Source organism: Artemia sp. Qi Xiang Cuo, chromosome 8 (assembly GCF_049724085.1).
Source record: "Artemia sp. Qi Xiang Cuo chromosome 8, ASM4972408v1, whole genome shotgun sequence".
Taxonomy (NCBI): domain Eukaryota; kingdom Metazoa; phylum Arthropoda; class Branchiopoda; order Anostraca; family Artemiidae; genus Artemia; species Artemia sp. Qi Xiang Cuo.
In genome coordinates, this window is record NC_142801.1 from 72,982,148 (window position 1) to 73,043,095 (window position 60,948).

The 60,948-nt window shown below is 36.5% G+C and overlaps 1 protein-coding gene across 1 annotated transcript; it reads left to right on the top strand.

Moving 5' to 3' along the window:
• Positions 1-21,987: 21,987 nt before the first annotated feature.
• LOC148949780 (mu-type opioid receptor-like) lies at positions 21,988-59,789 on the top strand. The gene is made up of 3 exons (XM_089092788.1): positions 21,988-22,006; positions 26,258-26,438; positions 59,183-59,789. Exons 1-3 carry the CDS (start codon positions 21,988-21,990, stop codon positions 59,787-59,789), a joined length of 807 nt encoding a protein of 268 aa, XP_088948914.1.
• Positions 59,790-60,948: the final 1,159 nt, after the last annotated feature.

Sequence of the window (60,948 nt, forward strand, 5' to 3'; positions counted from 1 at the left end):
GAGTCCCTGCTCGATGCTCATTTGGAATAGTAAGGCTAAGTACTCATGTAGACGTTCTGTGCCGTGCTGTAGGTGCCTCGGAGTGATCCCATCGAGCCCTGGAGACTTGTTCTTTTTCAATTTTCTCACATTTATCTCAATATGCCATTTAGAGACAATGACATCAGTGCGGCGGAGTTTTGCGCTGATTAATTGCCTATCTAACGTAGATTTATATATGGAGTCCAGCTCGTTGGGTGGTGGAGCAAACACGTCCTTGTAATGGTTTACCCAACTTTCATCGGGAATGGGACTTTGCACATTAGCGTCGGCCCTGTTAGATTGGAATCGCTTCCATAAGATGTTTGGGTCACTCCTACAATCACAAGACAACTTCTCCACTTGCCGGACTTGCGTATTCTCGACAGTACGTTTGCATTCTTTTTTGGCATGTCGAAAGCACTGAAAAACTACACCAGAGCGGGGTTTGTCGCAGTTCTTCCACAATTCGTACCAGAAATTGGATCTCTTCTTGGCAAACTTGACATTTGGGTTATCCCATCCCTTTTTACGAGTGTTGGGGTACACTTTTGCCACTGGAACAGCGGCAGATTCCGCAAGCTTCATCGAATTAACAATTTCGGAGCAAAAGATGTTCAGGGCTAGTCTGTCTTCATTTTGGCCAGGAGCAAGCATGTGGAACGGTACTTTGATTTTAGCAAGAGTTGAGTCAAGAATATCTTTGTACAAGGACTGATCTATCCTTTGCCATTCACTCTTCATAAACCATGATCGCCCGGGGCACCACTTGTAGGTGGAGAATGGTACTATTAAGCTAATCCCAAGGTGATCGCTACAATTGTGTTCCGAGTCAACAATGGCTTTAATCCCGGTCGGAAGTAGGAAATTTACGAAAAAGTGATCGATATCTGATGTAGCCAGGGATGCGCTGTGGACAAACGTGAAGGACTGGGATTTTGGAACCGGGGCCATAGCTTCTGGCAGACACCCCCTTAATATGGTGAAAAAACGATCATCATCCAGAAGCTGACAGTTGAAGTCCCCACATATAATAATTTTTTCTGACTTGTATTGTTCGGCCAACCTCCCGAGTCCCGCACAAGCCTTCGTGTAACGCCTTTCTGAGAGGACATCACGATAATTTGTGGGGAGGTACACTGATATGACTATAAAGCCATTTGGACCAGGAACTCTGATCGCAGAAAAATAATCGCATGAATCAATTAGCGTGCATTGCAAATTGGAGTCTGCAATGATCAAGATTCCACCACTCGGCCTTCCAACTGAGCTGTTGCGGATAGCAGGCTGCAAAATCACTTATCAAAATCACTTTGATTTCTGTATGGATAACTATGACCCAGGGATCAAAGCTGTTTAATCTACGGAATGTCATAAATTTGGATAGGAGATGGTCTTCAGAACTATCCCCTTACGGCCTAACCGAAACTATTCGTTTACGGCCTGAATTTTATATTTATAACAATAGATGGTTATTTTTTTTAATTCAGTGCTGCCTTAGGTGCCCCTCAAGGTGGATATAGCATCCCTTCCAAAACCCATGTTATTATTTTCCTCTTAAGACCAATAAACATTAAAATATTATTGATTTGGTGCAACGAATGATTTTCAAGATAAAAGTTTGTCACATTTTAGCTATGATATGCTGACAAATAAATCTAACATCAATAATATATTTTATCCATACAACATCTCCTCCCATATTGCCCTTCCAAATTTGTCATTGAGCCTCATTTTATCGAAATATTTTCTACTATCGTCTGAGAGAAAATCCGAAAAGAAAAGGACAAAAGGTTTTGATCCGTGTTGCATTACATTTTGAAAAGCCTGTCTAGTACTTTCTAAAATATCCTCCCCAGCCATTATATTTCCTGACCCCATACTGAGAACCAAAGTTCTCTGTTGACATTTGTCAATAGTACATGTACATACATCTCTTCGTTTCCTGTTCCAGTCAAAACAGACCGGGGAAAATTAGTCAAACTTAAGCTCTGGAACTAGGGTACAAGAATGAAAGATGTACTAAAGAGGAACACCTGGAAAATAGTCTTTGAGGGGATATTATTCCCGAATTACGCGAGGCTAATTTTCCCAGTGACGATACAAGAAAATATCATGCTAATTTGCAATCATTTGCTTAACAATTAGAGCTGTTTCCTTAGCTGATATTGTTTTTCGGAATACTCTCATCAGATCGGTCATAAGATTGAAAGAACTCTTAATCAGTTTTGTTACTACGGTATAAAAGAGTTGTTACCGTGAAAGACCGAAATTCGAGAATGTCGACATTCATTGGTGAATGTCCGAAATTCCTTTTTTTCTGCTTAGATTTAGTCAGCTTTGTCAGTTTTATGCAAGGTTAGATGATGACAGATTATTCATAGCCTAACTTAACCTAACCTGACTTTAACTTTTACCATCAAACCTTGCATAAGGCTTACAAATCTGACTGGCAAAGCTGAATGAATCCAAGCAGAGAAAAACAATTTCGGATATTCACCGGTTAGTGTCGACAATTACCAGGTTTCGGTCTTTCACCGTAACAGTCATAATATATTATGCAGAAACGAAAAATATAGAAATAATCGAGAAAAATCCATTTTCAAACCGAAAACATAATTATTCCTCAGACAGAGCTGAAGTTGCAGAAACAACACGAAATTCATCGAAATCTTGCCGTATCCAAACATTCTAAAATTTTTACTTTTGCAAAGATAAAAACATCTTGAAGCGCTATACATTTCCACAGCGCTATATAATCCTACTTAATTTTGTGTTTTCAGCAAAGAGCTAGCTTTGCATAATCCGAAAAATATATGAAAATACCATAAGTCAGTTTATTTGCACTAGTTTATAATAAATGTTAAATTTAGTATGAAGCAATTATTTTTGATCGTTTGAGTTTTATTTTTAGTTCAGTTAGAAAACCTTTATAATTTATTAGTAAAACTACAGGTAAAGTGACTGGATAAAAAGAAAAGTAGAGAATCGTCACTAGAGCCTGGCTCAGCGAAACTGTAAAATACATAAAGAAAGAAAAACGAGCAAAAATGGAGTTTTTTATAGGCCAAATGAAAATACTGAAAAAACAAAGTGAATATTTCGAGAGGATATTCCTATCGAAATATTCGCTTTGTTTTTTCAGCATTTCAGCGCTTTGTTTTTTTCTATAAAAACCCCATTTTTGCTCATTTTTCTTTTTTTATGTGATGTCAAGCCAATGTGGTTTAAGAAATTATCACTGTAAAATACGACTGGTCTAGGCTTAGTCATTTAGGATGAGCCAAATCGGAACCAGAAAAGGGCATAAGTATTTGACGCGCATGTGAATTCAAATTTCTGCTCTTCTTTTTATTTCGTGTTTCTGTCCTCTATTTTACCTATTGATTGCCATAAAAACTTTTTAACTGGATGTTTTATGTTTAAGAGCATATACGGCTAAATTATTCATTTTACTTTCGAAGTTATGTGATAAAGATTTAAATTTTGTCTCATGCTTTTGCTCTTGTGTCATAGTTCCTGGAACATCGAAGAAAACATTTATGAAGGGAGGATTGAGGGAGAGGAGCCACTTTCGTATATAGAATAGTGTATGTTCGTGTCATCAATCAATTAATCAATCAATCAATCAATCAATTTTATTCAATCAATAAACTCAACAAAATACACTTCAATATAAATTCCCCCGTAAGGCTCTATGGCCAGGAAAAAAACAGGGGAGAAACAAAATGGAACAAATACTTAAAATACAAAAACATTTTCACTTCATACATTAACACCTTTAAGAGACTCATCACAAGAGAAATCATAAGATAAAAAAATCATAAGATACAATGATCAAAATAAAAAAAAACTTAACTACTAGCTAGAAAATCCATAACATAATTTTTGAACATACCAAACGAGTGGCAGGTTCGTGCAGACACAGGGAGCGTGTTCCAAATCCTGTTGCAAGTTGTCAAAGGGTTGAAGTCAGACCTCATTGATGAAGTATGAAGAATCTGTAATCTGCTGGAAGTGCGGAGGTGATAAGTCAATTGATCAGAACAAAAGATGTATTATTACATAGAGCAGCAGGACGATGGCCGTACAACTATTAAAAGATGAAAGAAGAACAAGAAAGACAATCGAGAGATTTCAAATCAAGCAAGGGTTTAAGTGAAGATCGCTAAGTTTCCTTAATAAGAGTCCTTGCTTTATCATAAAGTTTTGAAAGTGGCATCAGAGATCAGGGAAAAGTTGACATCCAAATAACAGAACAATATGAAACATAAGACTGAACTAGGCTGAAGAACAAGATTCTAAGAATCGACCCTGGAAATATGTGTTTAAGCTTTCTAAGGATTCCAAGACTCCTGGAGACATTCAATTTAATCAGGTCAATATTATGCTTGAAGGAAAGATTTTCATTAAGCAAGATGCCTAGGAATCGAACATAACGATCCCTAGGTCTACTTAGAGTACCTCTTGATACGTGTATTTCGTTTAAGTCAGGACAAGCCTTTGAATCTCTGGAGAAAATGAGAAAAAAAGGAATTACCGACATTTAAGGCAAGATAATTTACCTCAAACCACTGGATAACTCTTTTGAAAAGGGCATTTATCTTTGAACGAAGATCAGACTCAGTTCTACCAGCTGTGCCAAGAGTACTGTCATCAGCAAAAGCAATAAGTGCATCCGGTAAGGACGAACTCCTGTCACGATTATTGACGGATGCTGGTTGACAAAGACGATAGCAAATGGTAGGTTTAAAATTTTGAACCGCATTAATAAGGTCACTGACATAGATTAAAAAGAGTATCAGCCCAATAACAGATCCTTGTGGAACGTGAAACTCTATTCCCGAAGGGTTAGAAAATTGCGGATCAACCGAGATGACTCGACCAGATAAATATGATAGAAACCAAGAATAAGCATTCCGTCTTATACCAATATGGGACAGTTTCCTAAGAAGAATCTTGTGTGTTATTGAGTTGAATGGTTTTCGTACATGAAAAAAGAGCAGCTGGAATCAGACCAGAGTTAAGAACTGAATGTAAATAATTCAAAAGAGTTGCATATGCATGCTCAGTTGAGTGCCTCGCCCTAAATCCAAACTGAAAATCATGAAAAAAGTGTTTAGAATTAAGATTATTAAGAAGTCGAGAAAGCACAGCTTTTTCAAATATTTTACTAAACACTGATAAAAGGGATACGGGACGATAATTTGCAGGATCATTCCTTGATCCACCTTTAAAATGAATAATTACGCGAGCAAGGTTTAAAGCGCTTGGGAAAACACCATTCTCAAAGGAAAGACTGATAAGTCGCGTGAGGGCAGAAATGATGACAAGAAGAATGAACTTTAAAACCTTAGTTGGAATACGGTCTGGGCCAGAAGATGAAGAACCCCTCAAACCATTGACAATTCTGGCTATTTCAGCTTCAGAGGCAGGTTCCAATGCCATTGATTTTGTACAAGTCGGTCCAAGGTAAGACATAAAGTCAGGTAGAGAAGAAGGAGGACTTACAGAAGAGGATGTAATTTTGCCGATATTAGCAAAATAGGAAGTAAACGCATCTTGAACTCTTAGCTCACCCTCTACAATTTCGCCTTCCATCACAATACTTGAAGGGGCAGAAGGAAGCAGAGAAGATGGCCTGATAACAGAATTGATTACTTGCCATGTCTTCCTAATGTCTTTACTACACGCAGAGAATTTTCCCTAATAAAATAACAATTTGGCCTTTCGGCAAAGCGGATTGTGAATTCTTCTATAAGATTTGAAAATTTGAAGTCGAGAATCACGAGAAGATGGCTTAGAGGACCTGTAAGCCTTCCAAAGATTATTTTTCTTCCTCCAACTTTTAAGGAGTCCCGGAGTCATCCAAGGATTCAAAGGGGTTGTTCTTTTCGATGCCGGATTTGAATGGGGCGCAACACATCTATCCAAGGTAACTTCTTTCAATGAATCATAAGAAGAATTAAACAAAGAATCTATATCAGATTCATTTTCTGAAATACTCTGCAAAAAACCCACCAACCGTGACCTAAGAAGATGCAATCACTGATCATTCAATTTTAAAGAGGAAAAACTAGCTCCTTGGTTCCTCTTCGGCAACGCATTGGAAAAATAATATTTGGAAAAAACAGAAAAATGGTCTGAGATATCACTCGTCAACAAAACATGTTGCACCAAGGTCAACGATGAAAAAATATTATCAAGCAAAGAAGCAGTAGTGTTAATAATGCGAGTTGGAATGCATGCAGAAGGTAATGAAGTGAGCATTGTTGAAAAAAAAAATCCAAGGACGAGGATGACCTCCAGTCACACAAATTAAGGTTGAAGTCACCTATAACGACAAGTTCACATGAATGAAGTTGGAATGTTTCCAAAACCTCATCAAGAATCTGAAGGAAAGAGGGAACAGACCCACAAGGGGACCGATATATATTACCAACAATTAAATTTTTAGCTTGGGTTTTAATCTCAACAAACATGGATTCAAAAATCCCTTCTTCATTTCTTGGCAGTTCACGTCTAACAGAGTAGGGAAGACATTCCGAAACATAAGCAGCAGGGCCACCTCTTGCCATCCTAATTCGATTTAAACATTCCATCTTGTACCCAGATCGATTATATAGAGATCCATTTTTTGTATCAAGGAAAGTCTCACAAAGACCAATAAAATCAGTATGGCCACTACGCACTATTTTTTTCAACTCATCAAATGAAGAAAAAAGGCCTTGTACATTAAGCTGAAGCACAGAGAAACTACCATCTCGTTTGGATACCTGACTAAAATCCACTACATATTTACTACTAACTGAAAAATGGGAATTTGCAGGTGATTTAAAAGACTGACTTACTGAATCATTAATCAAGCTAAGAAAATCAATTGGATTATTTTCAAATTAAAGCAGTCGCTCACCCAAGGAGAAGATGTCACCCGAACAAGAGTCAAACAAATTCAAATTCAAAGAAATAAACTAATAAAGCCAAAACAATTAAATCTGAAATAAGGAATAGTGGAGAGGAAAAAAATATATACAAACAAACACCAAAAATACATAAGAGAAATAAAAAAAATCAGGGACACAAAGGGACAAAAAAATGAAAATTAAGTAGAGACAGAAGAATAAAAGAAAAAGAAAAAACAAAACAAAAAACAAACAAACAAATCATACCTTAGTTTCTTTATTGCTGACCCTACACTAGGCTTTGCCAATATCTGGCCCTTATCTGACCACGCATCACGCTGACCATACTTGTCTTTAGCCGCATTCAAAATGTCCCAGTGACGCTTGTTAGGGACTCCGATATAAAAATACCAGTAGATGCTAGTCTAGCTTCTGCTTTAAACACTTTTCGGGCTACATCTTTGCTAGAAAGTTTAACAATGATCAGAGCAACTCTAGTAGAACTTTCATCAGTCTGTGGGGTCTGATTATTCAGGCGGAGACGGTACACATTGATCAAATCAGAAGGCAAGAGTTCAGTCAGAAACATCTTGCTGTTCAGAATTTAAGTATTGTCGTGCGACTTTCCACATTGGGTAACTATTTGGCCCCATGAAATACAAGGCTGTCGAGTTGGGACTCCTGATCAAAATCATCCAGCTTTGTTTCAATTCGAATTATTCTGTCCTCGAGGTTCTCAATTTGAGTTCTCAGACCCTTTAAAGCCTGCTCAATTTTCGCGAACTTCGGATTAAACTCTAGTGTGATTGCATATAAACCTGGCTGATTATTAGTTCAGCAGGCTCTTTCATTGACCTTGCATCATTAAACTTTTCAGTTCTTTTTTGCGTTATATTTTCAAGCACATCACTTTTTGTCTTCTCTAGCTGGGCTTCAGTAGCAACTAATTGCTCATAAATTGGGGTAAGGCTGGAAGAAACCAAGGTGGACCCAACTTTACCTCTAGCTTTCGGGGCTAAAAATGTCTTCGAAAGAGTCTGATAAATTTCCAGAGTATTTGCAAGCTCGGCAAATGCTTTTTTAAGGGTCGTATTTTGAATATTCGCATCAATGAGCCTGAATTCATCGTGACTTCCGTAGCAAAAAACGAGGTATATAGACTTCCCTTGTGAGTCTTTTCCAGGCTGAATAACTCTTACTGGCCAAAGGGGATAGTTCTTGAATTTAGCCTGCGCAACATCAAACTGCTCAAAACGCTGCATAATTATTACTAATCTGATTAGAATGAGCCAATAAACAAGACAAAAAGAATTATCTTTGAGTGAGGGCCGAGCCTCACTAATGTATCCGAGTAGATTTCAAATCCAACCTGTGCGAAGTCGGCCCACCTGCCTTTCCTGCACGGCACTGAAAGTAGAAGTGACCCTATTGACCCCATGTGGCACCCCTGCTGCCACCTATAACTTTTTTGCACACCCAAATAAGGGCATAGCCTCCCTAGGGAGAAAGATTGCGTAATCGGTCAATGACCTCTTTTTCCAAGGTCGATTTATTTGATGTTTCTATGTGTAATAACTCCGAAACGAAGGTTGCACATGCGCATTGAATTCTAACGGGAACAATGTTATTGATCTAGCACTCAAGGGGGAAGTGAATATCCGAGAACTTGATTGCGTAATCGATCGTGAGTGTCATGGTGTCCATAAATGGTATTTGATGTTGTTGCTCTCGCCAAATGTTATGAGTTTCTAGGAAACAGTTAGATCACGTGTTTCCTTCTCAGCCAATCAGCGAGTCGGAAACATCCTCCTTCTCAGCCAATCAGAGGGCTTGTTACATATGGTTTTCCCCGTTACATAACAATTCGCCCTTGAGATTTCGTATATAACGGGCATGCAATGTAATTCAATTATCAGAAAGTATTTTGACACAGTGTAAACAACAATGGATAATATTGATGAATTAGAAGCCTTGGCAACTACAATTTACCATGTAAGTTCCGTTTTAGTACATTTTCAAATAATTTTTTTTTCCTTGGACATCCTCCAGTATATTCAGCTAAAATGTAAATATATTCCTTTACCCCAAACCCCTCCCCCCCCTCTCAAACCATTGTTTTACAATCAAATTCTCGCAAAAAGAAATACCATTTTGATAAATTCCTTCCTTCTATATTTCCAACTAAATCCCCCCCCCCCCACCATTGTTTTAAAATCAAATTCTCGCAAAAAGAAATACCATTTCGTTAAATTCCTTCCTTCTATATTTCCAGCTAAAGCGATCACTGACTTCTGTCAATTTTTAATGAAAATGCCGCTCTGTTTTGACACAAGACTCCAATGTGAGGCCTATAATTAGCTATCACCCTTTCTCTGTGACACCCGTCGCTATTAAGTCGCTAACTTGACAATACATTTCCGCAAGCATATAATTACTTTGTCACCCTTTTCCGATGTGTTCACGCTATCGGTCTAGCCAAATGGGTTTGTTTTGGCTGTCAATTTAAAACAGTTTTAAGCAAAAAGAGATTGCTGTATATTAAGCTTGTAGATTCGTAACCTGTATGGAAGTAGAGAAACAGATTCTAAACAAATTAAGTTTAACAATATATTTAGAACATTATGTGAAAGGGGGCAATACATTGCTTCTAACAGCTTCGTTGTAAGTAAATTATGTAATGGGGGGAGGGCAATGACTTCAAGTCTACCACCATCAGTGTAAAATGAAAACAAACAGTGCAGGGCTAGAAAAGTCTTTGTGAGTTGCATGAAGCTAATATTATGTATAAATTGAATAGTATTTTAACCTATGTTTGCAAAATATAGGCCTACAGGTCGATGGGTTAACGATCTATTTTAAAGCCTATAGACCGGAAAATTTAATATTTTTCTAAATGGTAAAAATAGAAACAATGATTCCTATCCTATGGCTATAGACTACTGATTGTCTAATAAAAACGTTTGATTTTTAAGCATAATATATTTCTCGCGAAATTTTTTTACGTTGTGCTTTACTGAAAAGAGATAAATTATATGGATGAGGGTACTAACTTTCTTTCTGTAAAAAAGGGGCAAATTATTTTGATACTAATTTTTTCTCTTCTTTTTAAGGCAAATTATGAAGAATGTATGGCGCCGCCGCCCGCTAAGAAAGCGAGAGTTGACGAGAAAAGCCCATCCATTATTAAGTACGCTGGCTCGACCCCAACACATGTGCAATCATTTGTACAAGAATGTAACGCCGCCAGCCCGTCAGCCTTCCATCATACGGTGCCTGGGCCTTCAAGAGCTACCCCACTTATGCAAGGTAAAGAATTGGTCCTCCAGCATGCACTACCTGGTCCTTCGGATACCCAAGTGCAGCCGGGATATGCAAATGTAGGCATTTTTTACTCCCTCTCTCTTTCTTCCATTGTTTTTTCTTTTTCAATTCCCAAATATAAACATATCTCAGCGGGATATTATCCCCTCACCCCCCAACCATTGTTTTAAATTTCTCTCCCTCGGAGTTATCTAATGGTAATTTTTTGCAAAGAAACCGCTCTTTTCTAATCTTTGCTATCGCTTCGATATCTCATAAGCGAATATTTTTAGGTAATTTCTATTAATAATCACTGCCTTTGAAACTCAAAATGCTATTTTTTCTAATCTCTGCTATTTTCTATGCATTCCCCCTATCTCTTCGCTGCGATCTCATAAGCGAATATTTTTCATGGGTAATTTCTAGTCAATTAATGCTCACCATTTGAAACTCAAAATCACCTATTTTTCACAATTGATTATCACAAAGTTTTATGAGAAGGAACTTCGAGATTATTCACATTTATCTATTTGTCACATATGGATCCCGTAATTTATGCAAGGATATTTTATAATAGCCTTCAATCTAACAAGCCCTTGACAATATTTTAGTGATGGGAAAACATTTTTGACGATATACTGAGTTAACGGTTTACAGCATTTAAGTGTACTGTTTTCTCGTCTGAAGTTCAGTCTTGGAAATCGGAACACTCACGCGGCGGCTTACAATAATTGTGAGCTAATGAAGAGTTCACCGAACCTGTAGAACGGAATTAGAGAGAAACTTGGACTTATGCAGTCTAAGCGAATATTTCAACTTTTTTGGGACATTATGTAAATGGCCGGGAGCCGCGGTGGGGACAGGGATGTGCTGTGGGCCCAAGAAGCGCCACGGGTCAGGGAAGCTCCTCAGGGAGGCGCTGTGGGTCAGAGAAGCGCCACGAGTGGTCAGGGAAGAGCTGTGGGGCAAGGTTAGGGCAGCGCTGGTGGAAGCGACAAAAAAAAAAAAAATTTTTTTAACACTTTGAAAATAAACGACCAAATTGTCGCCTTCCAAGTAAAGTGGCATTTTAGATTGTATTTATCTTATATTAAGTTGGATTTTCTTTCAGTTGAATTAACCAAATGTTATTAAGCAATAATAATCCAAATTTTAAAAACAGTAGGGCTGATTTGAACACTGAAAATAAGCTATTTTTTCATTTATAGATTGCATTGATCCCCTACTCTCCGTCCAGTGAAGAAGAGGAAGAACCAATTCTAACACCGCCACTGGAGTTTCTAGACAATTCACTATGGGACGATAGCATTGAAGTACCTTTTAATATTGACGAGTTTTTAGATTATTTTTTAACTATTTTTTATTGTAGCAATTTTTACCAGGGTTAATTACATTTGATAATTCAAAAAAAATTCCAGTTTTTAGACTTTTTACCCGGGTATTAACCAGGGGCCCATGAAACCTCAGTTCCAATCACGAATCTACTTTAAACAACTGATGTGGAGCATTCACCAGATTTTATTGAACAGCTGGGAGGAGGTGTGAATAACCACGCGGGAGAGGGGGGTAAACCATTTCCCGATATTCAGCTGTCCAACATAATTTTAAATAATAGTGTTGTTTTCACTGCGATGTGTGGTGATCCTTGTAATACACTAATGGGGGGAAATTTTTTTTGACCCTGTATAAATTGTGCATGCCTATGTAGAAACAATTCTTGCACTACTGGAGAACCAGATTCAATTGAGGGGAGGGATTCAATTAGGATTTACATTGTTTTAAAGTTTTTTTATTTGAATGAGGGGAAAAGCGAGGTTTATTATCATTATGTACTGTCCGAGATGGGTTTGGTTTATTCAAATTTGTAAAATTTTGGGGGGGTTTTTAGTGAGTGGGTGGATCAAATTATAACGCATCTCGAGAACTATAATGAAAATGGGAGTGGCTCAGTAGTTTTATTTATTGAAAATTTAAGTGTTAATATATGTAAATTTAAGAAAGATTTTATTTTAAGAGGGGGGGGGGCTATGTCTGAGAGGGATAATATTTTAAATTATTAATCCAGATCTAGTAGGTTGTCGTGGTTTCAAGCGGATCTGTTTTGAAACAAATCAAAAGTGTTTCAGATATGCTTTCCTCATATCAGCATACGAGCCTCTAGCTCGGGACGCTACTAAGAAGAATTTAGATCACTGGGCTGTACATGGGAAGGAAGGGTCCGATTTTCCCATTGTAGATTTTTCTTGCTTAGAGGGAAATACCCAGTAACGCTTCGATCTATTGACATTTTTGAAAGGGCTAATGCCCACTTAAATATCGGCGTTACTGTGGTACAATACGAAACAGAATTTGAAGATGGAACTCGTTCTAAAAAGAAGGGAGTGGTCTTCCCCGTAAGGAGCCCGTCAGTTTATTTGGTTAAACACTGGGTTTGGTTGCTTTACACGCCACCTAGTCAACCGAACACAATCGGTCATTTTAACCCTATCACTAACATTAGTAGAGTTCTGGGGGGGGGTAAGAAACAGAGTGCCCAGTTTTACGGTCCAACATGCCTCTCTAGATTTTGGACTGAACTAAAGTTACAAAATCACCTGAGACATTGTAGCCGCCACGGCTACCAGACAGTGGAAACGGTTTCAGGGGATAGGGCAATTCTACGATTCAAAAATTTCCAGAGCACCCTTCTCCAGTGCAACAAAATATCTTTAGACTGTGAAGCTAAGCTGGTGGAGATGAATGACCCACAATTTCCAAACCGAGTCAAAGAACATCAGGCTATTGCAGTGTCCTACGCCCACGCGTAAAGAGACAGTTCTAACACCATGCGATTGTTAGAAATAGTAGAAATATTGGATGAGAGGGAGTGCATGGTCATGGCACTGACTAAACTAATTGGCATGGCTGATAGCGCTATTTCTCGTTTGAGAAATACACATTATCCAATGGTGCTGTCTGCAGAGGATCGTATCGCGATTAAAAATCAAAAAATATGTTGGGTTTGTAAGGGGGAGTTTGTAGAGGGGGATAAGGGGACTAAAGGGAAAAGAGGGGGAGGGGGAAAGTCAGAGACCATGACCATTTGTGGCAGGAAATATCCTCGGGGGTAGTAATTTTAGGGGGGTTGCGCATCAATCGTGTAATTTAAATGTTAGCCAGCAGTTTTTTATCCCTGTTTTTATTCATAATTCCAATGATGATTTAAAATTTATTTTACCGGCACTGGCACGGAGGCATAGGGAGGGAGGGGGAGTAGAGTGTCCATGGATAAATAGTTCATTTATCTATAACATAAGTCCCAAATCAGCTGAGAAGTTGGTGCTTCTCGAGCTGAAATGGCAGGTAGTGGATAATGAGCTTATGTGCTGTAATAAAATCAGGTTTTTAGATTCCTTTAGTTTTTTCCCCAATGCATTGAGCCAATTGATTCACGTGCAAAAAAGCGACAATTTTGATAGATTTCCCTTGCTTAAACAGCACTTTCCAGACAGTGAAATGTATGACCTGTTGACCTGCAAAGGTATATACGCATACGACTATTACTGTTCTGGCGCAAGCTTAAGTGAGGAGAAACTACCTCCAATTGAAGCTTTTACAATTCACTGACCAACAGTGAATGCACAGCCGAGGAGTATGAGTTTTCCAAGAAGGTGTGGTCCAAGGGGGATTGTAAAAATGGGTGGGATTATTGTAGACTGTACTTGGCCAGTGACGTTCTAACTCTGTTGGATATAGTCTGTAAGAACACAGACCAGATCTATTCAGAGTTCGGGTTAGATATAGGCTTTTATTTTTCTACACCCCTTTTTGTGATGGATTTAATTTTAAAAATTAGCTGGGAGTAATTAGGCCTAATCACCGACGTAGATCAGCACCTTTTTGTAGAGGGTTCATGGGGGGGTGGGTATGTTTTTCATGGGGACCGCGTCTTATCAACCGATCCGAGCGGACAAAGCACCGGTGCAAAGTCAAATTCAGTCTTCTTGGACATGAACTCGTTGTACCCCTCGGCAATGTCTCACTACTCTTTGCCGTGTGGGAACTATAAATGGCTTGAGAATCCTTGTGAGTTCCCCGACATTACCATCGTCGAGGACAATGGGCCACTAGGATGGTCCTTTGAAGTTGACGGTCACATTCCGCTGGCGCTTCACGACTCAGTCAAAGATTTTGTCTTTCCCTGTATCAATCGGCCCGTGAGCAGGGACTCTCTGAGCCCCTACAATCGTTCATTGGTTGAGGATATGGGGATGCAGTGGACTCCCTCCAAACAGAAACTGATTTCTGATTTGGACCCTAAAGAGAATATTGTTGTTCACCATGTGCTTTTGCACTGTATAGTGAGCAACGGTTTTAAAATCACTAAAATGCACAGGGTCCTGCAGTTCAATCAGAGACCCTATTTGAAAACGTTTATCGACACCTTTTTAAGTTAGGTTAGGTTAACTTATCATGAGCGCTCATGATAAGTTAACCTAACCTTTTCCGGCGAGTATAGTTAGGTTAGGCTAGATTAAGTTAGGTTAGGTTAAGTTAGGTTAGGTTAGCCCATGTACGCTTCACTTAGGTTAGCTTAGGTTAGGTGAGAGACAGGCAAAAGTTAGGTGTATGATTAGGTTAGGTTAGGTTAGATTAAGTTAGGATAGGTTAAGTTAGGTTAGGCTAGGTTAGCCTACGTACGCGCGCGTACTTGGGCTAACCTAGCCTAACCTAACTTAACCTATCTTAACTTAATCTAACCTAACCTAACCTAATCATACACCTAACTTTTTGCCTATCTCTCACCTAACCTAAGCTAACCTAAGTGAAGCGTACATGGGCTTACCTAACCTAACTTAACCTAACCTAACTTAATCTAGTCTAACCTAACCATACTCACCGGAAAAGGTTAGGTTAACTTATCATGAGCGCTCATGATATGTTAACCTAACCTAACTTAAAAAGGTGTCGATAAACGTTTTCAAGTAGGGTCGCTGATTGAACAGCAGGACCCAGTGTATTTTGGTGATCTTGAAACCGTTGTTCACCATCCAGTGTAAATGCAAGTGGTGAAAAATAATATTCTCTGTAGGGTCAAAATAAGCAATCAGCTTCTGTTTGGAGGTGGTCCAGTGCAATCTCATATCCTTAAACACTGATTGATTGTATGGGCTCAGAGAGCACCTTCTCACTGGTCGACTGATACAGGGAAAGACAAAATCTTTGACTGAGTCCTGAAGCGCCAGCGGAATGTGACCGTCAACTTCAAAGAACCATCCTTGTGGCCCATAGTCTTTGACGGTGGTAATGTCGGGGAACTCACAAGGATTCTCAAGCCATTGATAGTTCCCACACGGCAAAGAGTAGTGTGACATTGCCGAGGGGTACAATGAGTTCATGTCCAAGAACACTGCATTTGACTTTGCACCGGTGTTTTGTCCGCTCGGATCGGTTGATAAGACACGGTCCCCATGAAAAACAGACCCCCACCCCTCATTGAACGCTCTACAAAGAGGTTTCCATAATTGTCAGTCCTGATGCCAATGTCTTACCAGCAAATGTTATAAATTAAATCACTTCCAACATAGGGTGTGGCCAAAAAGAAGCCTATATATAAACTGATCAATAAATAGGTCTGTTCTTTATTCTTACAGAGTATATCTAGGAGAGTTAAAATGTCACTGGCTAAGTACAGTCTACAATAATCCAACACATTTTTACAATACCCATTGGACCACACCTTATTGGCAAACTCAAACTCCGCGGCTGTGCATTCACTGTTGGTCAGTGAATTGTAAAAAGCTTCAATTGGAGGTAGTTTCACCTCACTTAAGCGTGCGCCAGAACAGTAATAGTCGTATGCGTATATACCTTGGCAGGTCAACAGGTCATACATTTCACTGTCTGGAAAGTGCTGTTTAAGCAAGGGAAAGCTATCAAAAGTGTCGCTTTTTTTCACTTGAATCAATTTACTCAATGCTATGGGGAAAAAACAAAAGGAATCTAAAAAACAGATTTTATTACAGCACATACGCTCATTATCCACTGCCTGCCATTTCAGTTCGAGAAGCAATAACTTCTCAGCTGATTTGGGAATAATGTTGTAGGTAAATGAACTATTTACCTATGGACAATCTACTCTCCCTCCCTCCCTATGCTTACATGCCAGTGCCGGTAAAATAAATTTTAAATCATAATTGGAGTTATGAATAAAAACAGGGATAAAAACTGCTGGCTAACATTTAAATTACACGATTGATGCGCAACCCCTCTAAAATTACTACCCCCCGCGGATATTTCCTGCCATAAATGGTCATGGTCTCTGACTTTCCCCTCCCCCTCTTTTCCCTTTAGTCCCCTTATCCCCCTCTGCAAACTCCCCCTTACAAACCCAACATATTTTCTGATTTTTAATCGCGAGACGATCCTCTGCAGACAACACCATTGGATAATGGGTATTTCTCAAACGAGAAATAGCACCATTAGCCGTGCCAATCAGTTTAGTCAGTGCCTTGACCATGCACTCCCGCTCATCCAATGTTTCTACTATTTCTAACAATCGTATGGTGTTAGAATTGTCTCTGTGTGCAGGAGCATGGGATACTGCAATATCCAGATGTTAATTGACCCGATTTGAATCTTGGGGATCGATCCCCAGCACCAACATAGCCTCAATATCCCAGGATCGTTTTTCGCACTGGAGACGGGTACTCTGGAAATTTTCAACTCGTAAAATTGGCTTATCCCCTGAAACCGTTTCCACTGTATGATAACCATGACGGTTACAATGCCTCATATGATTTTGTAAATTTATTTCAGTCCAAAATCTTGAGAGGCATGTTGGACAGTAGAAATGGGCACGCTGTTTCTTACCACCCCCCAGAACTCTACTAATGTCAGTGATAGGGTTAAAATGACCGATTGTGTTCGGTTGACTAGGCGGTGTGTAAAGCAACCAAACCCAGTGTGTGACCAAATCAACTGACGGGCCCCTTATGGGGAAGACCACCCCCTTCCTTTTAGAATGAGTCCCATCTTCAAATTCAGCTTCATATTGTACCACAGTAACGCCAATATTTAAGTGGGCATTAGTCCTTTCAAAAATGTCAATGGATCGAAGCGTTACTGGGTATTTTCCTTCTAAGCATGAAAAATCTACAATGGGGAAATCGGCCCCTTCCTTCCCATGCACAGCCCAGTGATCTAAATTCTTCTTAGTAGCGTCCCGAGCTAGAGGCTCGAATGCTGATATGAGGAAAACATATCGGAAACACTTTTGATCTGTTTCAAAACAGATCCGCTGGACACCACGACAACCTACTAGATCTGGATTATAATTTAAAATAGTATCCCTTTCAGAACTAGCCCCCCCTCTTAAAATAAAATCTTTCTTAAATTTACATATATTAACACTTAAATTTTCAATAAATAAAACTACTGAGCCACTCCCATTTTCATTATAGTTCTCGAGATGCGTTATAATTTGATCCACCCACTCACTAAAAACCCCCCAAAATTTTCCAAATTTGAATAAACCAAACGCATCTCGGAATGTACATAATGATAATAAACCTCACTTTTCCCCTCATTCAAATAAAAAACCTTTAAAACAATAGAAGCCTTAATTGAATCCCTCCCCCACAATTAAATTTGGTTCTCCAGAAGTGCACGAACTGTATCTACATATGCATGCACAATTTCTATAGGGTCAAAAACAAAATTTCCCCCCATAAGTGCATTAAAAGGATCCCCAAACGTCGCAGTGAAAACACCTATATTATTTAAAATTCTGTTGGATAGCTGAAAGTCTGGGAATGGTGTACCCCCCTCCCCCTCGTGTATATTACCCCCTCCCCCCAGTTGTTCAACAAAATCTGGCGAATGCTCCACGTAATTTTTTTGAAGTGGAGTCGTGATGGGAAACGAGGGTTGATGGGTCTCTGGTTAATACCCCGGTAAAAAAGATAAAAATTTCCAATTTTTTTGTCATATAAAAGGGAAGTACCCCAGTTAAAAAGTGCTACAATAAAAAATAGTTAAAAAATCATCTAAAAACTCGTCAATATTAAAAGGTACTTCAATGCTATCGTCCCATAGTGAATTGTCTTGAAACTCCAGTGGCGGTGTTAGAATTGGTTCTTCCTCTTCTTCACTGGACGGAGAGTAGGGGACCAATGCAATCTATAAATGAACAAATAGCTTATTTTCAGTGTTCAAATCAGCCCTACTGTTTTTAAAATTTGGATTATTATTGCTTAATAACATTTTGTTAATTCAACTGAAAGAAAATCCAACTTAATATAAGATAAATACAATCTAAAATGCCACTTTACATGGAAGGCGACAATTTGGTCGTTTATTTTCAAAGTGTTAAAAAAATTTTTTTTTTTTTTGTCGCTTCCACCAGCGCCACCCTAAATTTGCCCCACAACGCATCCCAGACCCCTCGTGGCGCTTTTCTGACACACAGCGCATCCCTGTGGCGCTTCCCTGACCCATGGCGCTTCTTGGGCCCACAGCACTTCCCGGTCCCCACCGCGGCTCCCGGCCGTTTACATAATGCTCCAAAAAAGTTAAAATATTCGCTTGGACTGCAAAAGTCCAAGTTTCTCTCTAATTCCGTTCTAAAAGTTCGGTGAACTCTTCATTAGCTCACAATTATAGTAAGCCACCGCGCGAGTGTTCCGAATTCCAAGACCGAACTTCAGACGAGACAACAGTGCACATAAATGCTGTAAACCGTTAACTCAGTATATTGTCAACAATGTTTTCCCATCACTAAAATATTGGCAAGGGTTTGTAAGATTGAAGGCTATTTTAAAATATCCTTGCGTAAATTACGGGATCCATATGTGACAAATAGATAAATGTGAATAATCTCGAAGTTCCTTATCATAAAAATTTGTGATAATCAATTGTTAAAAATAGGGGATTTTGAGTTTCAAATGGTGAGCATTAATTGACTAGAAATTACCCATGAAAAATATTCACTTATGAGATAGCGGCGAAGAGATAGGGGGAATGCATAGAAAATAGCAGAGAATAGAAAAAATAGCATTTTGAGTTTCAAAGGCAGTGATTATTAATAGAAATTACCTAAAAATATTCGCTTATGAGATATCGAAGCGATAGCAAAGATTAGAAAAGAGCGGTTCCTTTGCAAAAAATTACCTTTAGATATCTCCGAGGGAGAGAAAATTAAAACAATGGTTGGGGGTGAGGGTTAAGATCCCACTGAGATATGTTTATATTGGGATTGAAAAAGAAAAAAACAATGGAAGAAATAGATAGGTAGGAAAAAATGCCTACATTTGCATATCCCGGCTGCACTTGGGTGCCCGAAGGACCAGGTAATGCATGCTGGAGGACCACTTCCTGACCTTGCATAAGTGGGGCAGCTCTTGAAGGCCCAGGCAACGTATGATGGAAGGCTGACGGGCCGGTGGCGTTACATTCTTGTACAAATGATTGCACATGTTTTTGGGTCAAGCCAGCGTACTTAATAATGGATGGTCGTTTCTCGTCCACTCTGACTTTCTTAGCGGGTGGCGGCGCCATACATTCTTCATAATTTGCCTTAAAAAGAAGAGAAAAAATTAGTATCAAAATGATTTGCCCCTTTTTTACAGAAAGAAAGTTAGTACCCTCATCCATGTAATTTATCTCTTTTCAGTTGAGCACAACGTAAAAAAATTTCGCGAGACATATGTTATGCTTAAAAATCAAACGATTTTATTAGACAATCAGTAGTCTATAGTCATAGGATAGGAATCATTGTTTCTAATTTTAACATTTAGAAAAATATTAAATTTTCCGGTCTATAGGCTTTAAATTAGATCGTTAACCCATCGACCTGTAGTCCTATATTTTGCAAACATATGTTAAAATGCTATTCAATTTATACATAATATTAGCTTCATGCAACTCACAAAGACTTTTCTAGCCCTGCACTGTTTGTTTTAATTTTACACTGATGGTGGTAGAATTGAAGGCATTGCCCTCCCCCCCATTACATAATTAACTTACAACGAAGCTCTTAGAAGCAATGTATTGCCCCCTGTCACATAATGTTCTAAATATATTGTTAAACTTAATTTGTTTAGGATCTGTTTCTCTACTTCCATACAGGTTACGAATCTACAAGCTTAATATACAGCAATCTCTTTTTGCTTAAAACTGTTTTAAATTGACAGCCAAAACAAACCCATTTGGCTAGACCGATAGCGTGAACACATCGGAAAAGGGTGACAAAGTAATTATATGCTTGCGGAAATGTATTGTCAAGTTAGCGGCTTAATAGCGACGGGTGTCACAGAGAAAGGGTGATAGCTAATTATAGGCCTCACATTGGAGTCTTGTGTCAAAACAGAGCGGCATTTTCATTAAAAATTGACAGAAGTCAGTGATCGCTTTAGCTGGAAATATAGAAGGAAGGAATTTATCGAAATGGTATTTCTTTTTGCGAGAGTTTGATTGTAAAACAATGGTGGGGGGGATTTAGTTGGAAATATAGAAGGAAGGAATTTATCGAAATGGTATTTCTTTTTGCGAGAATTTGATCGTAAAACAATGGTTTTGGGGGGGGGGGGGGGTTTGGGGTAAAGGAATATATTTACATTTTAGCTGAATATACTGGAGGATGTCCAAGGAAAATAATTTTATTTGAAAATGTACTAAAACGGAACTTACATGGTAAATTGTAGTTGCCAAGGCTTCTAATTCATCAATATTATCCATTGTTGTTTACACTGTGTCAAAATACTTTCTGATAATTGAATTACATTGCATGTCCGTTATATACGAAATCTCAAGGGCGAATTGTTATGTAACGGGGAAAACCATATGTAACAAGCCCTCTGATTGGCTGAGAAGGAGGATGTTTCCGACTCGCTGATTGGCTGAGAAGGAAACATGTGATCTAACTGTTTCCAGGAAACTCATAACATTTGGCGAGAGCAACAACAACAACAAATACTATTTCTGGACACCATGACATTCACGATCGATTACGCAATCAAGTTCTCGGAACGTCACTTCCCCCTCGAGTCCTAGATCAATAACCTTGTTCCCGTTAGAATTCAATGCGCATGTGCAACCTTCGTTCCAGAGTTATTACACATAGAAACATCAAATAAATCGACCTTGGAAAAAGAGGTCATTGACTGATTACGCAATCTTTCTCCCTAGGGAGGCTATGCCCTTATTTGGGTGTGCAAAAAAGTTATAGGTGGCAGCAGGGGTGCCACATGGGGTCAATAGGGTCACTTCTACTACTGAACAGTGCATGTTAACGCACAGGCCCTAAAACTGCCAATTTTACACTAGAATAGTCCTTCGAAATAAGATAATCCAATCAAATACAGTCAATAATAACCCAAAAATCCAAGTTTTCAGCTATCTATACAATAAACAGCTTATCCAAATGATTTACCGTGATGCACTCAATCGCACTTGCGCAATATAACAAAGTATAAAAGTTAATCCAATTGGCTTCAAAAACTAGTTCTTTCTAGTTCAGAGGCTGAATTGGTATACCATAGGTCCTGGAACATCGAAGAAAACATTTATGAAGGGAGGATTGAGGGAGAGGAGCCACTTTCGTATATAGAATAGTGTATCTTCGTGTCATAGTTCCTGGAACATCGAAGAAAATATTTATGAAGGGAGGATTGAGGGAGAGGAGCCACTTTCGCATATAGAATAGTTTATGTTCGTGCTAAATTGTGACGCAACTATTAACTTTCCTTTGCAATAACTGGCTTTTTATCATTTTTTTTTTTTAAATACCATGCCTGGGAATATCCTAAGTATATTGGGGCTTAGGTCCCCCCTAAGACCCCCAGTCTTCGCGGCAAAACTAAAATGCATATTACAATGCTTCGATAGTAAGGGCTCATAATGGTGTATTTGCTTTACACCATATAAAACAGCATTTTCAAACAGTTCGTGGTAACGAACTGTAAGTAAGGAGCGACCCGGCTCAATGGTAACCGAAACTCAAGAAAACGGGTTTTTGATACCAATATATATATCAAAAGAATCAGATTTCAATGCTGATTTCAAATATATAACTTTCATCAAGTTTAGTGCTACCCATCAAAAGTTACGCGCCTGAGAAAATTTGGCTGATTTTCAAAAAAGGGGGAAAGACCCCTAAAAGTTATAGAACCTTAATGAAAATCACACCATCATATTCAGCGCATCAGAGAACCCTACTGTAGAGGTTTCAAGCTCCTATCTACAAAAATGTGGAATTTACATTTTTTGCCAGAAGAAAGATCACGGATGCGTGTTTATTTGTTTGTTTGTTTGTTTGTTTGTGTGTTTTGTTTTTTTCCCCCAGGGGTGATCGTATCGACCCAGTGGTCCTAGAATATCGTGGGAGGGCTCATTGGAACGGAAATTAAAAGTTCTAGTCCCCTTTTTAAGTGACCAAAAAAAATGGAGGGCAACTAGGCCCCCTCCCACGCTAATTTTTTTCCCAAAGTCACCCGATCAAAATTTTGAGATAGCCATTTTGTTCAGCATGGTCGAAAATATGATAAATATGTTTTTTAGGATGACTTAATCCCCCGAAGTTCCCAGAGGGAGGGCTAAAAGTTATGAACTTTACCCAATGTTAACAAATAGTATTGGTTATTGGGAAGTATACAGAAGTTTTCAGGAGGTTTTTTTTCTGGTAGTGGGAGGGAAGGGTGGGTCGGTGGTTATGTAGGAGGATCTGTTAATGAAGGAAGTTTTCATGGGGGAAGGGAAATTGCCATGAAGGGGGCGCCGGACTTGCCAGCATTATTTATTGGTTATTGGGAAGTATACAACCATTTTCAGGAAGGATTTTTTCTGGAGGGGGGGGGGCTAGAGGAGGGGGTTAATCTGGAGAATATTTCCGTGGAGGATGTTTCTTTGGGGTAAGGGACATTTCTATTAAGGGGGCGCCGGATTTCCAAGCATTATTTAAAAAACGATCAGAAATTAAATAAAAAAAAAACAAGTTTTTTCAACTGAAATGTAAGAAGGAATATTAGAACTTAAAACGAACAGAAATTATAACGTATGTGAGGGGGTTGTCCCCCAACTCAAAACAAAGCTATTTAAGCAAAATTTTTTTTTAGTTATTTAAAAATAGATATATATTATAATTAAACGGCCTTTGTGATTCAGGGGTTTTTGAGTTAAAATTTTTTTTAACTTTTAACGTAAAGAGCTTGGTATTGACTAAGGGGAGAACCCCCTCATATACGTAATAACATATACGTAATAAAAAAACGATAAAAAAAACAAGCAATACGGCTTAATAGTAATTGAAACTTTTAAAAACGGAATTTTGATGTCAATAAATGTATCAAAAGAATGTGTTTATAATGCTGATTCTAAATATATAAATTTCATTAAGTTTAGTATTACTCATAAAAGGCTACGAGCCTGAGAAAATTTACTCGATTGTTTAAAGAGGGGGGAAACATCCCCTACAAGTGAAAGAATTTTAATGAAAATCACACCGTCAGATTCAGCGTATCAGAAAACCCTATTACATAGGTTTCAAGCTCATATCTGCAAAAATCTGCAACTTCGTATTTTTTGCCAGAAGAAAAATATACGAATATAGAAGTTAGTTACGTAAGTTAATTTGTAAAGACATCCATTTAGCAAAAAGAAAGTAAAATTTTTATGCAAATAAAAGCTGCATTAACTAAAAAACGATCAGAAATTAAATAAAAAAAACAAGTTTTTTAAACTGAAAGTAAGGAGCGACATTAAAACTTAAAACGAACAGAAATTATTCCGTATATGAAAGGGGCTGTCCCCTCCTCAACGCCTTGCTCTTTACGCTAAAGTTGTTTTTATTGTTTTAAAAAATAAAGTTGTGAGACAGAGTCAAACTTTAGCGTAAAGAGCGAGGCGCTGAGGAGGGAACTGTCCCTTTCCTATACGGAATTATTTCTGTTCGTTTTAAGTTTTAATGTCGCTCCTTACTTTCAGTTTAAAAAACTTGTTTTTTTTTATTTAATTCTAGATAAGAGGTAGACCAGCCGCATATCTATTTTTGTTTAGTACAAATCCTTTTTTTTTAATTTTTAATATCATTGACTAAGCAAAAACACAATTAGCATAAACAACCGCAAACCAAATTCCATGACATAATATTGAAAAAGGAGGGTAAGTAAAGACACAAAACAATCCCAAGAAATCCTTTTACTTCAGAAGAGCTTACAACAACAGCATAAACCCTGCTACCAGAGTCAAAACGCTTGACATTCAACTCTTTTGTTTAAATGCACTAAAACCTGGTTAAATAACAAAAAATATATAAGAAAAAATAGTAACACTAAGGTATTAGCAGTACCAAGACACCTAAGACACACTGGTAAACATTCTTCCTGCATCACGCCCAATGTAAAGTGTGATTTCGAGCATGTAAATCAAACAGTTCGTGGTAACGAACTGTAAGTAAGGAGCGACCCGGCTCAATAGTAACAAAAACTCTAAAGGCGGAATTTTGATACCTATAGATACATCAAAATAATCGGATTTTTATGCTGATTCCAAATATTTAAGTTTCATCAAGTTTAGTCTTATCCATCAGAAGTTACGAGCCTGAAAAATTTGCCTTATTTTCGAAAAAAAGGAAACTCCCCCTAAAAGAGATAGAATCTTAATGAAAATAAAACCATCATATTATCAGAGAACCCTACTGTAGAGGTTTCGAGCTCCTATCTGCAAAATTGTGGAATTTTGCATTTTTTGCCAGAAGAAAGATCACGGATGCGTGTTTATTTGTTTTTTTTTCCACAGGGGTGATCTTATCGATCCAGGGGTCATAAAATATTGCGGAAGGACTCATTTGAACAGAAATCGAAAGTTCTAGCGCCATTTTGAGTGAATAAAAAATTGGAGGGCAACTAGGCCCCCTCCCACGCGCATTTTTTCCCAAAGTCACCGGGTCAAAATTTTGAGATAGCCATTTTCTTCAACATAGTCGAAAACCTAGTAAATATGTCTTTGAGGAAGACTTAATCCCCCACAGTTCCCAGGGAAGGGGCTGCAAGTTATGAACTTTACCCATTGTTTACATATAGTATTTGTTATTTGCAAGTATGCTGACGTTTTCAAAAGGGATTTTTTCTGGTGGGGAGAGGGGTCGTAAGAAGGGGATACGTGGGAGGATCTTTCCATGGAGGATATTGTCATGGGGGAAAGGATATTTCTATGAGGGGGCACCGGATTTGTCAGTATTATTTAAAACAAAAACATCAGAAATTAAATAAAAAAACAAGTTTTTTCAACTGAAAGTAAGGAGCAGCATTAATACTTAAAACGAGTAGAAAATATTGCATATATCAAGGGTTCTCCCCCTAGTCGATACCTCGGTCTTTACGCTAAAGTTTATTTAGTATTTTCAAAAAAGCTATCTATTCTAACTAAACAGCCTTTGTGATTCAGGGGTCATTCTTAAAGAATTGGAACAAAATTCAAACTTTAGCACAAAGAGCAAGGTATTGACTAGGGGGAGAGCCCCTCATTTACGTAATAAAAATATACGAATATAGAAGTTCGTTACGTAAGTTATTTCGTAAGTTACGTCAGATCAAAATTTTGAGGAAGCCATTTAGCCAAAAAAGTAAAATTAATATGAAGATTTCATTCTAATTATTTATGTACGGCGAGCCAAAATTAAAGCTGCATTATTTCAAAAACGCTCAGAAATTAAATAAAAAAAAAGTTTTTTTTAACTGAAAGTAAGGAGCGACATTAAAACTTAAAACGAACAGAAATCATTCCGTATATGAAAGGGACTGCCCCCTCTTCAACGCCCTGCTCTTTAAGCTAAAGTTTTATATTGTTTTAAAAAAACAGAGTTGTGAGAAAGAGTCAAACTTTAGCGTAAAGAGCAAGGCGTCGAGGAGGGGATAGTCCCTTTCATATACGGAATAATTTCTGTTCGTTTCAAGTTTTAATGTCGCTCCTTACTTTCAATTAAAAAAACTTGTTTTTTTTATTTAATACCTACCAAAGAAGGCACAAGGTTGTTAAAAACTCTATGATTTTTTTCCATTTAGGTTACCTGGTTCCATATGCCGAACTAACAGCTGCTCACGTTTCGTCTGTGACTCTGGTGACAGTTGGACTCGAACGTTATATAGCAGTGTGCAGACCTTTACAAGCTAGTTCAACGTGTACAAGAAGACGTGCAGCTTATCTATGTCTAGGAGCATGGGCTCTATCTTCTGCAACTGCCAGGTGAGCTTTAGAATTAGGCTCTAGCTTTTTCTTCTTATGCTCCTTTCTAAGACCTATTAAAGGGCATTTAACGTGCCTTCTTTATTGAACATTCCCTCAAGGTCACTTAATAGAATTCCTTGGATGTCTCCTTTCTAAGAGATTAAAGAGAATCCCTTCGATAGAGGATCATTTTATCTTTTTTGTCTTTCTGTAATTTTTTCCTTTTGTTTTCTCTAAATCAAGCCACTTTCGTCCTTCCCTTGCCAAAATCTTACTCTTTATTCTCTTATTTTAGCGTCTAACTCATTTTTCCTTCTTTTATTTATACTATTTTCGAGGAAACCTTGAATATAATTAAGCCTCTCTGTTGGTTTTCAGTATATATTCTTGTTTTTGTATTTTATTTAAGAATTTATTTTGAATGTGACAAAAAAGGACGAAAGATTTTGTTTTTATTAATTTAATCCATTCTGTATTTTTTACTTTAACAATAATTAGCTTTGCACACTATCTAAAAAGTTTAGACAAGTTAAATGGAAAACATTTCATCAGTTTTTTTTAAATAGTATATTGTTAAGTTTTTACCAAGAAGTTAATTTTCTCTCCACCACTAGGTATTAGCTCTATATTGAAGTTTCACTTGTTTCACCATACACTGAACCCTCTGCACCACGCAGAGGCCTACTTTCATCACGGTGCATCTCCTCGCTGCACATTTTCACCATACATGGCATGCGCAACATTGCCGACTGAAATGCATTTGTTATTACTATTTTGTAACACGACTCCTTTTTACAGTTAAAATTAAGACACCTTAACCTTGTCATAGTATATAGCTTGTAAAATATAATGAGGGAACGTTTTTCCTTAAAATATAACGAAGGGAATCTAATTACCTCTTTCCTGTTATATTGGAGGGGGAAGAGCTGAAAACAATGTTAATTGTTGTTGCCTCTTAAGACTTAATATCTTCATCAGAACACTTAAAATTACGACTTTGCAAGACGATGATATTTTAATTGAATAATTTGTTGAAAGGTTGACTAAGAAGGAAAGAAACTTTTAAAATATACGGAGAGGAATCAAGTACATGTGCAATAAAAATACACACCCTTACAGAGAGAGGTGTATAAACAGACTCCACCTTGGAATGATTTTTTTTTTTTTTTTTTTTTTGGCGGAGCCAAACTCGGAGATAATTGGGTACGAAACTTTAACCTCTTTATAAGGCCAGACCCATTGTAAAAATTTACAGAGTCACTCTTAGAAACCTGAACATTTTTTTTTAACTATTTCTGTACAAGACGTTTGTATATTAAAAGCCATTATCAAATATACAAGTGTTCAATAAATGATGGAAGTACCTAACTATGCTACGATTTTATACCATGCATATTGAAGCAGGGTTCAATAAGAAGGTCTCTTTGGACCTTGTAAGGAAAGATAAAAAAGTTGGCTCTAGTAATCCAGTCTACTTCTAAGTTTTTTGCTAGAGTCTTCAACCGAAGAAACTTTGGTGTTTCTGCTAGAGATCTAGGTCTTTAATTAATTATTTTGGTAGCTATTTATTCAAAAGACTTCGAAACAAAATTAAATATAACTTTTTCTGCTAGGAGTATCCTCGTGAGGAGTTCTAATTTGTAGAAGACATTTCGAACTTTTAGCTTTTCTTTCAAAGGGTATGCTGCTTTGGGTTGAAGCACGAAAAACAATTTATGAAAAAATAAGGAGGGCTAATGGGTTTCCAATCTTCTTAAAATCGTATAAAATAAGCTGCCTCACAGGGCATTTCGTCTTACTTTTTAAAACCAGAAGAGTACCCTTCAAACGCCAAAGTAATTAGTATCAAGAGGTGAGAATACAGTATTTTCAAGAAAATTGTTTAGCTTGTAAGTATATTACAAGATCTTATATCTTTTGTCTTTAAAGCAATGGGGTATTGCTGGGCCATTTTCGGTTTTGACCAGATGACGGAAGCGTGTGTGCGCATTAATGTGCAAGCTTATGCGCATACTTTTCTATAGTTGTATATAAACATACCAATCTGTTTTTTTTTTTTTTATACGCTTTTGTATATTGATATTTATATTTGTGTGGTAGCTGTATTCTCTCGATCTCTCTCTCTCTCTCTCTCTCTCTCTCTCTCTCTCTCTCTCTTTCTTTCTTTCTCTCTTTCTGTCTCTCTCTATTTTTTTGCTCTCTTTCTCTCAATTTCTCCCTATATTTTTTCGTTAACCCTATAATGAAAGATTTATGTCCAGGACGAAAATTAGAGAGATTGGTTTTAAATTGAAGGTTCTTTTTTATTGTTGTTCAAACAAACAGCTGGCTGTTATCCAAAATGTTTAACCTTGAATGATGAAAGTTGACATGTTCGATATTCAAGGTTGTAATTCAAAAGTCTAGACGGTTCCTAAGAAACTATCAAAGAAAGAAATAATTCAAACAATGCTATGGGAAACCCTTTCCCTCTACGATTCTTGTAAATCAGACAACTTAATATTGAATAGAAATTTTTACAATGAACATCGATAAAATCTTTCAATATTAATCATTTGTCATATGATGAAAAATAAATTTCATTTGACCTTAGGTACTTTAAGGTCAAAATTTTGGACCCCCTAATAACCAAAAGAATTCTGTATTTCTATTCCAGAATGAAACCAAGAAATTTTTTTATTCAATGAATATAAAAGTTCATGTACACCGTCAGTAAAAAGAGAGAAGAAATGCTTTTCACTAGCTTAAAGAATTCTGTGCCCCCGAATTCTATTGCCACAAAAATAGACTCTCAGGGATGGAACTAAAGCCGAATTTAGGGCCCGGAAAAGCGTTTTCAAGTTCTTGTAAGATTTGAGAGACTCTGTGAAGATGTACGTACAAGCAAGTCTGTTCCCAATGTGAAAACAAGATCCAAAGCCAAATTTTTTTTTCATCTTACTTAGGACGTATTTTCATAGAATCTTTCAACCCTTACAAGTGAAAATTAAGCGGTGGTAAAAGCTTGAAATAACCCTCATCTAATCAAAAAGAGGTTGTGCGCTCATTCCTGTCTTCAACAAACTCAACAACTTCCTGAATTAGGGAAAAGTCACTCCTCGTATGATTTACCGTGTTGTCATCTTTATAATACCGGGTGATATTAAGAGCAAAAGAACCAGCAGAAATGATTATATATATATGAACTATTCCCATAGTCCATAGTCCATATGGACCATAGTCCATATGGTGGACTATGGGAAGAAGGATTTTGATTATCTGTATCCGTGCCCAGAAATCCAAAACAAATAGCTAGTAAAATATACTGTAATATCTGAAAATATTGAACTTGTACTTGAGGCAGTACGTTTGCGGCAGCCCTAGCTGGTGCGACATAAGGACTGGCAAATATTGGATTCAGACAGGTTTTTTCTTTATTTGGATCAACCCCCAACCCAAGTACGTGAGTTGCTCCCTCCTCCAAGATCGAATTTTGGCTGAAAGCCTGTTATCAAACAGTTCGTAGTAATGAACTGTAAGTAAGGAGCGACATTTCAATAGTAACCGTAACTCGTACGTGGGAGGAGCTATCCCCTTCTCAACGCATCGCTCTTTACGCTAAAGTTTGACTCTGTCTCACAACTTTATTTTTTAAAACAACAAAAAACCTTAGCGCAAAGAGCGAGGCTTTGAGGAGGGGAAGCCCCTTTCATAATTTCTGTTCGTTTTAAATTTTTATGTCGCTCCTTACTTTCAGTTAAAAAAAACTTTTTTTTTTATTTAATTTAATCATACTAATATGGGCAGGAATGGTGACATTAGTTGCACCCACAACCGCTTGTCAAATCATGGTATCAATATTAATCTATAGACTAGCCCTTCTTTCTATTATCTTTTTGCTACTACAAAATAAAAACCCTAATAAGAATATTTTAGAAGAGTGTGCTATGTAAGATATTCAAATTTAACAACATTCTTTACCTGTTTCAAAAAAGCTGATTGTTTTTCCTTTCAATGCATCGTCAACTAAGCGAATTCTTTTATTCATTGTTGAACCCCAATTTACTTGTGAAAATCGGTTTAACTCAAGTTAATGTATTGGTACCCTTCGAACTTTTTCTTATTTTAAGTTGAATCCAAGTTGTCTAGTAAATCTGTATTCAGAGCAAGTTCTCTTTTAAGAACTCTTTTCTGCACATCTTCTCCTGCGGGAAGTAAGAACAGGCTGAGTGCCTACGTCTTCGTATCCCTAGATGTTTTTTTTTTTTTCATTGAAATCAAACAAGAAATCGTTGCCACAAAACAGGAAACTGATCAGGATATTTATAAACTGATTGGCAAAAAGTGGTTGCAATACCGTTGGTATTAAAAAAAAAAGAATAGAACGTGTTGACATGAGTACGCTATTAAGAAAAATTTGATTGGACAGAGTAAAAACAAAAATTTAAATAAAATCGGAGATACTGGGTGTTGCTGCGGTTACCCAATTATTTATCAAACAAATATTCGCTTTCTTCGTAAATTCTATTCTCCTTTTTTGTTGGCCTTTCCTATTTCTCTGTTCGTTAAAACTCTTTTTTGTAAACGTTTGGAGTTCTTCTTTCACAAATTCCCTTTTCTTTTCATTAATTAAAAAAAAAACTTTCTGAAAAATAACTTTTACAAAGAAAAGTAAAGGCCCTTTTAAACTTAAGCTCAGCAGATACAAATACCTTTTAAAATTCAAACTAAAAACGACCACAAATTACTATTAAAGAATAAATGAAACCCAAAACGAATAGAAATTAAAATAAACAATCATAGCAAAAAACATACAACAAGTAATAATATAAATGAATAAATAGATCTTAAAGCGAGTAATGCTCGCTTTAAGATATCGCTTTAATACCATAGGCAGCGCAATAGCGCTGCCTAAGTAAAGAACGATCTGGGCACAATGTATTGTTTATTTCTTGGTCAGAGATCAGGACACTTCGTATCGAAGGTGTTGTCGTAGAAACTTCGAAAAGGGCTCATTGGATTGGAAATTGGAGTGGCAAGTGCCCTTTTTAATAGTCGAAAGTGACTGGAGGGCAACTAACCCCCCCCCCCTACGCCTATCATTCCCCCGAACACATCCAATGAAAATTTTGAGATAGCCATTTTGTTCAGCATAGTTGATATCTAGATAGAAAATATATTTTTGAGGAGGTCACTCCCCCACAACCCTCAGGGCAAGGGTTTTAAGTTATGCCCTGGATGCATATAAGAACGATGTTGTCACAATGTATTAATTTTTTCCTTTAGACCAGGGCACTTCGTATCGAAGTTGTCGTAGAAACTTCGAAAAGGGCTCATTCAATTGCAAATTGGAGTGGCTTGTGCCCTTTTTAATAGTCGAAAGTATTTGGAAGACAACTAACACCCCTTCCACGCCCACCATTTCCCAAAACACATCCAATCAAAATCTTGATATAGCCATTTTGTTCAGCGTAGTTGATTTCTATATAGAAAATATGTTTTTGTGGAGGTCACTCCCCCACAACCCTCAGGGCAAGGTTTGTAAGTTATGCCTTGGGGGCATATAAGGTTTTTATAGAACGTGTTGTCATGGAAATTTCAAAAAGGGCTCATTCGATTGGAAATTGAAATGGCTAGTGCCTTTTTAAATAATCAAAAGTAATTGGAAGGCAACTAACACCCTTTCCAAGCCCATCATTTCCCCAACCTCATCCAATTAAAATTTTGAGATAGCCTTTTTGTTCCACGCGGCTTAAAGTTCAGGACATTATACCTTTGAGCAGGACACTCCCCCCACAGTCTTCAGGGCAAGTGTTATAAGTTATGCCCTGGGGGAATATAAGTTTTTATTGAAATCTTTGTCCTAGAAAAACTTGAAATGGGCTCATTCGATTGGATATTCAAAGGTCTAGCGCCCTTTTCAATAGTCGAAAGTGATTTGAGGGCAACTAACCCCCCTCTCACGCCCACCTTTTCCCCAAACACATCCAATCAAAATATTTAGATAGCTATTTTGTTCAGCGTCGTTGATTTCCAGATAAAAATTATATATTTGAGGAGGACACTCCCCCACAGCCCTCAGGGCAAGGGTTTAGGTTATGCCCTGAGGACATAAAAGGTTTTTATAGAAGGCATTGTCGTAAAAACTTCAAAAAAGCCTCATTCGATTGGAAATTCAAAGGGCTAGTGCCCTTCTGAATAGTCGAAAAGGATTAGAGGGCACCAAGCCCCCCTCTCACGACTCCCGTGTCCCCAAATACATCCAATAAAATTTTTTAGATAGCCATTTTGTTCAGCGTAGTTGAAAGTTCTGGAAATTAGGTCTTTGAGGATAACAACCCCCCCCCACAGCCCTCAAAGCAAGGGTTGTAAGTTATGCCCTTTGGGCATATAAGGTTTCTATAGAAGGCGTTGTCGTAGAAACTTCAAAAAGGTCTCAATCGATTGGAAATTAAAATAGCTAGTGCCTTTTTTAATAGTCGAAAGCGATTGGAGGGTAACTAACACTCCTTCCACGCCCACCATTTCCCCAAAAATGTCCAATCGAAATTTTGAGATAGCCATTTTTTTTCCACGCACTTTAAATTTCAGGAAATTATACCTTGGATTAAAACACTCCCCCCACAGTCTTCATGGCAAGAGTTATAAGTTATGCCCTGGGGGCATATAAGTTTTTATTGAAATCTTTGTCGTAGAATTTTGAAGAAGGGCTCATTCAATTGGAAATTCAAAGGTTTAGTGCCCTTTTTAATAGTCTCGAAAGTGATTTGAGGGCAAATAACCCCCCTCTCTCGCCCATGACAACGCGTTCTATAGAAACCTTATATGCCCTCAAGGCATAACTTACAATCCTTGCCCTGAGGGCTTTGGGGGAGTTGTCATCCTTAAAGACATAATTTCCAGATCTTTTAACTACGTTGAACAAAATGGATATCTTAAAATTTTTATTTGGATATGTTTGGGGAGAAGGTGGGCGTGAGAGGGGTGTTAGTTGCCCTCCAATCATTTCCGACTATTAAAAAGGGCACTAACCCTTTTGAATTTCCAATCGAATGAGGTTTTTTGAAGTTTCTACGACAACGCCTTCTTTAAAAACCTTATATGCCCCCAGGGCATAACTTACAACTCTTGCCATGAGGATTGTGGGGGAGTGTCCTCATCAGAAACATAATTTCTATCTGGATAGCAATTAAGCTGAACATAATTGCTATCTTAAAAATTTTATTGGATGTGTTTCGGTAAATGATGGGCGTGGAAGGGGTGTTAGTTGCCTTCCAATCACTTTCGACTATTGAAAAGGGCACAAGCCACTCCGATTTCCAATTGAATGAGCTCTTTTCAAAGTTTCTGCTACAATTTCTTCGATACGAAGTGCCCTGGTCAAAAGGAAAGAAATAATAAATAATACATTGTGCCAACACCGTTCTTATATGCCCCCAGGGCATAACTTACAACCCTTGCTCTGAGGGTTGTGGGGGAGTGACCTTCTTTTATTAATCAAAATTAATCTTAAAATGAAAAAAATATTTTCCTTATTGAAGTATAAATGAAACTTAAAACGAACAGAAATTAAATAAACAATCAGTGCAAACAAACATACAATAGATATTAATGTAAGTTAATAAATAAATCTTAAAACGAATGAAACTTAAATTGAATATGTAAATCAAGCTTGAAACGAACACAAATTACTATAAACAAGAGTTTGGGTATCCACCTCCTTCTCTCACTGTAAAAGTCTAAAACCTACCTCGTCATTGGAGCTTTACTGAAAACAAATTTTATTACAAATGTTTTCTTTTGTACTTAATATTGAAAATAAATGTTAAAATTGAAATAAAATTTTGAACTGATGATATATAAGTGATTACTGACGCTGGTTATCAGGCAGTCATTTTAATTTATTAGCTCTTTTAAAGTTGTTTAAAACAAATATAGTGCCACTATCATAAAAAGTATAGATACCACCTCCTTTTTTTACTATAAATAAGTATCCAAAGCAAACTGCGTCATTGGCCCTTAACTGAAAACAAATTATATTATAAATATTTTCTTTTCCAGTTCATACAGCATTTAAAATAAAAATAAAATTATAGTGAAAAAAATTCTTGAACGGATGGATTTTTCAACAATTAATATCATTATACATCAAATATTCAATTTGATGTTGTTTATACTTTCCAAGACTGTTCAAGACGCATATAGTTTTCAGTAAAGTGCCAATGACAGAATAGGTTTTAAACTTTTAAAGCGAGAGAAGGAGGTGATACCCAAATTCTTTTTTATAGTAATTTTTGTTCGTTTCAAGCCAGATTTGCATATTTAAGTTTCACTCGTTTTAAGGTTTATTTATTAATTTACAATAATATCTACTGTATGTTTGTTTGCACTGATTGTTTGTTTAATTTCTGTTCGTTTTAAGTTTCATTTATACTTCAATATGAAAATATTTGTATCGTTTTAAGCTTGATTTTGATATTCAATCTAAGCATTACTCGGTTTAAGATCTATTTATTCGTTTATATTATTACTTGTTGTATGTTTTTTGCTATGATTGTTTGTTTAATTTCTGTTCGTTTTGGGTTTCATTTATTCTTTATTAGTAATTTCTGGTCGTTTTGATTTTGAATTTAAACGGTATTTTTATCTGATGAGCTTAATTTTAAAATTGCCTTTACTTCTCCTTGAAAAACTTATTTTTTAGAAAGTTTTTTTTTTAATTAATTTTTGTTCGTTTTTGATTGCAAAAAGTTTCAAGTTCTTAAAAATTCCTTATTTCAAAATCAAATTAAAAATTATTTCAATCTGTAATAGAGGATTTTTATTTATACGTTTTTCATACGGATAACCTTGTAACCAGATACTTAATTATGCAATTGGTATTTAATGTGACATTTCGGAAATAAGTATGAATCATTTCGCTGAATGAAAATCTGTTTTCATTCAGCAGTGCTTGCAAGTGATATACGAAACAGAATTTAGACTCTTGTGATAATGACCCTGGACTGTTATTTATATATGATTATTGATCGTGATTTAGATTACTGAAGCAGGAATACGTAAGCAGTGTGTGGGAGGACTGAAATTTTTGAAAAATGAATAACTCAAACGGAGCGACTATAGCTTTAACTGAGGCTATGCCTGAGGGTACAGCCAGTGCTCAGTTTTTACACGAAATTAGTTTCAAGCTAGATCTGATACCACGATTAATTGAGTCTATTGAAAAGACTTTGCCGGAAGTTTTAGTGAAGGTTACATCAGTTTAAAGCCAGTTTTCTTCTTTGAACCACAAACTATCTGACAATCCCAAAGCTTGTGAAGAGATGAATGGAGAAATTGAGATACTTCGGAAGAATTTACGGACTTAGAATTTAGAACTTCGGAACTAAAGCCGAATTTAGGGCTCGAAAAAGCGTTTTCTAGTTCTTGTAAGATTCGAGAGATCATACTCCTCGTATGATTTGCTATGTTGTCATCTTTATATACAACATGATACTAAGAGAGAAAGAACCAGTAGTAATGATGTTACATCGCTGGACTATGAGAAGAAGGATGCTGATTATCAGTATCAGTATCAGTATCCGTACCCAAAAATAAAAAAATTGCTAGCAAAATATACTGTAAAATCTAAAAATATTGAACTTGTACTTGGGGCAGGACATAAGCTAAACGGCAGCACTAGCTGGTGCGACATAAGGACTGGCAAATATTGGATCCAGAAAGGTTTTTTCGTTATTTGGATCAACCCCCACCCCAAGTAGGTGAGTTGCTCCCTCATCCAAGATCGAATTTTGGCTAAAAGTCTGTTTATCATACTAAGATGGGCAGGAATGTCGACTTTAGTTACACCACAGTCGCTCGTCAAATCAAGAGATCAATAATAATCTATAAACTACCCCTTCTCTCTATTATCTTTTTGTTACTACAAAATAACAACCCTAATAAAACTATTTTGGAAGAGTGTGCTATGTAAGATATTCAAATTTTACAATATTCTTTACCTGCTTCAAAAAAGCTGATTGTTTTTCCTTGAAATGCATCGTCAGAGAAGCGAATACTTTTATTAATTGTTGAACCCCAAATTACTTGTGAAAATCGGTTTAACCCAAGTTGATGTACGGGTACCCTTCGAACTTTTTCTTATTTTAAGTTGAATCCTAGTTGTCTAGTAAATCTGTATTCAGAGCAACTTCTCTTTTAAGAACTCTTTTCTACACATCTTCTCCTTTGGGAAGTAAGAACAGGCTGTGTGCCTACGTCTTCGTATCACTAGATCTTGTTTTATTTTTTCTCTCACTGAAATCAAACAAGAAATCATTGCCCCAAAACAGGAAATTGATCAGGATAATTATAAACTGATTGAGAAAAAGTGGCCACGATACCCTTGATATTAAACAAAAGAAAAGAACGTGTTGACATGAGTACGCTATTAAAAAAAAAAATTGATTGGACAGAGTAAAAACCCAATTTAAATAAAATCGGAGATATTGGGTGTTGCAGGGGTTACCCAATTATTTATCAAACAAATATTCGCTTTTTTCGTAAATTCTATTCTCCCTTTTGTAAGCCTTTCCTAATTCTCTTTTCATTAAAACTCTTTTTTGTAACCATTTGGAACTCTTCTTTCACAAATTCCCTGTTCTTTTCATAAGTTATAGTAGATCATTTGCGAAGCTGAGTCACCTTTGCCAAACTTGGAAAACATGACCCATCTGGTTGAATGGGATGACATTGGTTGAACTGGGTGACAAGATAAAATCTACATTTAATCGAACTCTGCTCCAGTCACCGTTACAGTTAGAATTTTTCTCTCGTTGGTTCGTCTTTCTTTCACACACTTGTACTCTTGGTTAGATTGTGAAGTTGTTTTTTCATTTGAGTGTTATGTAACATCTCGAAGTGAACAAAAGTAACTCGCTTGTTTGTATTACTCTGTAAAGTTCACCCTGTTTTCTGGTTAGGACAGTAGATATTATAAGATTGCACTTCGATGTAATTTTGGAGTGTTGACTCCAAGTTAAGCTCTGGTACTCCACACCAGGAAGGATACCAAGGATCTACTATGTCAAAGCTAAAAGAGTTTTTGCCTTCCAGTATTACTTAAGCTCGGTTTTACCTGCATAAGTACATTCTTCCTCCAGCCCGACTCCTTGGCGTGGTAGTTGGAAGTAGTTTTGAGTCATACCAAGGCTTGGTAATAGCTCAGGGGAATTATTCAAATTCCAAGATCATCCAGACGATTTTAGGCTACATGTGTTGGCCTATATCTATAGTCTAGAGCTATTATTGCTTTTCGGGAAGTGTATGTTTGGTACCTTCGACTGGTACCTTAGCATCTTAACGGTGATCGCATGGGATTTCATACTGCGTCAACAGGAATTGTGTAAGCTAGGAACTTGACTAGATTGACTAAAAGATTACTCTACCCTTTACAGCCTGCCTTAATATCTATTGGAGCAGCAGTGGTGACATTGGGTTGTAAACTAGGTCAACAGAAGTTAAATTTTAACTTGCTCGTGAAGAACCATTTCCGCTAACGGGGAAAGTGAAACTCCCTTCACGCTACGAAAAATCTAGTCAGTAACAAAGTGGTTGAAGAATAATAGAGCTGCAAGATTATGTGGAATATCAGCAGAGCTCCTGAAGAACACAAGGCCAGCTATGCTGCTCTGGCTCCAGGTTCTCTTCTCTCTGGTATGGCACACATAATGGAATCCGAAGGACTGGCAAGCGGGCATTATCCTACCTCTGTAGAAGAGGTAGGGAAGCAAGAACATTTGCTCAAACTATAGAGGGATTGCTTTTCTCTCAGCACTCAGAAAGCCTTTTGCAATGTCTCTGCTTGACTGCTTCACGAATTTTCTGCAAAGAAAAAGGTGAATCTAACAGGTCGGGCTTATGCCTGAGAGGTTTACTGTAGAACAAATTTTTACAGTGCGTCAGTTCGTGGAAAAGACAAAAGAATTTCATAGAAAAGCTTATATAGCCTTTGTGGACTTTTAACCGCCAGGCCCAGTTAGGCCCTCGGAATTCATTACAGTTTGTGGAGCCCACGTATAAGTGGTTACTAGCTTTAACTAACTTGGTCTCGTGATTTTGAATGATGGCTCGTGGACGTGGAACTGGGCAGCCGGACCACGAAGGTTTCATCTGTCGTCGGCAGACTAAATGCCATTTGCAAATCGCCCTACATTTATAGGCGTAAGACGATGCACGTATATAACTCATCCGTGAGCTAACTCCTGTTCCACGCGACTGAGACATGGCCCCTTAAATCCATCATCCTGAGCACGACAGACGCCTGCCAGACGAAATAATTATGTTACGCTCCTGGATAACAGGACCTGATTCCACAGTTTTCCAAAAATGTGAAATGGCCATGGAAACAAGAAGGCATATAATAGAAGTACGTCCAGCCGGGGTTAGATACCGGATAGAAGTACTTCAAACACTGTATCTGAAGCGAGAGAAAGTATTTAAGGAACTTATATGATAAGCAAGTGGAAATTGAACATTAGTCTCCCGACCACTAATTAGGTTTTTGTCTATGGAGGCAATTGGCTTTTGTGGACTGAGATCGATTCATCTGAGTAAGTCCGCCACAAATAATTATAACAATGATAATATAAGTTAATTATTAAAATTTAAAAATTCTTAGTGCCGTGCTCGCTGTTTTGCTACGGGCTTTTTTGCCTTCCATTTTTGGCCTTGTTTTTTTATGCAGGTTCAGTATGTTTGTGGTTTTCGTCGCTACTTATGATAGCATAAAATATAGAATTTTATCTTACCACTCTACTTTTTGTAATGTGACTCATATTTTTGTAGTTTTGCCCCAAAATACTACTTTTTGTTGTAAATAGCTCATATTTGCCAGAGTCAATTCACTAGTGTTGAATAAGTAAAGAGCAAAAAAACTGCCATGTGTTATTTTTTGAGGAATATCTAAAATATTTTACAAATCAAACCTATTGAAAAATCAAAATTACTCAGCTACGACGAGTTTTTCTTATATCATCATTACATCATATTCATAATTATATTTCAAACAACCAATCTTATCTAACTAGTCTGATATACAGTAAATTTTCATGAACACTTTCTACCTTTTAAATGCATTCCTTTCAATTGCTTAAAAAGTTAGACTTACGTTGGTAGGACAGTGTGAAGTTTTTCAATCAGCTGTCTTCGTCTTCGCCCATAAAACTTTGTTCTTTCCCCTGAATGTGGGCCGTAGTTTAAAAAATTTAACCCTATCAAAACATTTAAAATGGATTGTCTCAAGAATAATTTTATTCTTAAAAAAGACAATGTAACTTTCCTTAAATATAGTCTCAAAATGCACTTTATTCTTAAAACTAACTCACTTTTTTTTAACTATTTTCTCCAAAATATTGGGCGGAGGTAAGTTGTCCTGCCAATCCTGTTCTCTCATAACACTCAATTGACGGCACTGATGAGCCCCTAAAATTTCAAAAAAGTGGATTGGACATTCTGACACCAAATGAATGTTTTTAGTTTTATATGTAAAAGCCAATACTTAATTACTCTGCCCTAAAATATAAAAGCAAGCAAAATTTATGTCGTTATTTCTACAATTGCAGCACTTTAATTTCCTGCGTTATCTTTGGTTGTCTTAATCATACTTCCTGATTATTTCATACGAATTTGAAGGTAGCGACAATTTAACTTCGTGTTGATCAACGACTGATTGCTACATAAATACTCTTCTACTGCCAAACTACAATAATTGCCAAATACATCATCGAGTTACAGTGTTACTTATAATTGCTGTGTAAACACTTGTATAAGGGCTAATTTTCCTACCCTAAAATATTTGGGAAAAAGCATACCGATTAGCATGGTTACATAACCCCTCGTTCTAAAAGAGAAGTAAGTTTTACAATACTTACTTATGCATAGTGTGTTCAGCGATCTACGTTCGTTTCTTTCGTTTTGCAAGTTCAAACACCTCTTCTAATAGTATAACAGAACTTTTATCCGTGCCCATTCATTCCCAATATCTGGCAACCAAGGTTAGTCCAAGATTACAAATTGACTGCTCGACCTTATTTCAAAATTCACTTTTATTTCTGACATCTCAGTTTCAACACGTCAATGTGCTTCCTTGCATTTGTTGCATCTGCCTACTTAAGTGGTGACGGAATCCACACATGAGAAGATGGTTGGTCAGATCTGTTTAAAGACCCTGTTTCGGCTCTTTTGTGTACTTTCGCATCCGTGCGGTAACTCTTCCATCACCTGTTGCATGAGAAGTAATCGCTATGTTACTCTATTATCCGAATGCTGTGCAACAGTTGAAACCTCCTTTTTTAAAATAAATTTTCGCAACACTGAGGTTTGTTGTATCTGGATAGCTATAAGAATATATCTTTAACGATGCATCTACTACCGATGGCATGGTCACCATTAATGGCAGCAGTGGCGATGTCAACACTGCCAATTTGGGTATTCCAATCCATACACGCTGGTATATTTTCTATAAGTCTTTGTTATTCGTAGTAGAAGGCACCCTTGACTGTATTTTTGCTGCCCCTCATCGGAGCATTAAATGCATTTACAGTAATGTGGCTTATTTGGGTCAATAGTGTTATCATCGCGATCCTTTTAGACAGGGGGTCCCAGGAAGTGAAAAATATAAATTTGAGCCATCTAGTGGAATCCTTGCTCCTTGCTGGCTCTAGGCCTCTGTGGGTCCCAATGGTTTGAGCTGGCATTGGACAGGGTCAGCTTTTTGGGTAAAGTATATTTCAATCTTGTCTCTGACATGCAACAAATACTTATTTTATACTTATCGAGCTCCCGTGCAAGAAGTAGCTACAAGGACTTCAGGTTGCAGCGGTAAAGATTCTACTCACCAATATTTAGATGTTTTCTCAATCCTGGGGCTTGCATACTTTTTCTGGCCAGCTGCCCTCTTGGCCTGATTGGCTATTGTGAACACCGTAGTAGAAATCTGTCTCTGCATTTGATCTTCAATGTCTATTGATTAATTTTTGGGAAATTACATAACCAAGGGCTCCCCAGACTCTTGGCTACCTGGCTGAGCCATGGCTACCATGGCTACCCATAAAGGTAACTGGTAGAACCTGTTCCATTCGTCATTCTACCAATTCATAAAGGTAACTGGTAGAAAATTACACCACTCCACCGTTGTGAGCTAGAAATTAAGGTTCTCACTCAGACTCGTTAGGGACGGGGGCGTGAATTCTTGTTCCGAAGCCCACACCACAGCTTGGGAACATCAATTCTTATCAGATCCTGACAGGACTAGGCCTCGATGACCTGGGAGATCATGCAGGTGGAGTGGAAGTTGGAGTAAACTGGAATTGGCAGCAGAATGAAAAACAGCAGAAAACATACATGTTGCTCCTGCCCCATAATTAACTGATGAATCATTAATTTATTAGGCAGTTCAAAATTTTGGTTCAAAAAGGTAGGCAGAGTGCTCAAAAATTACCAATGCTCATTTTAAAAATTTATTCAGGCAACAATTTTTATTGTTTAAAAAAATAAGAGTTGTGAGAAAGTCAAACCAGAGCGTAAAGAGCGAGGCGTTGAGGAGGGGACAGCCCCTTTCATATACGGAATAATTTCTGTTTGTTTTAAGTTTTAAAGTCGTTCCTTACTTTCAGTAAAAAAAAACTTGTTTTTTTTTATTTAATTTTCTAACGTTTTTGAATAAATGCAGGTTTTGATTTTGGCTCACCGTACATGAATAATTAAAACAAAATTTGCATATTACTTTTACTTTTATTTGGTTAAATGGCTTTCTCGAAGCTTGTTTAATTTTATTTACGAACGTTTTTATTAGTAATAAATATACTTAACTTACGAATTAACTTACGTAACAAACTTCTATATTCTAATACGTAAATCAGGGAGTTCGCCCCGTAGTCAATGCTTCGCTCTTTAAGCTAAAGTTCGAATTTTGTCCCGATTCTTTAAAAATGACCCCTTAATCACAAAGGCCGTTAATTAGAGTAAATAACTCTTATAAAAATACTAAAAAAACTTTGGCTTAAAGAGTGAGGTATTGACTAGAGGGTGAACCCAATCATACACGTAGTATTTTCTGTTCGTTTTAAGTTTTGATGCTACTCCTCATTTTCAGTTGGAAAACTTGTTTTTTTTATATTTAATTTCTGATCTTTTTTTTAAATAATGCTGGGAAATCCGACGCCCCCTTCATAGCAAGGTCCCTTCCCACATGAAAACTTCCTCCATGGAAAGATCTTCCCAAATAACCCCCGAACCCTCCACCTCCCGACGAACCGAAAAAATCCCCCCTGAAAACGTCTGTATACTTCCAAATAACCAATACTATATGATAACATTGGGTAAAGTTCATAACTTTCAGCCCTCCCATCGGGGACTTCGGGGGATTAAGTCACCCTAAAGGACATACTTTTCATATTTTCGACCATGTTGAACAAAATGGCTATCTCAAAATTTTGATCAGGTGACTTTGGGAAAAAATTAACGTTGGAGGGGGCCTAGTTGTCCTCCATTTTTGGGTCACTTAAAAAGAGCACTAGAACGTTCAATTTCCGCTCGAATGATCCCTCCCACGATATTCTAGGACCACTGGATCGATACAATCACCCATGGAAAAAAAAACAAATAAACACGCATCCGTGATCGATCTTCTGGCAAAAAATGCAAAATTCCACATTTTTGTAGATAGGAGCTTGAAACCTCTACAGTAGGGTTCTCTTACTCACTGAATATGATGGTGTGATTTTCATTAAGATTCTGTAACTTTTAAGGGGTCTTTCTCCCTTTTTTCGAAAATCAGCTAAATTTTCTCAGGCGCGTAACTTTTGATGGGTACAACTAAACTTGATGAAAGTTATATATTTGAATTCAGCATTGAAATCTGATTCTTTTGATGTACCTATTGGTATCAAAAACCCGTTTTCTACAGTTTCGGTTACCATTGAGCCAGGTCGCTCCTTGCTTACCGTTCGTTACCGCGAACTGTTTGATTAAATAAGTCACAAATGTACTTATTCTAAGAAATATTTTTCTTTCCTGAAACTTAGATTCTTACTGTAACTTTCTTCATTTTTGTTGATGTTTCAAAAAAAAAATAAACACTATCAAGAATACATTTACTTTTCCAGTATTGACCAAATGACATTGGCCTTTTAGAGGATGTAAAGGGGCAGTAGCCCGACTTTTATTTGTGGTGTCCTTTTATTAAGTTTTAATAGCATTGTGGGTTGCTTTCCTTGTTGCTGAAAAACAAACTATTCGAAATAGCCATTGTTTACCTTAAAGTACAAATACCACTTTAGGCCTTAGAGGGTTCAAGGGGATGACTGTTCGATTTTTACGGTGGCAAGTTTTTTGTTTAAGTTTGATATGGCTTTACTTCATCTCTTTTTAGGCTTTTGCTCACTCTTTGCTATTCTTAAGGAGCTTTCTTAAGAAAGTGTTTTTAATTGATCAGCAAGAAAATTAAAGTTAATTTATTAATATCATTTATATTTTATTAATATTAATTATTAAATATCATTAATTTTATTAAATATCATTAATATTAATATCATGGACGTTAAAGAACTTAGGCAAACCTCCTCACTTTATCCCATGGCAATGTACAGCAGCATGTTTTCTTGCAAAATACAAATGTATTGAAATGGGCTAAACTCAAGTTGAGAAAACAGTTTTTTAATTACAGTCAAAACAAGTGTTGAATGGAGATTATAGAGAACACTGGAAAATGGTGAATATGAAGAATGGAAATGGAGAATAATTTTTGCTGCTGAAATAGTTTTTCACTTTTAGCCTATAATGTCATCTTTTCTAAAAGAGTTGATAGCCAAAACAAAATATATTCTGGTCCGAAGAAAATTATGGTATTATTGTCGTATTTTGGGTTTTCTATAAGTGGAAAATCTATGTTGCCTAAGTTGTGTTGTGCCATGGCCTTTCTAAGGTTGTCCCATAGAGGAGACGACAGATTACTATTCTATAATTTTGCTGTAAAAGTGTGCTTTAATTCTATTGGTTTATTTCTATGACGCATTTTTGTAAACCCATTTTATTATTCCTTGTTTTAGAGAGAGAAGTAACCCGGCCTTTTTAAAAGTATGCCTAATTACATCAAGCAGCTAGTTGAACAGAACTACTACTGCTACTACTAACAACTCACTGCAGCTCCAAACCACCTAAGGCCAACGCAGCTACCCACACTCCTCCTCCATCCCAATGTATTCAAAGCTTCCCTCTTCACGCCCTCCTAAGAAGTTTCGATCTCCTTTGGCTTTTTCAAGAGACCTGTTCCCATCCCATTCGGGGACGACCTGCTTTTCCTTTGGCCCTAGATAGATGGTTGAAAGAACGATCTTGGGCAATCTGTCATGCTTCATCAACAAAACAAGTCCTAACCACCTATTGTAGATTGTAGAAATATGTGTTCTTTTGCAGCTTACATTTGGAGTATCGACTCAACTGAGCCAGTTTTATTACACACTGACGCATCCAAAACAAAAACATTTGTAGTGCTTAGCTGCATGATATAAATTTGTGTTGGTTTGTAGTACATAAGGATAAATCTTCTATTTTTCACAAAATTTTTCGGGTATTATCATGTTCATTGCAGTGGGTGAAAACCACAGTTTATAGAATTAGCAGTATGATCATTTCCTATCTCACCCATTATAAAAACCCGGACCGAGGTGCAAGTGCTCCGAAGAACGTAGCGGTATTAGATCTTTTCACAGGTAGACAAAGAATACGGAACAAGGAACAAGTACTGACAAAACCACTTGGCCGGCTCAACCAATAAGTGGACAATAAGTGGGAGGAGCTTTTTGTTCGCACCGAGAATGAAGACCAGAAATGATCTGCGATAAACTTACTGGATAATTCTATAAACTGTGGTGAAAACTTACCAGACGAAAGAAAAATCCAGACTGAAGGTGTCTTGAGCTTAAGGGGACAGGGTATAAACCAATAGAAAAAGAGAGATTATTTTCATATTATCTTATGTTAAAAAATGTGCTTGGATCCCTTAGGCTTGTTTTTGTGATTTGTTTATTAAGTCAATCGTATTATTCCCTATTTCAGGAGAAAAAAAAAATCCCCGGGTTTAGAACAAGCTTGAAAAATTTCATTGTTTAGCCGCATGATATAGATTTATGTTGGTGTGTAGTATACAAAGATAAATCATCTATTTCTCACATATTTTCAAGTATTTATTACCGTAAATACAATGTGGAAAATATACTAAACCAAAGAAAAAGTCAGATTAATGATGTGTCAAGCTTAAGTGGAGAGGGTATAAACAAGTAGAAAAAGATAGATTAATTTTCTATATTTTTATGTTAAAAACTTTACTTGGATCCCATTGGTTTATTTTTATGATTTGTTTATTAAGCAAATCGTATTATTTCTCATTTCAGGAGAAAATAAAATATCCCCTGCTTTTTAAAACCGGCTTTACTAATGCTTTGGGTTAACTAATGCAGAGCGACAAACCTAAGCACACCAAGAAACAAAATTTCTGGAAAGACAAATAACTCCGACTTTAGAAGCTTAATTGTTCTTTTCTGAAAAATGTCAGGTTATTAAAAAGAAGAAAAAGTTTTTTTTTTTTTCAGTCACAGCAGGTTTTACAAGTAAAGTCTCTGCTTCTCTGTGGTACTCCCTTCATGTTCGTAAAAACGTCACCTCGTCAAATTTCTTAATTATGCTCTTTACTGTCACCACAGGAGTTATTTTAACAAATATTTTCCTAATATTAGATACGATATTTTACTATTTTCATGCATAAAATAAATGAGATTATGAATAAACATGAGGCTACAGGGTGATGAAATAGCTGGAAATTCTCATTGAGAGTTTTGATTTATGAGTTTGTTGCGTAATGAATAAGTGATCCTGGTATCGACTATTCTATAATTCACGGGTTTCAGTGTTGGGGACATGTGTTCCCTAAGATTTGAAAAGGAGGGAAGTATTTTTCTAATTTTCGTTTAAACTTAGTGAGTAGGACTTGAATAAAATGCAATACTCTGCATTACACAGATCATTTCTTAGACGTTTCATTGTGGGTCTTATTTTAGATTAATTAAAAAAACTTGCTCCACAAAATAAGTTTTTCAAAGAAAAGTAAAGAACTCCATTAAACCAAAAATTAAAAAAAAAAGAATCAAACGATATACCAAGCTTGAAACTAGAACAAATCGCCATCAACAATTGAAGCAAAACCAAAACGAACAGAAATTACAATAAATAACCGAGTCAAACTCAAAACGAGCAGAAATTAACATAAGTTGGGCTCAAAACCCCTATGCCTTCCCAAGGCCATAACATAATTTCCACTTTACTAAAAAAAAATACAAAAGAATGTGCATTGTCAGTTTAATATACGTATACTGATATTTAGTAATCAAAATGCTAATATTATTTGATTTATTAAAGTTATAGTTTTTTTTATAACTTTTATAACATTTATAATGTTACATTAAAATGTAAAAACATTTATATTTTTTCAGTAAAGTGCAAATTATGTTAATTTCTTCTCGTTTTGAGTTTGACTCGGTTATTTATTGTAACTTCTGTTAGTTTTGGGTTTCATTTATTTATTGATGCTGGTTTGTGATAGTTTAACGCTTGGTAGATTATTTGATTTCATTTTTGCCCATCTTTAGTTTAATGGAGCTCTTTACTTTTCTTTGAAAAACTTGTTTTGTGGATAAAGTTTTTAAAATTAATTTCTGTTCGTTTTATATTGACATAGTCTTTTCAGAGAAAAAGAAAATAATACTTTTAAATCTTTTCTTTTTTTAAGACTTTATAGTTTGGCCTGCTATTTATATGATGGAGAAACATTTTTAGCAATTTTTAACAACATACACCCTCTTAAAAATCTGGACACAAATAGTAGGCCTAGCGTTTAATATAGTTTCATACCTCCTCTAGTTGACCTGACATAGAAAACTTGATACCATTCGCAAAAAAATCTGGTTACTTTCTTTAATAGCTTGGATACACTTACGCTATTTTGATTTGGTTAAATTTTAAGAGCAGAAGCAGCCCCAAAAGTTTGAACATAATACCCTCAGTCCTTCTTGGGATACTGCTGAGATGCCTTTTTGGGAATTAGCATTAAAACAGTGCATTTTCATTTAATCTTATGGCAAACTTTAGTTTTTAAAAATAAAGTAAAATGGGAGGGTGGGGGTGGGAGGGGGATTAGTTTCCCTCCAATAACTTTCGATTATTAGAAAGGGCATCAGCCTTTTCTATTTTCAATCGAATGAGCCCTTTTCGAAGTTCCTACGACAACTGATTCGATACAAAGTGCCCTGGTCTAAACAACAGCAACAACAAAAAAAATAATATATTATACCCAGATCGATCTTTACTATAAAAATATCAAGCTTTCCAATCACTTTCGACTCTTAAAAGGGCACTATGCCTTTCGATTTCCAATCAAATGAACCCTTTTTGAGTTTCTACGACAGCACGTCCTATAAACACCTTACGTGCCCCCAGGGCATAAATTACAACCCTGATCCTAAGGGCTGTGCGGGTGGTTGTCATCCTCTAAGACCTAATTTCCAGAACTTTCAACTACGTTAAACAAAATGGCTATCTCAAAATTTTGATTGGATGTGTTTTGGGAAATAATGGGCGTGGAAGTGGTGTTAGTTGCCTTCCAATTACTTTTGACTATCAAAAAGAGCACAAGCCATTTCAATTTCTCATCGAATGAGCCCTCTTTTAAGTTTCTACGACAACGCGTTCTATAAAAACTTTATATGCCCCCAGGGCATAACTTACAACCCTCTTCCTTGGGGCTGTGACGGGGTTGTCATCCTCACAAACCTAATTTCCAGAACTTTCTACTACGTTGAACAAAATGGCTATTTCAATAAAACCTTATATGCCCCCAGGGCATCACTTATAACCCTTGCCCTGAAGACTGTGGGGGTAGTGTCCTGCTCAAAGGCATAATTTCCTGAACTTGAAACTGCGTGGAACAAAATGGCTACCTAAAAATTTTGATTGGATATGTTTGGAGAAATGGTGGGCGTGGAAGGGGTGTTAGTTGCCTTCCAATCACTTTTGACTATTAAAAAGGGCACTAGCCATTTCATTTTCCAATTGAATAAGCCCCTTTTGAAGTTTTTACGACAATTCTATCATTAAAAACCTTATATGCCCCCAGGGCATAACTTACAACCTTTGCCCTGGGGACTCTGGGGGGTTTGTCATCCTTAAATATATAATTTCCAGAACTTTCAACTGCGTTGAACAAAATGGCTATCTCCAAACTTTGATTGAATGTGTTCAAGGAAATGGTGGGCGTGAGAGGGGCGTTAATTACTCTTCACTCACTTTCGACTATTAAAAAGGGCAATTTCAATTTTTAATCAAATGAGCCCCTTTTGAAATTTCTACAACAACTTTCTATATAAACCTTATATACCCCCAGGCCATAACTTAAAACCCTTGCACTGAGGGTTCTAATGGGGTTATCATCCTAAAAGACCTAATTTCCAGAACTTTCAACCATATTAAACAAAATGGATATATCAAAATTTTTATTGGATGTGTTTGGGGAAATGGTGGGCGTGAGAGGGGGGTTAGTTGCCCTTCAATCACTTTCTACTATTAAACGGGCACTATCCCTTTCAATTTTCAATTGAATGAACCCTTTTTGATGTTTTTACAACATCACTTTCTATAAAAACCTTAAATGCTCCCAGGGCAGACCTTACAACTCTTGCCCCGAGGGTTTTTGGGGGGATGGGTTGTCATCCTTAAAGACCTAATTTCCAAAACTTTCACCTACGTTGAATAAAATGGCTATCTAAAAATTGTCATTGGATGTGTTTGGGGAAAGGGTGGGTGTGAGAAGGGGGTTAGTTGCCCTAAAATCACTTTTGACTAAGAAAAGGGCACTAGCACTTTGAATTCCAATCGAATGAGCCCTTTTTCAAGGTTTTACAACAAAGATTTGAATAAAAACCTTATATGCCCCCAGGGAATAAATTATAACCCTTGCCAAAAAGACTGTGGAGGGAGTGTCCTGCTCAAAGGTATAATTTCCTGAATTTTAAACGTCTTGGAACAAAATGGCTATCTCAAAATTTTGATAGGATATGTTTGGGGAAATGGTGGGCGTGGAAGGAGTGTTAGTTGCCTTCCAATCACTTTCGACTATTAAAAAGGGCACTAGCTATTTTAATTTCCAATCGAATGTGCCCTTTTTGAAGTTTCTACGACGACGCGTTCTATATAAACCTTATATGCCCCTAGGGTATAACTTACATCCCTTGCCCTGAGGGCTGTGGGGGAAGGTCCTCCTCAAAAACATAATTTCTATCTGGATATCCAAAACACTGAACAAAATGGCTATTTAAAAATTTTGATTGGATGTGTTTGGGGAAATGGTGGGCGAGAGAGGGGGGCTAGTTGCCCTCAAATCACTTTCGACTATTAATAAGGGCACTAGACCTTTGAATTTCCGATCGAATGAGCCCTTTTTAAAGCTTCTAGGACAAAGATTTCAATAAAAACGTATATGCCCCTAGGGCATAACTTATAACCCTTGCCCTGAAGACTGTGGGGGAGTGTCCTGCGCAAAGGTATAATTTGCTGAACTTTAACTTCTTGGAACAAAATGACTATCTCAAAATTTTTATTAGATGTGTTTGGGGAAATGGTGGGCGTTGAAGGGGTGTTAGTTGCCTTCCAATCACTTTCGACTATTAAAAAGGGCACCAGCCATTTTAATTTCCATGCCCCCATGGTATAACTTACAACCCTTGCCCTGAAGGCTGTGGGGGAGTGTCCTCCTCAAAAAGATAATTTCTATCTGGAAATATACAACACGGAACAAAATGGCTATCTAAAAATTTTTATTGGATGTGTTTGAGGAAAAGGTGGGCGAGAGAGGGGGGCTAGTTTCCCTCAAATCACTTTCGACTATTAAAAAGGGCTCTAGACCTTTCAATTTTCAATCGAATGAGTCCTTTTTCAAGTTTCTACGACAAAGATTTCAATAAAAATATATATGCCCCCAGGGCATAACTTATAACCCTTGCTCTGAAGCCTGTGGGGGGAGTGTCCTGCTCAAAGGTATAATTTCCTGAACTTTAACTGCGTAGAACAAAATGGCTATCTCAAAATTTTGATTGGATGTGTTTGGGGAAATGGTGGGTGTGGAAGGGGTGTTAGTTGCCTTCCAATTACTTGCGACTATTAAAAAGGGCACTAGCCATTTCAATTTCTATTTGAATGAGCCCTTTTTGAAGCTTCTGCGACTATGCGTTCTATAAAAACTTCATATGCCCCCAGGGCATAACTTACAACCCTTGTCCTGAGGGCTGTGATGGGGGTTCTCATCCTCAAAGACCTAATTTACAGAACTTAAATCTACGTTGAATAAAATGGCTATCTCAAAATTTTGATTGGATATGTTTGGGGAAAAGGTGAGTGTGAGAAGGGGGTTAGTTGCCCTCCAATCGCTTTCGATTATTATAAGGGCACTAGCACTTTTAATTTCCAATTGAATGAGCTTTTTTGAAGTTTCTACGACAACGCCTTCTATAAAAACCTTACATGCCCCCAGGGCATAACTTACAACCCTTGCCCTGAGGGTTGTGGGTGAGTGTCCTCGTCAAAAATATATTATCTATCTGGAAATCAACTACGCTGAACAAAATGGCTATCTTAAAATTTTGATTGGATGTATTTAGGGGAATGATGGGCGTGGGGGGGCTAGTTGCCCTCCAATTACTTTCGACTATTAAAAAGGGCACTAGCCCTTTGAATTTGCAATCGAATGAGCCTTTTTTGAAATTTCTACGAGAACGCCTTCTATAAAAACCTTATATGCCCACAGGGCATAACTTAAAACCCTTGCCTCGAGGGTTGCAGGGGAGTGTCCTCCTCAAAAACAAATTTTTTATTTGTAAATCAACTACGCTGAACAAAATGACTACCTCAAAATTTTGATGGGATGTTTTTGGGGGAATGACGGGCGTGGGGGGCTAGTTCCCTCCAATCACTTTCGACTATTAAAAAGGGCACTAGCCCTTTGAATTTCCAATCGAATGAGCCTTTTTTGAAGTTTCTACGACAACGCCTTCTATAAAAACTTTATTTGCCCCCAGGGTATAACTTACAACCCTTGCCCTGAGGGTTGTGGGGGAGTGTCCTTCTCACAAAAATATTTTTTACATGGAAATAAACTACGCTGAACAGAATGGCTATCTCAAAATTTTGATTGGATGTATTTAGGGGAATCATAGGCTTGGGGGGGGGGCTAGTTGCCCTCCAATCACTTTCGACTATTAAAAAGGGCACTAGCCCTTTGAATTTCCAATCGAATGAGCCTTTTTGGAAGTTTCTACGACAACACCTTCTATAAAAACCTTATATGCCCCCAGGGCATAACTTAAAACCCTTGCCTCGAGGGTTGCAGGGGAGTGTCCTCCTCAAAAATATATTTTCTATCTGTAAATCAACTACGCTGAACAAAATGGCTATCTCAAAATTTTGATTGGATGTGTTTTGGGGAATGATTGGTTTGGGGGGGGGCTAGTTGCCCTCAAATCACTTTTGACTATTAAAAAGGGCACTAGCACTTTGAATTTCCAATCGAATGAGCCTATTTGGAAATTTCTATGACAATGCCTTCTAAAAAAAACTTATATGCCCCCAGGGCATAACTTAAAACCCTTGCCCTGAGGGCTCTGGGGGAGTGTCCTCCTCAAAAACATATTTTCTATCTGGAAATCAACTACGCTGAACAAAATGTCTATCTTAAAGTTTTGATTGGATGTATTTGGGGGAATGATGGGCGTGAGGGGGGGCTAGTTATCCTCTAATCACTTTCGACTATTGAAAAGGGCACTAGCCACTCCAATTTCGAATCGAATGGGCCGTTTTCGATGACTACGACTTCTCCGTCGATACGAAGTGCCCGGCTATGGAGAAAAAAAAAACAAAAAACAACACATTGTGCCCAAATCGCTCTTTACTTAGGCAGCACTAGCGCGCTGCCTATGATACACAAACTAAATAAGCATAGAAAAATACGATTTTTTTCAGTTTTATTCAATATTTTAAAAATGTAAATTGTACTCTTGACTTCGTTTTTCAAAGATTACCGATTTCACTTACCCTATCTCCTATACCTCCAATGACAGTATCAAAATAAGTAGTGTTGCCGTTTAAAGTGTTAGGGTACCGATGAGGATAGCCCACACTTGTTACGATCAACACGAATACCTATAGGCTAATGTTATAGGCTAGTGATTATAGCCTATAAATGTCTGGAAGATCTCATAATCGGATAAAAACCCAATATCCTACCGGTACTCTTTGATAAAACCCAATACTACTCCCAGTAACCGCAATCTGAGGTTGGCTGGGACGGGATTACCCTGCGCGGGTAGAAGCAAGCGGAAGAATGTATCAAACAGTTCGTGGTAACGAACTGTAAGTAAGGAGCGACCCGGCTCAATGGTAACCGAAACTCTATAAAACGGTTTTTTGATACAAATAGCAATATAAACATAGTTTTAAAAAATTAAAAAGAAAATAAATAAAATAAACTATTCATTAAAAAAATTCATATGAAAATAAAAAAAAAACGGTTCTGAGACTTAAAAAAGAACAGAAAATATTTCGTATTTGACGGGGATTGCCCCAGTTTCGTCACTCCACTCTTCATGCATAGGTTCTATAGTGCTTTAAAAACACTTCTTTTTCAAATCAAAGATTTGAGGAGTTCGTCTTAAAAAATTTGGACACAAAACTCAAAACTCAGCTTAAATAGTGGGGGAATTGAGAAATGGGCAGTCCCCTAATAAACAGAATAATTTCTGTTCATTCCAAGTATTAAAATTACTCTTCAGTCTCATTTAAAAACTTGTTTTTTTATTTATATTTTGTTACTTTATGATACCATACCTAGGGCTACCCTAAATATACGAAGGCTACTGATCGGTAAAAGCTTCTATTGAGGAACTTTAAATTAATACATTTTGTATATTAAAAACAGCTTACATAATAAATTTTGGAAAATGAGAAATGTTCTTATTTAAATCTTGATAAAAAAAAAACAAAGCTCCCAGTACTAGTAGCATTTGAACACCCCCGCCCAGACACATAACCTAGCTGAGGTCATAAACCCCCCACTCTCCAAATTTCGTTTGGAGGTATGTGAATTTAGTCTTTTATGTTGCATTAAAAAGATTGTCTGCAATACGTTGGGCACTATCCTCCCCCTCCCCAGTACTAATATTATAGGTGTATTCCAAAAATATTCCCAGGAATAAAAGGAAATTGGACATTAGTTTCTACACCTCTCCCAAATCTCTTTCTTTATCTATCTAAAGGCTCATGAAGAATTAGGAAGTTTTATGCATGAAAACACTCATTCCTAGGTTTCAAGCCCACTCCTCCCATCTACACAAAGATCCACCGTCCCTCCTCCAAAATGGATGATGTTCAAAGATATACCACTGTCTCAATCGAATGTAGTCGAATCGAATCGAACTTGCGTAATATGCAACATGATCGAACTCAATCGAATCGAACTTAGTTAAATGTAGCGTTGTACATAAACTTTTTTTGTATGCACTGTGTGCATCTTTAGGAATGAATGCACCTCTGTGTGACATTATTGTCACTGAAACTGGAAAGCGTAACACATGGTTTTTGATTAGCTACATCGGAATTTTTGCCTGATGGTATTTTGGTATCTTTGGGTAAATTTTTTTATTTTACTCCACAAAAAGGCAAACAACGCTACTCTATATGTTTTGTCAAACAATTCGTGGTAACGAACTGCAAGTAAGGAGCGACTCGACTCAATAATAACCTAAGCTCTAAAAAATGGAATTTTGATATCAATGCATACATCAAAAGAATGAAATTATTATGCTGACTCCAAATACATAAAATTCATCAAGTTAGTGTTACCCATCGAAAGTTATGAGTTTGAGAAAATTTTCCTGATTTTTCAAATAGGGGGGAAACACCTCCTAAAATTCAAGGAATCTTGATGAAAATCACACCATCAGGTTCAGTACACCAGAAAACCTACTGTACAAGTTTCAAGCTCTTATATACAAAAATGTGGAGTTTTGCTATATTTTCCAGAAGAAAGATCACGGATGCGTGTTTATTTGTTGTTTTCCCCCCAGGGGTGATAGTGTCTAAATAATGGCCCTGGGAGGTTCGGAGAGAGTGCATTTGACCGGAATTTAAAAGTTTAAGTGTCCTTTTAAGTGACCAGAAAGATGGGGGGGGGGGGGCAACTGGCCCCCCGTCCCACGCCCTTTTTTCCCAAAGCTATCTGATCAAAATTTAAGATAGCCATCTTGTTCAGTGTAGTTGAAAAATTAAATAATTATGTCTTTAGGGGTAAAATCATCCCCCACAGTCCGTGAGGAGAGGCATGTAATTTATATAATTTGCCCATTATTTGTGTGTTTTGTTTGTTATTGAAAAGTATAGAGACATTTTTAGGGGGGTGGATTTTGTGCTTGGGGTGGATTTACACAGGGAGAATCTTCATTGGGGAGGGAAATTTCTGGGGGGTGTGAAATTTCCAGGGGAGATTTTACACTGGAGGGATTTGACAGAATTTCTATATGAAATTCTTTTTAATTGTCTTAATTTCTCTTCACCAACTCAATTTTGCATGTGGAAATGTTCCGGGGGAATTATCCGGGGGCTATTTCCCGCATGTTTTGATTTCCAGGAAAAATTTCCATGGAAGGGGGCATTTCCGGAGTGATCCAGAAACCGATTAGATTAAAGTCTTTTTCAAATGAAAGTATGCAAAGGAAAACTTTTCCGGCTGAATCTTCCAGAAGAAATTTTCCGCGGAGGGGGATTTTAAGTGAGAGTGGAACTGTCTGGATGTAATTTGACGGGGGGGGGGGTGCACTTTATATTGGATGAAATTTCCTCGTATGATTGTCTTAGAAGGTGGGAGGTTATATTTCATGGAGGGTGAGCCAGATTTACAGGCATTAGTTGAAAAAGATCAGAAATTAAATAAAAACAAGTATTTTTAACTGAAAGTAAGGAGAAGCATTAAAACTCGAAACGAACAGAAATTATTCCGTGTATCAAGGGTTGCCCCCTTCTCAATACCTTGCTCTATACGCTAAAATTTGAATATGTGTCCCAGTTTCTTAAGAACAGCTACTGAAACACAGGGTCCCTTTAATCAGAATAGGAGGCTTTTTTAAAAGTGCTAACAGCCTTAGCTGTTATTGCAAGGTATTGAGGAGGGGGCAATCCTTCATTTACGGAATAATTTCCGTTCGCTTTGAGTTATAATGTTGCTCCTTACTTTCAGTTAAAAAGCTTGTTTTCTTAATTTAATTGTTTGAAAGGGTCAATAGAACTTTCTAGAACTTACCATGAACTTTCAAGGTATTGAGAAAGGTTACCCCCTTCCCAATACCCTGCTCTTTACGCTAAAGTTTGAATGTTTGTCGCAGTTTTTTTTAAAATTGCTACTGAAACACAGGGGCTCGTTAATCAGGATAAGAGACTTTTTTAAAAGTACTAACAGCTTTAGCTGTTATAGCAAGGTATTGAGGAGGGTGAAATCCTTCATATACGGAATAATTTCCGTTCGCTTTGAGTTTTAATGTTGCTCCTTAATTTCAGTTAATAAACTCTTTTTTTTTAATTTAATTGTTAGAAAGAGCCAATAGAACTTTCTAGAACTTACCTTGAACTTTTAAGGTATTGAGAGAGGTTGCCCCCTTCTCAACACCCTGCTCTTTACCCTAAAGCTTTTCTAAAAGTGCTAACAGCTTTATCGTAAAGAGCAAGGTATTGAGGAGGGGGTAATCCTTCATATACGAAATAAGTTCTGTTCGTTTTGAGTTTTAATGTTGCTCCTTATTTTCAGTCAATTTTTTTTTTTTAATTTAATTATTTGATAGGGTCAATAGAACTTTCAATTTTCTTACTTTTGAGCTCTAGCCCAATGCTCTTGGACCATCCGTTCAATACGATTACCAACAGAAAATAAAAACAAGCAAATAAACATGCATCCTTCTCGGAACAAATACAAAATTTCACGTTTTTGTAGATAGGGGCTTAAAACCTCTACAATAGTGATTTTTGATATGCTAAATTCTAGAGTATAATTTCCATAAAAGTCATTCGCTTTTTGTAGTTTTTTTTCAGAAATGGTACAAATTTTCTCAGGCTCGTAGCTTCTTATCGGATGCTTTAAACTTAATGAATTATATAAATTTGAATCAACATAAAATAAATATTCTTTTAATGTATTTATTATTATCGAGACTCCTTTTTTAAGAATTAATCGAAATTCAATTCGTGCCTTATATGCAGTTCGTAGCCACAAACTGTTAAATACATAAAAAACAAACACAAAACCTGATACATCAGTTCAAAAGATAAATATCCCTGGCAACACGTGTCTCCCCCTACTTTCGAATTCCTTGGCGGGGCTCATTCCCCCCCCTTCCCCACACACATAATCAATCAGTTATCACTGAGTTTAACTGATTAACTGATAAATTTCACGCCCTCTTTGGGTCAAAATTGCTGTTTTGTTCAGAAAAAAGGCAAAACACCCCTATTTTGCGGGAGAATCTTTTTGGCTACATAAAAAGGGCTTTAGAGCTTTTAGTTCCTGCTTGCATGAGCCCTCTTTGACTTTCTAGTGCAAGGGTTTAATAAGATCACCCCAGGAAAAAGAAACAAATAAACACGCATTCGTGATATTCTTTCCCTGAAACAATGCAGAATTTCAAATTATTGCAAATAGGAGCTTCAAACCTCTATAAGAGCATTTTCTGATATGCTGAATTTGATGAAGTAATTTTCATCACTTGTCCTAATAGGGGCGTTATTCTGCTTTTTTCAGAATCAGGATAAATGGTCCTCAGGCTCGTAACTTTTGGCGGCTAGCTATAAACTTGATGACTTTTATATATTTAGAATCACTCAAAAACGCAAAGTTTTTTAGTATTTATTGTTATAAAAACTCCTTTTTTTGGACTACTATTCAGACCATTTGCCCCTTACTTACAGTTACCAGGAACCGTTTAATTCCTAGTCCATAAATGAAAAATGCTTTCATTTTTGTATCCTCCACTTTATTAAGAGAGAAGTAGAGATAGCTTTCAATTTTAAGGACAGCGTTAGCACCATTGTGCTGTGACGGCTTATAGATAACCTTGACCGATAAAAAATAAATAAAAGAGAATTCGCTTGAATTGCTTTTGAAAACGAGTAACGCTAAGGTCATTTCAAAGAACGAAAGGACTCTTGATTTCCAAAAACATCTGGGAAACAAAGTGGTAAGCATTGTATTTCTGGAAAATTTCAAGCTCCTTGATAAACAAGAAATACTTTTATTAGAGTGATAACTGATGTAATATAGAGGAAGATACATCTAAAATAATTTTAGGTTGTTCATCATGTTTTACAGTGGTCTTATAATATAAACACAGAGAAACCGAGGGACTACTTGTAACTGATCTTGCGACTTTAAAATTTTAATCGTTTTACTGTCTTAAAGTTTCACAGGAGGTTTTAAAACCAATGAAGCTTTAAATACACTGGAATTTTTTTCTATATATATATAAGAAATAATGAAGTTGGCTTACAAAAATATGTCATAAAAATCTGCCATTGGAATTAAAGCAAACTTTGGAACGCGGATGTGTAGGAATTAATCCTTTTTTTCTTCTTTGATTCACATCGAATAAATAAAGTGTTATGTAAGGTCTACAAAGTGTACTAACTGTTTGTTCATGTTAACTTTTTTAAATATCCTTTTTTGTTTTTGTCTTTTAGTTGTTTTGTGGAAGAACTTATACCTTTTTTTCTAACTTTTATGGTTATTCTAACTTGAAGAAATGCTAATACATAGAACTCCAGTTTTAAAAAAAAATTTCAGAAATTTCAAAGACTTATTTTCATCTCTTTAAAAACGGCACTTAAAAACAGCAAAACAGAAAAGGCTTTTTTATTTATCATCTTCTTTATCAGTTTCTTTATGGATGCAATAACTTTGGCTACTCAATAGCTCATTTAAACATTTATTCAAGAGGTATTCGTAATGGTTTTCTTTCTAAATATCATAGAAGCTGGGTATATATATATATATTTTATAAAATATGTAGATTGTTAAATATCACTTGCATTCCATAATAATATTTTTTCAGAAAAAATCAAAACTTTATGAACATATTCTAAAATTTTGGTTTATACTTTTATTCTGAAATGGGAATGTCATTTTACTCTGCTACAAAGAAACAAAACAAATGTTATCCGTGTACACACTGCCGAGATTGATCCAACATTTTGAAGCAGCCTTCAATCAATAATTCGTGCCAAATAGCACGGCGATTTCATAAAACACTGTTCTGATAACTGAGCCTAATATTAAATTTGTAATAAATAATAAATTGGAGGTAGCAACATTGTTCTTCTCGTTTTTCATTCTTATGATCATCAACTTATAGACGTGAAAATTGATCATGTTGCATATTACGCAAAAGCCAAAATTTAATGAATCAAGTCACAGATCTAAGACCATATAATTGATGTTCTTGTAAAAAAAACAATTGATAGTTCGTGTTGTAGGCCTAATTCTTAACTTTTGTATGCAAGCTTCTTATATTTTACCACTTTAGCGTTTCTTAGCACTCGTATTACAGAATGAAGTTTTTAACATAGAAGGAAAATATAAATGGCATATCTAAAATTGTCTTTTATATTTTTAGCCCAGTCATCTGGACAACGTCTTATGAAGTCGTTGGAATGCCATTTGAGGTCTGCTTTACGATGTCTGACCAATCTTGGCAGTCGGTATTCTTCTTTTCGTCAACAGTTCTCTTTTTCATTGTACCGCTTGCAATTCTCATCATTGTATACACCCTCATATCACGATACTTGATACTCGATAGGCAAACAGTCCGTCGTCTTGGTGGATCACGAAGGAGCATCGTCAATACCAGTCGAACACGTGTTCGTATCGTCGTCATGCTGGGCATTATTGTTACCTGTTTTTTCATCTGTATGCTACCATTCCGCGTGATTATATTAATTGTAATATTTACACCGAACCCTTATGAAACTTTTGGACCAAATTTGTTTTTCTTCCTTATAAACATATCAAGAACATTGGGTTATATAAACTGTATTGTGAATCCTATTCTGTATAATATGATGTCTTCAAAGTTTCGAAGTGGGTTTATTAGGTTTTTTCAACCTGGATCACACCTGGCCCGCCATGGTACAATCATTACATCGTCTACTACTGCCTCCAGTCGTCAGAGAAATGGACGAGGAACAGGCTCAAGAAATCATAGCGAAGTGCTCACTACATAGTTGGTAGGATTTTATTTAATCTTTATCGGGTATTGTACCGACGTTTGATGGTAAATTTTAGTCTCAATATTTGAAAAACAAAATATATACGATTTAATTTGTATCCAAGACATTTGAAACTTCTTGTTTCTCGTTTTATTAGCATTAATACTTGTGAGCATAGATATCTGGGTCTACTGTAAAAAGCTCTAGGATGTTTTTTTTACTTTAGTTGTGAACAAAAATTGCACACAAATATTGATTGAAATTACTGAAAAAGAAGATAAAAGATTGAAAAATATTTTGAAGATGCTATAATATGTTTACACAAGCAAGCGATATGGACAAACACATTTTTTTTAGAAATCATAAAATTAAAATGTAAAAATAGACCTACGTGACATCATTATGTGCTGATCAAAACTAAACTAGAGAGAAAAAAAATTAATAATTAATATGATGGTGATCATTCCGGTAATAATTTGACATTTTCTATCTGAATTTTGAAAACAGAATGTATTTGTAGCTTGAGATATCTGGTTTTGGACCCCTTCCAGATGCCTCAAAAAATAATAATATAAGAAGTCAATACATCATGAAATGAGAAAAAATAAAACCTTGTTAGAGCCATTTTTGTAAAAGTTGATGCCACTGATCCATTTCTAGAAGGAAACAAATAAAGTAACTATCAGTTTGGAGGAAGTCCAATCTCTATGAGGCATTTTCCCAATATTAACTGAAAAAAGTCATATCTATATCAGTTTATATATCTGTGGTATATATAAATCTATATATATATATGAATATATATATATATATATATATATATATATATATATATATATATATATATATATATATATATATATATATATATATATATATATATATATATATATATATATATACATATATATATATATATATATATATATATATATATATATATATATATATATATATATATATATATATATATATATATATATATATATATATATATATATATATATATATATATATATATATATATATATATATATATATATATATATATATATATATATATATATATATATATATATATATATATATATATATATATATATATATATATATATATATATATATATATATATATATATATATATATATATATATATATATATATATATATATA

What these genes read in the sequence shown, in the direction of transcription:
- LOC148949780 (XM_089092788.1), top strand. An exon ending in CTATCTTCTGCAACTGCCAG is followed by an intron (nt 26,439 to 59,182) that starts GTGAGCTTTAGA and finishes TTATATTTTTAG; the next exon opens with CCCAGTCATCTGGACAACGT.